The following is a 72,089-nucleotide window of genomic DNA, read 5'->3' as shown; positions in this document are numbered from 1 at the left end:
ATTAATTACCAGTGGATTAGGTAGACCTTTCTGCCTCAAAGCATCAAATTTGACCATGAACCTGCCTATAGCTAGCTCCATTATTTTGCATTTGTCCTCAAGCTGCATCATCAGGTTCCTCTTGGTGATCACCTTCTTCACCTCTAGTATAGTGCCAGTTCTGTCAGCTATTCCAAGCTTCTGCAATTCATATTTATTCTTTGAGTTAAGGAACTGAATTATTCTAGAGACTTGTTCTGGCATGTTTCCAAGTTCGGCCTTAACCCTTTGAATTTCTTCACTAGACTCTTTGACTAAATCATTTTGTTCAAATATCACCTGTATAGATGGCCAAATATCATTGACTGAGTCAATGATATTGGCCCATAAAAGTTGTTTTGCTTGGGCTAGTGGCTCTTTTAGTGTTAATTCTTTTTCTAGCTTCCCAATCTTTTCATTCAACTTGTTTGTCTTCTGAATTTCATTCTTATGCATAATTTGAGCCAATTTCTTCTCATCCTCTAGAATTTTGATTTGTTCCTTAAGTCTGTTTATTTTAGTGGTCTAGATGGACATATCCTCCATGGCTTTGACCAGTTTAGCTGCTTCATCACTAGGATGAGTTGTTGTTGTCGTTGAACATGTTGCTGATGTAGTTGTTGTTGTAGTTGGAAGTGTTCTAGCTAGTGGAGTTGTTGGAGCCAATGAAGCTGCCAAAGTTGAAGGAACTACTGTAGTAACTGTAGGAATAGCGATGGTAGTGGCTATCTCAATGCTAGCTTGTTTCAGTTGTATTAAATTGTCCAATTCATTCTTCATTTCTTTTAATTGAGAAGTTAGCTGGAGAATGAGGTCCATCATTTCATCTTTCTGGCTTTGGCTCTCTAGAACCTCCTTGGTCTGTGGATGTTCAGAAGGAGGCAACTTCAGTTGTTTCTTCAGTGCAACAATGTCTTCATTTTTCTTCTTTATGAGCTTTTCTGCAACCTTGATGTCATTTGGATTATATCCAATCTCAATAACCAGGTCTTCTAGTGACTTGATTTTGTTATCCTTTGAATGTGATGGTGCTTTCTCTAGTTTAAACTGTGTTGTGATGTTGTCTAGGGAATTTTGAAGTTTCTGAACACTCATGGCCTTGTTGGTCATCATTGAGTAGATCATTTCTCCTACCTACTTATGAAATTCAATTTGATCAATAGGGTGAACATCCCTAGCCAAAACTTCAAATTTTGTTTTCTTGTAGTCTGCTGATGATTTAAGCTACTAGACTAGAGGCTGCAAAAATGTCATTTTCATTTTACCAGTTTTAATGTCAAAAGATGACATTGACCTATTATGATTGCCAGGAATCTGTTTGAAATATTGGGCATATGTTTCTGCCTTTAATGCCTCATTCCTGAATTTGATCTCTTTATACTTCTCCTTTATGTCTTTTTCCTCACCTATTGGTTTGCTTGAAGAAGAAACCTCTATGCTAAGTTGTTTTTGAATGCTTTGGGTATTAGAGGTGGAAGGTTGATGAGATTCCTCTGAAACTAATGGAGCTGTATTATCTCTTACCATTGTTTCTTTATCAATGATTTGAAGTGTCTCAACTGTCCCAACTATCTCTGCTTGCTCTTCCTGCTCATTTATAGGATTTAGCTTGGGCTTCTTCTTGTACATGATTTCAAATCTATCATGTGTTCTATCTATGCTTGAAGAAGAACCTTCTTCCTTGGTCCTCTTTGTACTTTTGTCCTACAGGGCTGGAGTATGCAGAATGGAACTAGTATCCATCTATTTCTCCATATCTATCAAGGTATTTTCCAACCATTCTAACTGGTTGGCATATTTTTCAATGTCTACCCCAGACTCATGCATAAAAGGGATTAATTTTAATTTGATCCTTAGTTTGTTAATGACTCCTAAAGGGTCATATTTCCATTTAAAACTGCTACTGAACTTCATTTCCTATAAACACTTCTCTACTTCTTCTCCAACCTCCCTATTAATACAGATAAAAGGACCAAGCTAGTTTTTTATCTTGAACTGTGTTTTATTCCTCGCTGAGAGGAAATTCACATCATCTGAGTTTATAATCTGCATGATATATTCTAATGCAAATATCCTCATGGGAAGATATTTGGGCAGCTTATAGGGAGTGAGTTGGCATCCATATATTCTAATTTTAGTGTGGTCTTGGTATAGATACTAGTCTCCTATTCTAATGTTCTTAGAAAACTGTAAAACTCTTTTTATATCATCACTGATCCTTTGTTGATTGCCACTGGTTAGCATATTTACAACAGGATGCACAAAGGAATCAATGAACTCTTTGTAACTGAAAACAATGGAATACTTTTGGATTAAGGGTTTCCAAAATATGACTGATCTGGGATGGCCCTTAGTGTCCAGCTTCTGGATATTGACTAGAAACTTATTTGATTGGAAATACAAGAACACGTGGAATAATACTGAAGAGTATTTAAATACTCTTTCATTTGGCAATCTGATTAATTTATCATGGATTATGTCTGACAAGAACTAGGAAAAATTGAAAATTGTAGCTGGAGGCTTGCCTGGGAAAAAAATAGAGAGGAAAGCAAGAATAGGCTCATCTACATGCTCATTTGTGGTGTATCCTAGAATACAAGAGAGCATGGTCACAATTTGTCTAGCCCTCTCAAAGAAAATGGTAGCAGAGTATGGGGGACTGTTTGTAGGGGTATGAGACTCTTCTAGGATGAAAGTCTGAAAGATTTGAGTCCTCTTGGGAAGGTCTGGCTTCAAATAGAGTTCAAGTAGGTATCTAATGGAAAATGGGGTTTCATTTGGGTTTGGCTAGATTTGTAGCATTTGGTTTATTGACTCTGCAGTGATTGTAAATAAAATCTACTGGTTAGGAGAGACTATGGCACTTTGGCTTGGGATATAAAAGTTTTGGCATAGATGGATGATTTCAGGGAATCGATATACCTGTGGGAATGAGTATTTGGGGAAATTGGATTCCCAAAGATGAATGTCATCATTTTGATTCAGGAATTTGTCTTTACTCCAGCAGTGGAGTTTCAATAGATGCCTAGGGAAAATTTTGTCTTTAATTTGGAAATCTCTGTCAGCCAATGGGAGGTGGTCAACATCCAGGTGAGGGGTTTGTAGGGGTTTCTCATTTAGAATGCTTTGGGAATCCATAATTCGGTTTGTTCTATTGAATTATTGTTTATCCAGCTTAAGAAGTAAGCTCGAGACTCCTAAAATAGTGAGAAGGGTGAATATAGTCTGGAGAAAAGGGTTTCTTTAGATGCACAGTAGGTTTCTTCAGTTTGGTAAAGTTTTTAATTAATTTAATTAATTAACCTTTTATAATTACTGTGCAAAGCTTAAGTAGAAGGTCGTTCTAGTTTTATTCAAGAATACTTGAAGAAATAGAGTTTTGGTGTGCAATTAGGGTTCTGTGGTAGAAGCGGAGGTTTCTGAGACTTCAATTGCCTGTGTGCTACTTGAAACCTGAATTCTGTCACATCTTTTGGTTGCAGGTGAGGTTAAAATCATTGAGCAGAGCTTCGAGGTTCAGAATTGGTCTGTAAAGGTTATTTGCAATGAAATAACGGCGAAAAGGGTAAAAGGGTGGCTTTTAGGCTTTTATCCAACAACGATTAACATTTGGGCGCGAGATTAAAGTATGAACAGTGGGAAATTTTATCCTATGCGGGGAGGTGGTTTTGTGGCATATTGCATTGCTTTTGAGTTAAAGGCAGCATTTTCTGAGAGCACGTGATATAACGTGGGGTTGCCATGTAGCAAAAGAGCACTTGGGAAAAACTGTGAATCTCGCGTGTTTTTGGGATCTTAACAGTTGGATGATGGGAGCGCGCGATATGGATATGGGCCGTCGGATCTAGGAGTGTTTGATCGAATGGCTATCACATGATAGAGTTGCGAGGGCGGAGTTGGGGTGTGGTTGGTGGGGCCCGAGGATAAATAATGCGGCGGGTTACATATTTTCAAAGGTTTACTGAGGGTCGGGGATTTATACAGTGGGGGGTTAATATACATAAAGAGAGACTATAGGTTATGAAATAACTTAGTATAAGGGGTTCTAGTGGGTTTTTAAGGGAAAAGGGAAATTAATAAGGGGAAAATTATTTTTAAAGGGTAATGTCTAGGGAAAAATGTAAAATCAAGGGGAAACGGGATTAAAATGAAGGGAAAGGCTTTTTACAATGGGAATGTGTTAAAATGAGAGGAAGTGAAAGGGAAGTGTCCTTTGGAATCAGGAAGGAGAAATTAGTGAATGAAAAGTAATGAAGAGGTAATGGAGGGAAACTTAGATATGTAAGAGTTTGAGTGAAATGAGGGAAAATTAGTGAATGAACTTTAGTATTTAGGCCTAAAATCATATAGAACTTGTTTAGGGTAAATATCCAAATTACTACACAACTTTTGTGAATGTCCTCTTTACTTTGACAGTTCCTCCTACACATGAAACATAGGATTAAGCATAATGAAGGTGCATTTGAGATCGCAACCTTGTGAACTCCAAAACCTCTTGTACCTACCCTTTATTTACCCTAGCATTTTCTCTTCATTTATTGTTTGCATTTGAGCTTGCTAACCCTTGATTTCTTTTTCTTTGATAAGCAAACTATCTGATTCTAACCTTATAATTTCCAAGGGCTCAGATTAAACTGATGAGTTCCTTATTATTCTCTACCTAACTACTGATTCACCAAGGTTAAACAGTTTGGCTAGATATTCATTCTCTATCTATCAACATGAAATTTAAAGCATGAATGAATCAAGATTAAACTATTTGACCATCATCAATTGTGGCATTTTTGACAAGTTGCACACAATCTTATTTTTGCAAGGCAAAGTAGAAAGTAGTGGCATTTGAATTTGCATCATTTTAGAATCTATTTTAATCTCTTTTTGGTGGGGTTCATATTTTTTTTTTTTTTTTATCCTTTTCTTTTAGTCCTTTGATTTTTATTTTAGGACTTACCCTCTTTACATTTTTTATTTTTAATATAGGAAAAAATTTTGCAGAAAGCAAAAGTATGTACAATATTACAAGACTAATCATAGCCAATTCAAAATTATGAATCCTATTATTATAGGACCCTAACGCTCTCCTCAGGTAGCCTATTCACAAGTTCCTTCATGACACTAGAATACCCCGTGGGGATGGACAACTGTTTCCTAGGGAATTCCCAATACTCACTCAAATACTCAACATCCACATTATCCAAATCATCTACAGCAGTGGTGATCCTATCATTGTGACACAGGCTATGAAACACAACCTCCTACAATGACCTCAGATCCCAATTGGGTCTTGGCTCCTCTCCCAATTCTGCCGAAATAGCCAATGGGGATGTAGATAGGGCTTCATTATTCTTAGCATTCTTCGCTAAATATTCCTCCAACCCTGCTCTTAGATAAACCCCCAAGCCCCCATTTAAGGCCCCATGCTTGGGCTCCTCCCTAGCATGACCATCTGGTAAAATCATATCTTGCGCCTTACCCAATAAACCCTTATACAGTCTAACCATTTGATTTTCCAAAGATGGAGGCACCAATAATCCTCCTTCTGCCAAAACCGTCGAAATGTCCCTGAGATCATCCATGAACTCCCACGGCTTCTCCCTATCCTCCATGGCACTAATATGCTTAGTGATGGCATAAGCAAGGCTCCCTTCAATACCATGAATCCATGTTGTCCCCCGTTCTACTCTTTCACTATGAAAGTTAGTGCTACTAATCCTTGCTCTGGCTCAATCGCTTGCCTCTAAAACCACAAAATCCAATTTTATTGAGGCACATGGCTCCATTAAACGATTTTTAGTAGAGAGGCCCGCCATTCTTGCTCCTACTATGATGATATGGGGCTTTTTGGCTATATTCATGATGTTTTCCGATGCACCCAACTTGTATTTTTCAAATTTTTTAAGCCCTGGATGGACCAAAAATAAGCAGCGTAGTTGAAGAAATCCGAAGTGCCTATGAGGAAGATGGTTTTTTCCAAGTACGTAAGACTTTAGAGATGCATAATACTTCATCGTATTTTGGTTTGCGTATAGTTTTCTAATATATTGTTGTACCAAATTGTGAACCATGGCGTGCCAGAGACGGTCATGAAAAGCATGATGGGAATTGTCAAGGAATTCTTTGGCACTCATCTAGAAGGCCAAGCATTCCTCTACTCAGAGGACCCAACGCAGAGTGTTCGGCTTTCACCAAGCTCCAATATTAGCAAAGAAAAAGTCCTTAATTGGAGAGATTATATGGATCATCCCTGTCATCCTCTGGAAGAAGTGATAGACTCTTGGCCTGAAAATCCTGCAGCTTATAGGTAATCATTTACAAATTTACATAAAACCCTTGAAATAATAGATAAGGGGTTAGCTAAAAACTAAATAGAAAATTTATTATTTTTCTCTTTGTTACTGAGAAATTTCTAGTAAATATTCCACAAAAGTGAGAGCACTGGTTCTAAGACTGCATACCCAAGTCTTCATGGCAATGCTTCCTCTGGCTTCTGTCATCTCCAGATACTCCACCACACAACGAAGCTCACATATTTATAAATTATTTGCATTACTTACATTCGACAGCGCTCGTCTGTAAGTTTTTTTTATATGCATTTGGAAGCTAAAGGGAACCAGTCCTGCCCCTGCCATGCAATAAAGGCTACCTCTCGATCAATGGGACCAATGAATGGATCAATTACTGGATCTGCTACTAGGCTGCTTTTCGCGAGGCTGTATGTATTTTTCCCTAACTATGTAACTATTTTCCTTTCTTAACTAACTATTAATCCAAGGGCACAAACAATTTTAATCGTCTAACATCTGATCAGATGCTCCAGACCGAGACAGGTGGCAATTTGGGAAATTGATTTCAGAGGGGAATGCCTTATAGCGTAAATATATAAAAGAAAAATATGTTAATAAAATATTTTAATATTTAAGTTTTGTTTTCATTTATTATTTTTGAATATATATACATGTCAATTTTTTATTTATATCATACAAAAATAATACAAATGAATTAATTTATTAATAGTTATAGTATAAGTGTAAAATCTCAATAAAATATAAAATTTATATATATATATCTATATATATATATATATATATATATATATATATATATATATATATATATATATAGATATATATATTAAAAATAAACACTCAAAAAATAGGTTTGTAACTTGAGAAATTCGAGAAGATTATATATTTATAAACAATTATAATAGAAATCCTATTATAATCAATCATTAGACACGTCCACCGCCTGCAGAGTCTAGTCAACGTGCTTGTCATTGTAGGACTTTCATTGAACACTTGACTCTGTCTCTAGTAGAAGGAACGAGGGAATGAAGGGTTTGCATCATTAATTTACATAAATTTAAATATTGTATCTAGTAGAAAGAACGAAGGAATGCATTTCCTGAATTGGTAAATAAGTCGTTGTTGCAGAAGTCTCTCTCTGTAATTGATTAGAGCGAGACCTTTTGAAATCAATTAGAGTGAGACCAGGAAAGTGTTTTGAAATCAATCAGAGCAGACCCAGGAAAATGATCAGAGCAACCCAGGAAAGTGATCAGAGCGAGACCTCCAAAAATCGATTTCGTAGGTTCTTGTAGAAGAACGGGCGTTTTTTGAGGATAAAAGACATCATTTGTTACCCGAAGGGTATTTGAGGTCAATACCTCTATGGTGCAACGTCACATTGGTTCTGTGACACTCAATACAACTCTGACAGGTGCATTCATTCTCACTTACCCTCATCTTGTTAAGTTTTACTTATTTACACTATGAGTACTTCCCCTCACATTTCTAAGCCCCCCTCTAGCAAATGGAGACCAAGTAAAATTACCCTAGAGGGTCTTTATGAGTACATTGAATCTTTAGAAAGATGAAGAGAAGAAAGAGAAAACCATTTTAAAGTATACTTAACTACAATGCTTGACAACAAGCACTATCAATAGTTATAGTAGAAGTGTAAAATCTCAATAAAATATAAAATTTAAATATATATATATATATATATATATATATATATATATATATATATATATATATATATATATATATATATATATATCTATATATATATATATATAGATATACATATATATATATATATATATACATATATATATATATATATATATATATATACATATATATATATATATACATATATATATATATACATATATATATACATACATATATATATATATATATATATATAGATATATATATATATAGATATATATATATATATATATATATATATATATATATATATATATATTAAAAATAAACACTCAAAAAAGAGGTTTGTAACTTGAGAAATTCGAGAAGATTATATATTTATAAACAATTATAATAGAAATCCTATTATAATCAATCATTAGAGACGTCCACTGCCTGCAGAGTCTAGTTAGCGTGCTTGTCATTGTAGGACTGTCATTGAACACCTGACTATGTCTCTAGTAGAAGGAACGAGGGAATGAAGGGTTTGCATCATTAATTTACATAAATTTAAATATTGTATCTAGTAGAAGGAACGAAGGAACGCATTTCTTGAATTGGTAAATAAGTCGTTGTTGCAGAAGTCTCTCTCGGTAATTCATTAGAGCGATACCTTTTGAAATCAATTAGAGTGAGACCAGGAAAGTGTTCTGAAATCAATCAGAGCGGACCCAGGAAAATGATCAGAGCAAGCCAGGAAAGTGATCAGAGCAAGACCTCCAGAAATCGATTTCGTGGGTTCTTGTAGAAGAAAGGGCATTTTTTGAGGATAAAAGACATCATTTGTTACCCGAAGGGTTTTTGAGGTCAATACCTCTATGGTGCAGCGTCACATTGGTTCTGTGACACTCAATACAACTCTGACAGGTGCATACATTCTCACTTACCCTCATCTTGTTAAGTTTTACTTATTTACACTATGAGTACTTCCCCTCACATTTCTAAGCCCCCCTCTAGCAAATGGAGACCAAGTAAAATTACCCTAGAGGGTCTTTATGAGTACATTGAATCTTTAGAAAGATGAAGAGAAGAAAGAGAAAACCATTTTAAAGTATACTTAACTACAATGCTTGACAACAAGCACTATCAATAGTTATAGTAGAAGTGTAAAATCTCAATAAAATATAAAATTTAAACATATATATATATATATATATATATATATATATATAGATATTAAAAATAAACACTCAAAAAAGAGGTTTCTAACTTGAGAAATTCAAGAAGATTATATATTTATAAACAATTATAATAGAAATCCTATTATAATCAATCATTAGACACGTCCACCGCCCGCAGAGTCTAGTCAGCGTGCTTGTCATTGTAGGACTGTCATTGAACACTTGACTCTGTCTCTAGTAGAAGGAACGAGGGAATGAAGGGTTTGCATCATTAATTTACATAAATTTAAATATTGTATCTAGTAGAAGGAATGAAGCAACGCATTTCTTGAATTGGTAAATAAGTCATTGTTGCAGAAGTCTCTCTCGGTAATTGATTAGAGCTATACCTTTTGAAATCAATTAGAGTGAGACCAGGAAAGTGTTCTGAAATCAATGAGAGCGGACCCAGGAAAATGATCTGAGCAAGCCAGGAAAGTGATCAGAGCAAGACCTCCAGAAATCGATTTCGTGGGTTCTTGTAGAAGAACGGGCATTTTTTGAGGATAAAAGACATCATTTGTTACCCGAAGGGTTTTTGAGGTCAATACCTCTATGGTGCAGCTTCACATTGGTTCTGTGACACTCAATACAACTCTGACAGGTGCATACATTCCCACTTACCCTCCTCTTGTTAAGTTTTTCTTATTTACACTATGAGTACTTCCCCTCACATTTCTAAGCCCCCCTCTAGCAAAGGGAGACCAAGTAAAATTACCCTAGAGAGTCTTTATGAGTACATTGAATCTTTAGAAAGATGAAGAGAAGAAAGAGAAAACCATTTTAAACTAGAATTAACTACAATGCTTGACAACAACCACAAATCGCTAGAAAATAAAATAATCACACTCGAGACTGAACTCCAAGGAATGAAAGGTAGAATTCAAGAAATAGAACATAACAAACAATCAATGGTTAAAGAAAATGACACCTTGAAAAGTGAGATTAAAAATATAAAAGAACAACTACATAATAACTCAACCCTAAATAACACAGAGAATAAATTAGATATTAAACCCATAAAAGAAGAAATTAATAAACTAATTGTACTCAACCATGAGTGCCACAAAAGAGCCTTACACCTTATAATTTTTGTTATAGAAGAAAAAAACAACGATGACACATTAGAAGTAGTCAAAGAACAATTAAAAACAAAATCTGAAATTTCGACAACTTATCTCATCAAAGAAATAAGGGTAAGAAAGATACTTGAGCATAAACACAAACTAATCTATGCTAAGCTTAGTTGTAATGACCATAAATTAAATATACTCAACAAATCCCCAAGCCTAAAAGGAACATGGTTCTTTATAAATGAAGATCTCATTTGAGAATACCAAGTTGGACTTAAGAAAGAAGTCCAGAAGGTCAAGGAGGCAAGAAAATAAGGGAAATGGGAAATCATTAGGAATAGGAAAGCTATTATTAGAGATAGAGTCCCAAACACGAGTGATAAATAGGGACTTGCATCACTCTAGATCCTCTTTTAGAATTTTCGTGGTTTTCCATGGTGTAAAGGTCCTATGTTAAGTTGGATCCCGAGTGATATTGATCTTATTCTTTTAGTTGAAACTTGGGAACATGACGAATCTAGGGTCCCTCACCTTGATGGATTCACTCTTTGGTTAGCTTGGAATAAGAAATCCTCCCAGAGGGGTTTTGGTGGTATAGCTTGTTATATAAGGAACATTGTTTCCTCTCACATCCAACTTCATAAAATCGACCCCTTCAATCAGTACATTTGGATTGAGATCTCTGATTCTACCACCAATAGGATCTTTCTTGCAATCTGCTATTTCACTCCTATCAACTCTACATCCTATAAGAAAAAAAACTTAGATAAGAATTTTCCTTTCAATACCCTGGAAAAGGAGAATCTAAAACCTAAGGAATGAAGGTAATCCTTTTTATTGGGGACTTTAATACTATAACTTCTAATAACCAAGCTATTATGTTAAGTAATAACTCTAACCCTGACTCCTTGTGGCTTGATGAAGACAGTAACTTAGCAACTAGATTCAAGAGAAACTTTGAAGACATAATTGAGAACTTATTTGGCACCGAGCTCCTCAAACTTTGTAGTTCCTAGGACCTAATCATTTGTAATGGTATTAACAAGTGGCCTCTCTCTGTTTAGATGACTTGTTTCCATGGGCTAGGTAGCAGTGTCATGGATTATGCAATTTCTAACATCCATGTCCTCAACCGTATTACAAACTTTGAGCTAATTAACAAGTACGAGCCTGACTATGAACACAAACCTCTGTCTTTATCCCTAAATATTATTATGCATGCCACCCACATGCAGGAGACCAATGAAAGAAAAAGACACATTCACTTCGATAGAAGTAATGTCGACCTTTTCTTAAGGGATTTAGGCTCCTTGACTTATAATAACAACATTTATCAAATTTATTACCATTTTACTACTACCCTTTCAACTACCATTAGCAAGTTCTCTAATGAGACTTCTTATAAGCAGGATACTAGAACTTCCAATCCTTGGTGTGACAAAGACTGTAAAATTGCCAAGAAAGTGATCAAAGATGCTCCTAATGAAATCATTAAGCTTTGGAATATAAGTATATACAAAGCTCTTATCAAGAGGAAGAAGAGGCCATATATTAATCAGAGATAAGAGAATATTCTCCACCTTTCTAAAGTGTTCCCATAATTTTTTGGCGGAATGTGCTTGTTTGTAAAACTAAAGATAATAATTCTATCCCCCTGGAAAATTGGGGCAACTATCTTAAGTAGTTGTATGACTCTCCGGATACCATGCGAACTATCTTAAACACTCCTATTAAGGATGATATATTTTCCCTGGAAGACCTTAAGTCTATGATTAATAAGCTCACTAATGGGAAAGCTAAAGATATTGAAGGGTACCAAGCTGAGATCTTTAAAATGGGAAGATCTATCCTCATTCCCATCTCCACAAGCCTATCAATTTGGTTGCACAACATGGATTCCCTAAGCTTTGGACGCAAATATTTATTGTGACTATCTTTAAAAATGGGGACAAAAGTGTTCCCTCTAACTACAGTACAATTATGATTAGTGACATCATAGCCAAGTTATATGGGATAATTTTGGAAAATAATCTTAGCCTTTGGCTTGAAAACCATGGTAAAAGAGCTAAAGGGTGTTTTTGAGAATTTGGTATCTATGGATAAATACTAATTCCCTAGATAAGTAGCCATATCTAGAACAACAATTTAAAGTATTTTAATCTTTTCCTATAAGCAATAGATAAGATGAGAAGATGAGAAGACCTACTTGTAGTTCCGCTTTCCTCTCGTCTCTTTTGTATCGATCCTATCACTCCTTCCTATACTTAATATTCTTAAGAAGTACCTGTAAACACAACAGAAAACAAAGAATCAATCAAAGCAAAAGATCTATTGAATATAAGTGAATGGAATCAGATACATTTCACACATATAAGCATTATAAGACAATACAAACATATGGGAGAAAGCTTCAAATACTTTATTGAATAGAAGAAGTAATTACAACCATTATGTCTGATTTGAAGTCATTCCTCCAGCTTGGATCCCATCCACACCACATCAAAAGCATGACAAACTTGTATAATTACAATACTTGCTTCAAAGCCAATTCTCATAGCAACATTATCTCCTTACAATTCAACATAATCCAACCCCTGATCACTTAGATGAGTGGTCAATTTATAGGGAGATGAAGGAGGTTTTGTCATAAATGGTGGTATTGAATGGCCTTCCATAGTTAGAATTAGTTCCACGGAGGAAGGGATGAGAGAATAGGATGCATCTTAACTCATTCCTCATCCATTTTCGAGCTCATCGGAGTTGATAAGTGAGGGAACCTTCTAGATGAATCCAAAAGATAAGAATATTCCCCAAACCCTATGTGAATTTCGCTCAAACTCACCCAACGCAAGTGAAAGAGGGCCTAACTGCTCTACAGAGCACCCTAGCATGGACTCAACTGCTCTGCAGCGCACCCTTACATGGACCTACCTGTGTTGGTCCCTCTAGAGGTCATTTTAGGATGTCTTCATGTCATGAAACTGTCTAGGAAGGAGGCATTCAAAAGGGTGACTTGTTTAGGGCATGTAGCAACTGAAATTAGCCTGGTTTGATGAGCCCTAAAACACTGATCTGGATGATGGGAGTGATGTTCCCAAATGGATCCGTAACAAAGGGAAAGTTGGTTTTATGAGACATCACTCGACTATTGACCATCTTGTCACTCTCAGGATCATTATAGATGAATTTCGCAATAGTAAAGCTGATCTCTTATGTTGTTTTGTGGACTTTAGAAAATCTTTCGACATTGTTCCTCAAGATAAGCTCTGGGAGAGACTTGAAGAGATCATGGTTCCTCCTTAACTGAGGATTGTTGTGATCCACCTCTATGAGATTGTCATTGCCAAGATTAAGACCAATAAAGGGTTGTCTAAAGATATTAAATGCAATATTGGGGTTAAGCAAGGGTGTCCCCTATCCCCTACCCTTTTTGGCATTTACATCGATAAGTTTGAGGAGTGTTTGGAAACTGCAGGTTGCAAGGGCACTGAGCTTGGTGGTGTAATCATTACTCTTCTCCTTTATGCTGATGATATCATTCTTCTTGCAAAAAGCCATGATTACCTAGACAAGGAGCTTAAGAATCTTCACGCCTATTGCGCCAAGATGGGTATGATAGTTAATACTGACAAGACTAAAGTCATGATCATTAAATAAAACAAGACCACCCATGGTATTTTCATTTATGATAATCATCATTTAGAGAAGATTTCTTCTTACAAATATTTGGGTATTGAATTTCCTCATCAGCTCAACTGGAATTATAGCATTGAGAAAAGGATTATTGAAGACTGGAAAAATTATTATGAGCTTGAAAACAATTGTAAGTCAATCGATCTTTGCATTTGGAGTAAAAAAAGGTTCCTCTTTGAGACTCTCGTCACCCCTATTGTCTTATACAGATGTGAAGTTGGGCTTGTAGTGTATCCAGAGATTCATGGAGAGAGATTGAGATGATTCAAAAGAAATTCATAGCCTACAACCTTAAGATCAAGGGAAATACTCCCTATCTTATCCTCTTGATCGAAGTTGGCCTATTCCCCATTGAAAGTACGACTATGTTTAGATATCTAACGTATAAGAAGAAGCTTTATAACATGGAATCCAAGAGGCTCCCAAAAATTCCTTCTAACTTTAGTCAAAACCCCCACCTTCGCCTCAAGCATGGGTGGCATAAGGATGCTTAGTTTTGGCTCAACGATTGGGGGATTAAGGAGGAGATCATCATGGGAAGCAAGGATAGTTTCAAAGATATTATTACCTACAATTTTAAGGACAATTTGTGGGATGATAAGGAGACGGAGGGTAAAATGAAGCTAAGATACTATAAGGAGGTGATCAACCCCACCCTCAATAACCAGAATTATCTCTCTGTGTTGACCCGCACTAAAAAAAAAATGAACATCGATAGGATAAGAACTAATTCTGATGAGCTTCGAAGTGAAACTGGGCAGTGGTCTACTCCCAAGACTCCCTGGGATGATAGAATCTATCAAATTTGCAATACTAAGAAGGTGGAAGATGAAAAACACTTCCTTTTAGACTACCCAACTCTTACTCACATCTGCTCTCAATTCACTAACATCTACCACACTTCCAATCTTCGTAACTTATTAAGCTAACCCAACTATAATGATCTTGGAGCATTTCTTTCTCTTCCTTTTTATCACAGAAACAAGATTTTGAAGAATTACAATTAGATTCTTTTTCTTTTCTTGAGGTCTGATAGACCACTTTGGTCTTAATGGACGTTAATCATCATCATCACCATCATTAAAAAATATTGTAAATTTTAAATTTTGTTGTCATTTATTATGTTGAAAAAATATAAAATAAGCATTCAAAAAAGAGGTTTGCACTTGGAGAAATTTGTGAGCTTGTTAGATTCGAAGTTAAGATAGATCTAAGTTGATTTACATAAAACATGACCCTTTTTTAATAATATTTTTTATTTCTATATGCTTATCTTTATCTTAATTTTTTATGTATACCATACATACTTGAATTATATAAATATATATTTATAAATAGTTATAATAGAATTGTAATATTTCAATAAAATATAAGATTTTTGAATACATATGTATATATATGTATCCCTATTATAATTGTTTGTACATATATAAATTTATGTAATTTATATATGTACAAACAATTATAATAGGGATATATATATATATATATATATATATATATATATATATATAGTGTGTGTGTGTGTGTGTGTGTGTTAATTTGGGTTATTTTAGGTGCTTGCGAGAAATGAATGGAATCTTCCCACCCAGATTCAGTTTTTGCAAGTGACATGATGAATGTTGACACTAACATTAATATACATACATTCCTCATATGGAATATGTTAGTGTCATTCTTTGAAGACTTCCACCAGTGATCAAATATGCTCTTACAAAGTAGTTTTAGGATGTCAAGGTCAAATTTTGTCATTTCAGTGAGTCTTCAAATAAAATTTGGTCACTAGGTATTAGGTCTAGGGTTTATTTGCACTCATTTCAAAATTGTCCAAAGGTCAGTCCATGTCACCATTCAGCTGAGTGTACTATCATTCAAAGGGTTGTCATCATCATTTCGGGTTCCAATGGGTCATTTTACACCTTGTTCGTGCTTCAGTTGTACTTGGGTAAGGCTCATTTCCCTTTCCTAGGGTTTTGAAGGAAATTTCTCTTGTATGGTAAAATCATCAACAAAGCTTGCATCCCGATGTTCATACACCTTCCCCTATCCTTAATGTACCTTATTAAACACTTCCCATCACTAATATCCCTCAAATTCCTCATTTTCCCACAAACCCTAGTTTCTTGCTACAATTTGACAATTTTCTAGGTTGGGCCTGTGTTTAGCCCTTTTGGACCCCTTCCCCTCACTCAATCTTTGAAATTCCACTTTCTCTTTTTTCCTAACATCCCTCCCTACTTCCCAAATTTTTCTCAAAAATTTAGAAGCCCCTTATCCCCTTCATTTCACTTCATTTCGACAAATCTCTCGTTCCACACATTGAGATAGGTTTTACTCAAATGATGTTTCTGAGCAAGAAAACATGAATTTGGAAAAACTGAGAGAGGTTTTTGTCCAAAATAGTCCAAAGAAGAAAATTTCCTTCACCTTTTAACAGTTGTCATGGTTTTAGAGAAATGTCAAAAATAAAGTTTCCTCAGGAGGGTTGCTGCACCTCTGGAATGGCCTTGGGAAACTCAAGATTTCTCCTAGCCTAGTTGGTGAAATGACTTTCTTGATGAGTGAAATGATAACTAGACACAAAGCGCTTTCCAATGAACTATCATGAGCTCAATTTGGAGTTGAGGAAGACCTTCAAAAGTTGATTGCAACAACACTTTGCCTTTAGGCAACCTCATTTTGCACATTTTGACCAGTCTTGGGAGATTTGACTTTTGACAGGGAAAATGAACTCCAAATTTAAAAATTCAAGTTGGGTTGGAAAGTAGACTCAATACGCTTTCCAACGAGCTATCGTGTACCCAATTTGGACACTAGAAAGGCCCTCAAAACTAGCCTGCAAAAAGGAGATACGCACAGAATTGGTGCTATGCACCTATGACAGGTTTCCAGTGTAAAATTACACTGGCACTACGCACAGAATTGGCGCTACGCACTTGTTGAAAACACCTCAAAATTGTTATCAAAACACCTCCAAAGCTATTTAATGCTGGTGCCAAGTAAGTTTACCATTCCTCCTTGCTAAGAAAGAAGTGTGCTTGTTTTCTTGAGTGTGTTTGGCGTCATTTCATAACAAACCCTATTGGCATTGAGATTTCTCTCATAAACCCTAAATAAGCTAACCTACCTCTCATAAGCCACTAAGGGTCATTGGCTACCTTTCTCCTCCATTTACACTTATTTATCAACTCTTCCTCACTATCCATCACTCATCAAACTTCACTCCATTAAACCCTAATTTCTACATCAAACCCTAGCCCTATACCCTACTCCCAAACCCTAACTCCCACATCCTACTCTTTCACTACTCCTACTTCCCTATCAAACCCTTATCCTACATTCTAAAACCCTATTCACTCCCCTCATTCCCCTCATTCCCTAAAACCTCAAAACCTCCACTCCCTCAAGCACTCATCATCCCCATACACCTCACTCATCTTATCTTTTAAAATCTCTTCATACTCTTCTTGTCCCCACCTCATCCCTTCATTCCTCATCAGCTACTACATCATTAAAACCTATGGAGAGGGACCTCAGATATTTTCATCAGTGCCTCAGGAGGAAGGAGGACCTTCAGGACAGTAGGAGGTCAAAGAGACTGAGACCTTGAACAAGAAAACAAGCAACTTACTGACAAACAAGACCTCATGGAGCTGCAAATCATCAAAAAAAAAAAAAACTAGCAAAGGGCCAAGAAGGCAAAGGTCAAGTTGACCTCCATTGAACAAGAGATAGAGAATGACAAGGAGTCTTGGTTGGAGAAAATGAACATGCACTTGGAGAGGTTGCTTGGGAAGGCAAACAAAGAGAAAAAATGCTTCGTCACTTAGCCTACCACTACTTAACCCGGAACAAGATTTGTAATGCAAGGATAAAGAGGCTTAAGGCTAAGTTGGAAAAGGCCTTAAAGAGAAAAAAAGAGCAAGATAAGCTCAAGATCTTGGCTGAAGCTTCCTTGGCCCAACATAGTACTTGATGCAGACCACTCATGCCAAATTTCAAGAAATTTGGCAAACTTTTTGACAATTTTGAATTTTTCAAGGGAAAAATAGGGTTTTCTGGCAGGTGCATAGCACCACCTAGCGCTCGCTTTTTCTAGGGACCTCCTCTAGAATAAAACTTTGAATTTTTAGATTCCTAATGAAAAATTATGCATGCCCAGAAATTACTAGGAAATTTGGACAAGTTTTGGGTCACCAAAAGGGTCAAAAACACCTCAAAAATGCCCTCTCTGCCACTTTTTGGCCACACAGGAAGCAGTGTTGGGAGAACTAATTTTTGGAGGGGAAAATGGGCACCAAATTCAAAATTACACTTGTCCTAGAAAGTAGATAGATATACCTTTCCAACAAGCCAACTTGGAGCAAATTTGGTGAAGGGGAAGGCCTCCAAATGCAGCTAGGAAAAAGCATTATGCACAGAAAAAGTGGCGCTACGCACAAGATGAAAAAGTGCCAATTTTGCTCAAAAACTCTGTTTTTTGCCTAGTTTTCTTCTAGTTTGACTTTTTCTCTCTTATGGTCAAATTCATGAGCTGACATGATGTAAATTGATGTACTATGATGTAAAAATGATAAAAATTGACTTGATAAGGTAGATACATCAGTTGTAGGTGGTTTGGAGTTGAATGAGTCAGTTTCCTAGATTTTAGAGGCAAGTTGTTCCACTACCTATTTTTGTGTTCCTAGTTTAGATATGGTTGAAACCACCCCTCTTCTCATGGATTCAACCCCTGATGGATAGCACGGGTGGTTTGAAGGTCTATATCATGTGTTTTTTAAGTCATTTGTCAAGGTTGGACTCTTGTGAATGCTTTGAGCATTATTGTACATTCATCTCTGCAGTTTGGCAAGGAAATAGACCAGGGTTTGCAACATTTTGTGGGATTCTTGTGGCAAGGTGATTTAGTATTGTTTTCCTTCTATGGTTCAAGTTATAATCTATTTATGTGTGCCATCATATCTCTCTTTTCAGCTTAACTAAATGAATCAAGTATAAAGGTGGAATTCATTGATGTTGCAGTGCTCTACCTTAGGGTTTATTTGGTTTTATATGTTTTCAACTGTTTGAAGAGGATTCCTGAAACTTTCATGCCCTCTCCAACTCCTCACCAGTCTTAAGACTCTCCATATCACTTATTTCAAAGTACTAAAGAACTTGCCTACCTCACCCCACAGAGACCTCTGCAAATCTATGTTCATTTCCTAGACCCAAAGCTGCCTTCCCCATCTGATCCAGCAACTCAACAATTAAATTCAATCAAATTCTTCTGAGCAAGCATACCTAGCCTAAAATTAGTTTTTATATCAGTCATTTCAAGCCTTCCTTGATAAATTTTCTTTGAGATTGACAAAGAGAGAGCCCTCTCCCGTCCTGTTAGAGCTAGCTACCAGGTTAAGCATGGTTTGATGTTACCCTAGACCTGTCTTCCTTCAGCCTGAGGTAGATCTAGGCCCTAACAGAATATATAGCATTGAACTTATGAATATATTAATTTTTTATTTATACCATATACACTTAAATTATATAAATTTACATATTTATAAATATTTATAATAATAGTGTAATATTTCAATATTAAAACTATTGGACAAAAACTAGTTACATTCAGCATATCATATAGAGATAGTTTCATATCAAATATAAATGGTCATATCTCACTTCAGTAGATCTTAAATACAGTTCCTTTTTCTAGCAAAAAAAAACATTTCCAGAATGGCATACTTCCAAGCTATGCATAAGGACACAAAACAAAAACAAAAAAAAAAACACTATCATCCATCATATATATATGAAAGATATCAAGAAGCCCCAAGCCTATATTATAATAGAAATGTAATATTTCAATAAAAAATTTAAGAATACTATATTTTTTAATATACATATGTTTCTTTTAAATGTTTAACTTTTCTATATATATATATATATATATATATATATATATATCTAAGAAGAATAATAACTTTTATTGACAGTATTATCATTTTGCACATATTCCTCATATGGAATATACATCGTTGAACATGTGAATATATATAGGTTAATTTTGTACTTATGACATACACACTTAAATGATATAAATTTATATAGCTATAAATAATTATAACAATAATGTAATATTTCAATAAAATATAAAAATTACAATATTATAATAGGAATGCAGTGATCAAAGTGAAAGGTAAAACGGTGCCCCATGGGCATAATTTACATTTTTCTCCCACCCAACTATTATAAACTAATTTAATTATCTGTAATTTTCTGAACACCACCTTTGAGGTATTTTAAGATTTGGAAAATGTTAATTAAGTTAAGCAATACCTTTTATTAATTAGTCTCAATAGATTTGATTAACCGAGGGCAACATGAAGGTGTAGAGTAATGGTTCAATCAATAGGAGAACTAATCATCATAATCTATTTTCCAGTCAAGGTGACCCTCATTCAAGTACTAATTTACTAAAATTAAGATGCATTACAACTTAATAAAGATACTATTAGATTTTTAAATTCCAAATGCATGTAGCTCTTAATTTCATTTATTTCAACACCCAAAGTTGCACAATATAGAATTTTGGTTTGTTCTAGACACACAAATCTAGTCAATATTAGGTTTGAGCTATCGCCAAGAAGCACTTCCTAAGAAACCAAATCAAGAGTTGGCTTTGATTTCAAATAGGGCATGTCCGGGAAAGAACGTTGAACCCGTGACCAACGTTATTAGGGCCTCATGTTCTAGAGTGATGGTTTGGAAGTATTAGATGAGTTGTTGATCCAGATCTTTTCACTTCAAAGATGCATACAAAATTGCATTTAAAAGGGGCATGTAACCATAATATGCACACATAAAAGAGTGGAAATAAACAATAACCATGAGAATAAAATACACAAACAAGTTGATAACAGAGTTCACCCAGTGTGGGTTATGTATGCAGGACTTGCATAATGTGGGGAGACCTCTTTCATTAATTTTCAACGAAATCAAATTACATGCATATACAAAAGACACCTTATACCTCCACTTCTGGGGATGGCCTAAAAATTTACATCTCTATTGAAGAAATGGACTGCACTATTGAATTCCTGGAGAAAAATCGTGAAATATGACTGTAAACTCATCCCCTTTCTGCTTCGGTCAAAATCTGGACCTTGGGAATCTTAAAAATTCTTTCTCATGAGCTCACTGGAACGCGGCTGCTCAGATGAACAATTTGATCACATCATTGTGTTCTTGGTGAAAAACTGAGAAAAATGAGTATAAAATCAGTTTGGCTATGAAACTGTCAATTTTAGGCCTCTAGGGAATCTTTCAAATTCCATGAAGATTCCTACATCAAGGTTCCACCTTCATGGTGCTTTCAGGAATATTTAATGTTTCTACAAATGCCTAACCCTCTAGATCTAGTAGCTGATCTAGAAACAACAGTCAAAGCAATCTTAATTTTTCCTATAAACAACAGATAAGATAAGGGACAGAGAACCTACTTGTAACTTCCGCTTGTTCCTTATCTCCCTTGACCGATTTCGCTGCTCCTTCCCATACTTAAATCACTTGAGAAGTACCTGCACAACTTACAGAAACAAAAACCCGTCAAAGCATAATGATCTATTATTCATAAATAGCATGGAACTGAAAGCATGATATGCACATGAATGCATTTAACATAAACACAAGCATAAGGAAAAAATATCAAAAACTTTATTGATAAGAGGAAAGATTACAACCAATGCAAGTTTGATCCAATGTCATCCTTCCAATTCAATCCTTCTTCACCTCATGAAAAGCAAGACATTCCAACAATATCACAATACTTGCACTTAATCCTGATCTCATACCACCAGCATCTCCTTGCAACTCAATATTTTTTAGCCCTCAGATCTCTTGGATGAGTGATTTATTTATAGATGAGTGAAGGAGGTTGGGTCATCAATGATGATGATGAATGTCTTTCTATTTTTAGAAATTGGTTCCATGAAAGAGGGAGATAGGAGGTTGATGTTTCCTAATTCCTTTTGTCATCTAAGGGCGAACTTAGAGGGCAGGTGGCACTTGAGAAACTTCTTGAGGCTTCCAATGGATAAGGAATCTTCAAACCCTCATGGAAAATTGCCCAAGTTCACTCATTGTAGGCTAAAGAGGGACTAAGTGCAATGCATAGCACCCAGCCAGTGTAGCCCCTGCAATGCATTGCAGCCTGATAGAAGGCTTCATGCGCTGATCTCTTTAGGAGTACTTTTTGGATGCTTTCTATGGTGGAACTTCTTTGGGAGTAAGGTATTATGATGATTAACCTCTTTAGGGCATGCACCAACTATATTAGGGGTTGATAAGCTCTAATAACATTGACTTGTAAGTTGGGGTTGATATGCCCAAATTAATCTGTAAGAGTTGCCCCCTAAAGCATGAAGTCGTAAATATCTATGTTGGGTGAAATTCTTTATCATGAGGATAGGAAGTTTCGAAACAGAAAGCGACCTACATCAATTACAATACAACGCATCATGATAATTTGATTTTTCTCATGAACTAGCTGAGATAGGCATTCCTATGATCAGCTTATAAACTTTCATTACATGTACATAGATTACATAGTCATTTACAGATATAGACTTATGATTCTACAGATATAGATTTGTGATCCATGATTAGGATGACCATCTATGTAAAGTCTTTGTACATTTGATTTGGTACTCCTAAATATATCACAGCCCGGATGGATGAAACTAGATCCGAGGTCTTCAATCTCATTCAATCTTCACTCAATGTACAAGTCTAACCATGTGAATAGATGTTCTAAGGTCGAACATGGAGAGACATTGCCTGATTACCAGCCAATGATGTAAGTTGTTAACAGACGTGAGAGGGATCACCGATAATAATGATGATCCTCAAGGTACTACAGTACATTTCACATGGTGTGAATAAATGATTTGATGTCGAACACCATGCAAAATCTTTCGGTCAAAGGCCATTGATGTCAACCTATCGCCAGAAGCGAGAAACCTACCATTGATGTATGCAAGCTTCAAAGCACTGAAAGGGTGTTTCTAAGTCAACTTCTTGGATGATGAGCTGATGTCGACAAGAAGCGACTCGTCGTAGGAGGGCCTTGATGTATCCCACATCTATGACACAAGGTTCAAGAATGGTGATCATGAAAATGAAGGTTTACAGTATTGTAATGGATGAAGTTTTAACTGGATAACTTCTCTTGAACATATCGGCGACACTGATATGAATTGGTAGCGTTGACCAAAAACAAAAGTGATGGATGGTGTGATAGTCCAATGGTGTGATAACCATCAAACTGAATGACCCAACCCAACTAGTCACAGAGATAAAGTCAAAGTGTCATGTTCAAGAGTGACTCGCTACCATAAAATTTTCTCGATTTTTCCCATTTTCCCCAGTCATTGCTGACCAGTACCTCTTTATTTTTATCAAGCTTGAGGAGGATAACATATGCTTGTTCTATAATTCACCCTACGGAAAAACCCATTGCTATTTGATGTTTTAACGAGTCTAGCGATGGTGAAACTCGCCCTTGTCTAGATGGACAAGTTTGTTGCTATTTGATATTTTAACGAGTTTAACGACAAAGATAATGTTGGCATTATGGTGTTTTCCTTGATGGCAAGATAGCAGATCACAAGTTCAGGCAGGTTCCGCAGGTGCGTCGATCAAAAGGTGCGGTCATCGGCAGGTTGCGCAGGCACACCATTCACAAAGTGCGGACATGTTCGCAGGTATTCCGAACAAAAGGTGCGAACCTAAAGTGCATGGACTTTCATGCAGAGAAAAACATGCACGTGGAAAATCTTATGTTTTGTCCTTGGTATTTAGTCTGACGTTTTTGATCCTATGGTTTTGGTCCGTGGTTTTGCATCTAAAATATTCAACCCAGGTTTTGGGTCCCTAGTATTGTTTCTCAATGGTTTTGGTCCATGGTTTGAGTAAGGCCTAGTCTATAAAAGGGAAAGGAGATCATTTGGCTAAACACAAGTTGGTAGAATATCTTAAGAAGAGCAAGATCTGAAATACTGGTGATCAGCTATTGAGCTAGACCTAAATCAAGGAGAAACCTGAGGATTACAAGTCGGATCTACTGATGGGTCGATATCTCTTTGGCGCATGATCAGATCTGTAAATCTGATAGTCTGGGGTACAATTGAAGACTGATAAATTGTCTATACCCGGGGGTGCACAGGCGAGCCACAGTGCAGGTGCGGAGGTGCGCAGGAGAGCCACAGGAGCAGGTGCAGAGGTGCGCAGGTGAGCAACAAGAGCAGGTGCGGAGGTGCGCAAGCGAGCCATAGGAGTAGGTGCGGAGGTGTGCAGTCCCAACACAGCAGAAGTGCGGACATACGCAAGTTTCTATTGGTGAAGTTGCGGACTTTTCTTGAAATATGGTTTAGATGTTTTTTTGTCTTCAGGGTTCTGATTTGATATTTGGTTGTTGTGTGCTGAGAAAGTATTGATTCAGTTTGTGCACAAGGAAGTTGGTTGATTGCAGATCTATTTGATACTTGATGGATCAGGATCTTAAGGATTGAAATGTTTATCATTATCTGGTTTGATAAATTAGATCTGAATTATTGGCATATGTTTATGAATGGTATGATTTGGGTATGACCGATGTATGGAACAGCTTGCAGATCTGAATGCAGGTTGGTTTTGGTGAAAGCGTTGATTCAGTATTAGGTGATTCAGAGATTGATGATTGATTGTGTGCTTCAATGATATTGATGGGTCCAGTATGAAAATTGGATGAAACGTGGCCTTTCAGATTATGATGATGTGTTCCATGAGTATCCAGTCTGAAAATGTATGAAATGTGGTACCTGGAGGAAGAAAGAGAAGGTCGTAGCTTTCTGTAGGTCGGCACCTACGTACTAGTATATCGGCTAGTACAAGAGCTAAGGGGGTGGTAGCTCCCTTCCAGTAGCAGCTGGAAAACAAGTAAAGGTTGGAGCATTTCAGTAGGCCTGCACCTACGTACTAGTAAATGGATCGGCTAGTACAAGAGCTAAGGGGGTTGTAGCTCCCTTCCAGGAGTGTCTGGAGAACAAGAGAAGGTTGTAGCCTTCTGCAGGTAGAAGCCTGTGTACTGGTATAAGACTGCACCAGTACAAAATATTGTAAAAAGAAGTTTCTTATTAAAAGGAAGATTGAGACGACTTGCAGCAGGTGGTTTTCACCCACATTGGGTTTCCACCTTACATCATGGTGTTCATGTGTGCTTCTTGTGTGTGATGATCTGTTCTGTTTTACTGCTCCTGTTTACTGTTCTTATGGTTAATAATATTCTGATGCACTCATTAAGGATCAACTAACTGAATCATAAGTTTACTGGATATACGCTTGTTGCCTTAACTGAAGTAGAGTATATGAATCTTAATATGGAAATGAAAAAGTTTTATTAATATGATAATACTGATTCACCCGCCCCCTCTCAGTCCAACAGATAACTCGGTCCTTTTCATGTTTAGAGAGTTTGAAAAGGGACGAAAAGAAAACTCTATAAGTTCTTTTTCATAAAATAATCTCTCAAGTCCGAAAAAGTGTAAAATAATACAAGAGAGATATCGTTTCCAATCCTTTAACGAGCTGGAATAGACAAGCGCTCGATGATCTTTTCATTTTTAGAGAGTCTAAAAAGAGTTTAAAGAGGACTCCACTTTGTGGAATGAGTGGTGTCTAGGGTAGCAACTGGTTCTGGTGATGTTGGAACTTCTCAAAGCATGTTGATTTATGTGAAGAGGCTGGCTAATAAGACCACTCATTGCAATTGTTCCTCAAATAGGGTAAAACAACCAAATTAAAGCATATGATTGGCCCAAGGGATGGTGGCGATGGAATGAAAACAACCAAGGCTCATCTGACAAAAAAGGCTAATGGAATGGCAATCACAAGGGTTAAAATGGAAATGGGTTCATTTTTACACAAGCTTGAACCATAAGAAGCTATGCTTGGATTCAGTTTCATGTTTATACAAGCTTGAAACGAAAAAATATGCTTGGATTCAGTTTCATTTTTACACAAGCTTAAAATGAAAAACTATGCTTGAATTGGTTTACATGCCCCCAGCATGATGAAAAGGAGTCTCCGGTAACTAGATGGAATTCGCTGCAGTGAAGCAAGACAGTTATCCAATACCTTTTTGGCTTCTCCTAGATAGACAAAGGTGAATGGGGTGATTCCCTTCACATAACCTACAAGAAAAATTAACTTTACCACTAGGTGCATGCCCCCCAAGCTTCATTACATTTACCTAAGTAGACTACTCGTGGCTATCAGTTAGATGGAATGAAGGTTCTTTTACGATATCAAGTGAAAGACTCGACTGGGATTTTACAAGATCTAATCAGAGACTCGACTTGGAATGTGGGACCTTGTGTCATTTTTAAATGAGATTGACACAAGATAAGAAACTCTGCTCAGATTCCTTGTTTCATTTTTTAACGAGCTTGACACAAGACAAGAAACTCTTCTCAGATTCCTTGTTTCATTTTTTAACAAGCTTGACACAAGACAAGGAACTATGCTCATGGGACCTGTTTCATTTTTTAACGAGGTTGACACAGTAAAAGAATCATCCTCATAGTCCCTTGTTTCATTTTTTTATTGAGGTTGACACAGTAAAAGAACTATCCTCAATCACAACTCATAAGAGGTCATGAAGGAGAGATCTGGTTCCAATGCCCCTAGTACATGATGTACAACATCACTAAATTGATTGTCAATTGATGTAGGTATGGAACAGGTTGCCACATAATTGACACATGGCAGGGATGATACCATTGGTACAAAAGGACCATTTAGGGAAGATCATTGACTAGGAGCCATATTTGTACTGGGAAATGAAAGCTGGTCAACGGTGACAATTATGCCTTCATGCGGAAAACAAATCACTTGAAAGAGTGTTGAAACGATAGCTCCCATGTCATAAACATAGTCGCACCCAAGAAGTAAATTGTAATCTAATGGGCCTGGGACTACCATCACGTTCAGATAAACAGTGTTTCCTCCCAAAGTAATAGGTAATTAAGAGAGGGATAGTGTTGAGGGATTTGGAAGGAGCACTAGGGTTTGGAGGCTCCAGCCCACTATTCGCCTGAACAGTGAACACCATCACTGAATTCACTGAGCCACCGCCACTAAGAGACACTGAGCTGAGACAACATCACCTTGCTGTTGCTCCATCCGTTGTTCGTTTACCCACGACAGTAGTGTTTTACCATGACTTCCAGCCACAGACCAGCATCCTCGGACCTCTTTTACTGTCGACCCTCTATGCCTAACACTGAGTGGCTGAGGCCCTTTGAACCTACTCACCTGTGCCATCGACCTCCACCTCCAGTGAATAGATAGCCCAGCTGAACGGGAGCAAAAGAAAATTTTTTGCCTCTGGTCTCTAGGGTATATTCACTGCGCGGGGACAAGGTGGTTGAACCTAGCCGCCTCTGCCCCCGGTTTCACCTATACTTCACTGGACGGGTCCAAATGGGCTTCTCGTTGCTGTTGCAGATGGTGTTTTTTGGTCTCGCGTTGGCCTAACCTTGGCTGTTTTGGAGCGTTGAGGGAACATGGGTGTGGAGGTCCGTCTCTATGCTTTGTTTCATGCCGCAGCAACACAACTGGGTGTGATGGGGTTTTTGAAGACTATTGTGGATATGGGGCAACTGTTTTTACATCTGGTTTGTCTGTTTTAGGAGGAGATTTCTGAGGGGGCGGGGAGGAGTGGCTACCCTTGTTGCTATCTTCCTCATTTCGCGCCTCTCTTTCTTGTCCGGGCCGCCAAGTTTAGAGCTTCTTGTCTCAATTTCTCTCCTCGGGAGTTTTTTCTTCTTGTGGTGGTTCAGTGTCGGGTCTGAGCTGTGCGGCTAGTCTGTCGCCTCTCTCTTGGTGTTGCTCCACTGCTCTCTTTTGTTATTCTTTGTAATGGGTATGGGTTCCCTCTACAAATCTACTTCTGCAGGTTCGCTGGGGTTTACATACCCTTTTTTTGTGCTTTTTGCCCTTTCTAAGGGCTTTTTCTAGAATACTTCTTTTGGAGTATTGTTATGTAAGTGGCTCTGCCCACATTTCTACATATGATTTTTGCATCTACAACATGTAATCTTCTGAAATCAATAAAAATTACGATATTTCTCCCCGGGAAAAAAAAAATAGGTAACTGAGGGAGGATCACTAATGGTTGACTGGTTCCTCTGTTAAAAGCCAACAGATTCTGGGTAATTGGGACAAGCGCCGAAGAAAAGAGCACTTGCCAAGAAGTTCAGGAAAGCATACTCATTGATGCACCTTCATCTATAATAGTGCCAAATACAATCATATTACAAACTTGTACTATGATCTAGAAAGGCACATAGGAAGGAAGGCAGAATCTTGCCAGTCAATTCGAATCAAAGGAAGTGCCTACACTACTTGGAGGGGGTACCGTAGAAACGAGAGAATTACCCCCTTGAGTTATGAGAGTGGGAGAATTTTTCTCCTGTCTTGATGGAACGAGTGGATTGCCCCCAAGCTCATTTGAATCTAAAGAAACAAAAATAACTTGAGTGGTATTATGTTCACTCTCTTTGGAAAAGGTACGATTTACTGAAGGTGAAATCGGGTCAATTATTACCTCGACCTGTTGATTTGGGTCAGGTATAGACTCATAGGATTCACCATCAGAGAGAGTGGGTTTGACCGACGGTTGATTTGAGTTAGTCAATTAATCAACTAGTGAAGGATTTAGGGATAGTTTCCTTTAACCAAATGGAAATCATTGCGGTGAAGTAGGACGGTTATCCAATACTTTTTTGGCTTCATCCAAATAGGGACAAAGGTGAATGGGGTGATTCCCTTAACATAACCTACAAGGAAACTTGACTTTGCCCTTCTTTCCATGAACTTTACTTCCACTAGTTCATGGTGTGTCACCAACATGATCTCTAGAAGTTGATGACACAGGATGATGTGAATGGGAAGACCATTCTTCTAAGATCTGAGGAATATCAGGACAATTTCGAAGAAGATGGTCTCCCACACAAAGTTTGCATGGATATTGAACTTTGTGAGGCTTGATCGATGGTTTCTCATCTAATGTTTCATTCAAAGCAATGGTTGCTTGGTTTTCCCTCTGCTGAACTTGCTTCTTCTTCTTCTTCTTCTTCCCTTTCTTCTTATTCTTAGCCACCTAGTTACTAGTATCAATACTTTCACTAGGCGAAGAGGAAGAAGGGGAGGAAGAAACAAATGAGGAAGAAGGAAAAGGGTCAATTTTAGGATCAACTAGAGGTTTATTTTGTCCAGTTGGAGGTGTACTCGATTGCAGAGAAATCACGACATTTTGAACCAAGGAGGTTGAAAACAACCATACCGGCAAGCCAATGGTAAATCCCGGAAGGGAAAATGTAGCCATATAAGGAGCACCAATATTTCCGAAAGGAGGAAAAGGACTAGGATTCCAATCAAAAGGAATTCCTTGATTGGTGGACTCTGGATTTGTCACCATATGTTTCAACCTAAGATCAACTAAGAGATAAGCATGGAGAATGTTATCCGCAGTCAATTAATTTTTATGACATTGGAACACAACTTTGCTTTTTCATTTTTAAAGAGTCAAGAAAAAGAAAAATATGACTCTAATCGCCTTCAATTTTTAATGAGCCTGAAAGGAGAAGTTCTCAAATGATCCTTTTAATTTTAAAGATTTGAAAAGGAATGAAATTGACTACTCTAGAGACTCTAGACAAGAGAGTTTACCAGACAAATCACAAAACTGCAATATACACCTTGGTGATAAATGAAAGAGAAATTACCAAGGACTTTACGTACGGCAGTCAATCTTCCCCAAATGTTGTGTTCAGTGCATTGTGATTGGTAAGGCGACAGACTTGACTTACTAGGGATAAAGGATTTCAACCTATTGGGGTCTCCCACTATATACACAATGGTACAGGGAGCACAAGTCTGTACTAGCACTTATCGATTCGGAGAGGAGGAATCACCCAACCTCAGTGAAAACGACAACCACTAGGTTTAAAGACACCAGAACATGTCTTTAGCCTAGACCTCTAGATGTTTGTGTTAAGTTCCAATGTGTTATTAGATTAATTCAGATAAATTTTAAGTTGATCTTCTTTAGAATTTTCCTTTGAAGGTTCATCATGAAATGTGTTCTGAAATTCCTAAGAATGCAACTAGAATGATAAGCACTCTTTTCGTTTAATTTCAACAATAAAAATCCTAGCTATGAAGGATAGAGCATACAACTACTTTTTGAACAATCAACAAAGAGAACAAAACTAGATGTAATTCCCTAAACCATTCATTTCAAGCATACACAAACTCTTTTCAATTCAAATTGCATGTATTTATTTTTAGTTTCTCTTAATGTGAATGATGCAATAAGAAAAATTAATGCACAAACAATTCAGAACTCTTTTCATAAAAAATGATGATTTGTGACAATTTCTCTTAAAGGGAAAGGAAGACTAAATGACACTTTCAACTTTAAAGAAATGAAGATTTTTGACACTTTAAATGAAAATACAAATCAAAAGCATAAAATAAATCAATCGATCAGCTATGAAGGAGGACTTTTTGACACTTCTCTTTCTAAAGAAAATGACAATTTTACGACACTTTTCTACTGAAGGAACAATCGATCAAAACTGCTTTTCGACAATGGATTGCAAATGACAAAACAAATACATAAAAAACATTCACTAATCCTAGTCTAAACAGGGCCAAATTAAAGAGATGAAGGCTGGTTTCAGAGATGAGACATCATTCATGTTCAACAAGCAATTCAATCAAAGATGAAAATTGACAAAAACTTCAGTTCCTAGATGGGAAAACTGATCTTCAAGAGATCAGCGTAGGCTGTGGTGATAGACAGTGCACTGAATTGCTCTGTACCCATTTGGGAACTGCAATGCATCGCAGGTCTCAGTTAAGGACAATGCGATGATTACAGTGAGCAATTTTGAAGGTGTTTTTGGCTCAAATTAGATTCAATTTTCAGTAGATTAGAATTGAATTCAATAATCGACAGCAAGTACAATATATTGGGATGTTCTAAGAGGCTACTTAGCTACTAAAAAGGGAAAATGAGATTCCCCAACAGAGTCGCCAATTTGTTTCGAGAATATTTAGTGTTTCTAAAAATGCCTAACCCTCTAGATCTAGTAGCTGATCTAGAAACAACAGTCAAAGCAATCTTAATTTTTCCTATAAACAACAGATAAGATAAGGGACAGAGAACCTACTTGTAACTTCTACTTGTTCCTTATCTCCCTTGACCGATTTCGCTGCTCCTTCCCATACTTAAATCGCTTGAGAAGTACCTGCACAACTTATAGAAACAAAAACCCGTCAAAGCATAATGATATATTGTTCATAAATAGCATGGAATTGAAAGCATGATATACACATGAATGCATTTAACATAAACACAAGCATAAGGGAAAAATCTCAAAAACTTTATTGATAAGAGGAAAGATTACAACCAATGTGAGTTCGATTCAGCGTCATCCTTCCAATTCAATCCTTCTTCACCTCATGAAAAGCAAGACATTCCAATAATATCACAATACTTGCACTCAATCCTAATCTCATACCACCAGCATCTCCTTGCAACTCAATATTTTTCAACCCTCAGATCTCTTGGATGAGTGATCTATTCATAGATGAGTGAAGGAGGTTGGGTCATCAATGATGATGATGAATGCCTTTCTATTTTTAGAAATTGGTTCCATGAAAGAGGGAGATAGGAGGTTGATGTTTCCTAATTCCTTTTGTCATCCAAGGGTGAACTCAGAGGGCAGGTGGCACTTCAGAAACTTCTAGAGGCTTACAGTGGATAAGGAATCTTCAAACCCTCATGGAAAATTGCCCAAGTTCGCTCATCACAGGCTAAAGAGGGACTAAGTGCAATGCATAGCACCCAGCCAATGTAGCCCCTGCAATGCATTGCACCCTGATAGAAGGCTTCCTATGCTAATCTCTTTAGGAGTACTTTTTGGATGCTTTCTGTGGTGGAACCTCTTTGGGAGTAAGGTATTCTAATGATTAACCTCTTTAGGGCATGCAACAACTATATTAAGGGTTGATGAACTCTAATAACATTGACATGTAAGTTGGGGTTGATATGCCCAAATGAATCTGTAACACACGGTTCCATTGTTCAATGCATGTCTATATAAAAACTTTTACTCAAATCAAAAAATTGTCTACACCATCAGACTCCTTGCAAAATTCTGAGTGATTTGAGTATAAACTCGACATAATTCTAACACTGTGAAAATTTGGCTCCAAGGGAATCTTTTAGATTACTGGAATATTCCCTGCATCAAGGTTCCTCTCCTCATTTTTCATTCCTGCTCATGGTGACATTATGGCTCTAGATTCTATGTGCTCCTCTCTCTCCTCTTCAAATAGAAAATGAGTGGTATATATATTTTAATGCAGGTAAACTTACCAAAGTGTGGCCCTGTGGGCTGTTAGAAACTTGGCTCGCTGCCATGGGACCTGCCCAAGGTCAAACCTCGTGGGCCCCTGAATCAGAACATTTTTTTCCACGTTTTGTTGTTTTGGGCAATGATTGTTATGATGTGGAGTCGTTGGCGCGGGTTTGATCCCCGCTCGTTCTATGTAATATAATGTTAAATGGTGTTGTTTGGGCAGGTCCGTTGGTGGGGGCCCAACCCACCATGTATATTAATCACCCCATTTTAATATTTTTTATTTTATTTTTAAAAAAATATGGTGAAAAATTGTCGACCATTTTTTTTGGGTCATTGGAAATTTTACGTAGGCGATAATTTCTCCAGTTTATGCCATCAAAAACTATCACTGCAAAGTGCCAAATTGTTGTCTAGTTAATTTCCGCAAAATTTAGCGGCTCCGCCAGATTCAGCCGACCTCCAAATTTAGTTAGAACTCTAAGTTAGTGTAAATATTTTGGGAAGATGTACCAAAAATACTTCACTTACATCAGTGGTGACAGGTGATGCTAACAACAATATGTGGTTGTTTACACTTTAGATTTGCAATAATAAAATGAGAAAACCCTGCAACAAAAAGATTGTATGCGATCCAAAACAAAGAACAACAAGAAATGTCCAATGCAATAACTTAATAGATGAAAGACTTTTTAAATGAATAATATTTTATTAAAACAAGTAGTGAAGAATATTTACAACATGGGTTTGCAAATCACCCTTCGTGGGATGGGTTCTTTGATGTCCTTGTACTGCAGTGATCTATTCTCTCTCTCAATGTGTAAAAAACCCAAAACAAAGAATGGAACTCAAGTGGGAGCTCAGATGTGAGAATATGATAATGGTGATGATGATAATGATCATGGTGAAGAATGAATGGAAAACTCTCTTATTTATAAAAAACTATTGGGTTGAACTTGAAAATGGGAAATAATAAAACAATGTTGACCAAATCAAGATCTAACTATTAGGAATACTTTATTATATTTTTTGGAGAGGAAAAAAATATTCAAAATGATCAAATATATTTATTTATAAATAATTAACAAATAAAATGATTTATTAATTATTTCATGAGGATTAAGAATCGTGTGAAATTGAAATAATTATTAAATAGTGAATTAACAATTATTCCAAAAATAGAATTAAGGAATAATAAATAAATAGTGATTTACTTAATTATTCCTAGGTGATTTAGTCAAACGTGACAAGGAATAATTATCGAACAGTGATTTAATAATTATTCCTATAGAAAAATAAATAAATAATGATTTATTCAATTATTCTCATGGGGTTTTTTAATTTGAATCATAAATAATTTAATAAAAATGGTTTGCTAAATTATTTCCCATGGTGAAAGTGATTTTACTATGCTAAAATTAATCTCACATGGTGTACTTCAATCCACCTAGTTAGAAACATCTAGGTGATCATTTTTTAGGTGATAACATTCTACTAACTTTAGCCAATGGGCCAAGTTGTCTAAAAATTTGACTGGCCATAACTTTCACATATGATGTCAGATTGAGGTGTCATTTGTGTTGTTGGAAAGGTTGCAATGAGCTCTTCAATCTGACCTTGGTTTCATGGCAATCTAAGAATTTTTTAATTTTTTTTGTTTTTGAGATTTTCTTGAACCCTCTTTGATCTCTAAGTGTTTTTGGAGCCACCTGGATCAATTGCAAAGCACAATTTCCTTTACTAAGTTGGATCTTCATTTTGGATATCAATGAATCAAAATGAGGAAAGAAGACATTCCCAAAACAACATTTAGAACACATGAAGGTCATTATGAATTTTTGGTTATGCCATTTGGACTTACAAATGAAACTTCAACATTTCAAAGCTTAATGAATTTTGTTTTCAAACACTTCCTAGAAAATTTTGCTAGTATTATTTGATGACATACTAATTTACAACAAACCTTAGAAAGAACATGTACAACATGTTGACAGGTCTTGACATTATTGGAAGAGAAACAACTATATGCAAAGCCTTCCAAGTGTGCCTTTGGAGTTCAAGAAGTGGAATATTTGGGTCATATTATATCACATGGTAGTGTCAAGGTGGAATATAACAAAATAAAAGCTACGAGGGAATGGTCAATCCCAAATACCTTGAATAAAGTTAGAGGGTTCTTAGGATTGATAGGATATTACCGCAAATTTGTCAAGAATTATGGTCAAATAACAACACTTCTAACAAAATTATTAAAGAAGGAAACATTTTCTTGGACTAAAGAATCAACCAAAGCATTCGAAGGACTCAAAGAGGCTACCCGTACAAATCCCAAGGCTTGGTGACACCTAACCTCACAAAAATGACCTTGGTGTAGTAGAAAGATTTACATGGAAAATTGATTTGTTATGGTATCAAGATCGCTTATACTTATGTAATGATTATCAATTCAATCAAAAGGTCCTATTGGAATTACACACTTCTATGATATGAGGACATTCAAAGTTCTTAAAGACATACCATAAGATCAATAAATACTTTTTTGGAAAGGTCTTAAAGAAGATGTGAAAAAATTTGTGGTGAAATGTGGTATGCCAACAAAATAAAGGAGAGACTATCAAGACCCTAGGGCTCCTTTAGCCATTAATCATACCAAGTAGTTGTTGGGAAGAATTTTCAATGGATTTTATTATAGGTTTAACCAAATATGAAGGAAAGAGTGTCATCATGGTAGTGGTGGATCTAATGACAAAGTATGACCATTTTTGTAGGAATTTACAGGGTAAGTTCCTCAGATAGAACACCAAAGGACACCGCTCACAAACAGACTATAGATCAATACGCCAGCATTTTTGACATGGTTAAAACCCTCAAAGAGGGAAACAGTCCACAGCCTAAGCCAATGCGCCCACTTCAGGCAATTTATTAATGTAAAATAAAGAAAATTTACATAAGCTTCTCTCATGAATGGTCACCTTACAAATGAACCTCCATGCTCTTTAAATAGAGATCATCGACCAATTGGATGTTAAGCTATGGATCAAGTGTTGGTAATACCGAGAAGAGAATGAGTTGTCAGATCACTTCATGTCTAGAACATATCATGACTATCAGATTGTAAGTTACAAAGGTACATAGTAAAGAAACACATTCTACCTAACTCTACACTATACCAAGTTATACTTAACTATTTCCTATGTGTCGGAATATCCTAACATCCCCCCTAAGAACAACTTGGGATACGATTGAAGGATTTACAAATATGACACAATATGAGAAGGAAGGAGGCATTAGAACCTATCCCCCCTTAGTGAAAACTTCCTGAACTCCAACCATAAATCGAAGTTTAGTAAATTTTGCCTCTGTGAGAACCTTTGTAAATATGTTTGCAACTTGACCATCGGTTGAACAATATTTCACTTCAAGAACATGGTCATGAATGAGCTTTCTGATGAACTGCATGTCTAGTTCAATGTGTTTGTAACGTTGATGTTGGACTGGATCTTTGCGTGGTTGAATGGCACTTTTATTATCACACCAAAGTGTAGTCAGATGTTGTTGTTGAAAGCTGAACTCTAATAGGATCTGACGAAGACACAAGGCTTCCTTATGAGCTTCTATGGTGCCACGATACTTTTTTTCTACTGAAGAAAGAGAAATGATGCTTTGTTTCTTGCAAGCCCATGTAATAGGTCCAAGAACCAAGAGTGAAATAACTTGCAGTAGACTTCTAATCATCAGGGTCACCAGCTCAATCTGAATCAGTGAAACCAACCAATAGAGGAGATGCTTCTGCACTGTAATGAATCCAAAACTTAACTGTACCTCGAACATAACAAAATATTCTTTTAGTTGTTTTCCAATGACTTTCATGTGGGTTTTGCATAATCCGAGTAAGAAGGCCAACAACAAAGGAAAGGTCAGGATGGGTATGGGTCAGATACGAAATTTTTCCAACAAGCTGACGGTGTAAGGTAGCATCAACTTCAGGGGAAGTACAAGTGACTGAAAATTTGGCTCCAAACTAAAAGGGAGAAGGGGCTGGCTTATTGTCTTCCATGTGAAAGTGGCGTAGAAGATCACAAGCATACTTGGACTGGGAAAGGGAAATACCTTCGTTGGATTGCAAGACTTAAAGACCAAGAAACCTATGTGTCAGAATATCCTAACAACTTTTCCTCTCTTTCTCATTCTTTTAAAGCAAGTGTTGTGGCAGAAGCATTCATGGAATCAATCCAAAATATACATGGAATACCAAATATTATTGTAAGTGACAGAGATACAATTTTCACTGGAATTTTTTAGACTGAATTATTTTCTTGTTTGGGTACATACTTGGCTCACAACTCAGCTTACCATCCTCATTCCGATGGGAAAATTGAGATTGTGAATAAATGTTTAAAAGGTTATCTATGTTGCTTCACATATGATAAATAGAAACAATGTGTCAAATGGTTTCCCTTGGTAGAATGGTGGTACAACACATACTTTCACACTTCATAAAAATTGTCACCATTTATAGCACTTTATGGGTATCATCCTCCATCCATCGCATCAACGTTTCCGAAGGGACTATAAAGGCTCAAGCAATAAAGGACCACATCCAACACCAACAAGAGGTTTTCATTAAAGGACAACATGGTTATGGCATAAAATAGGATGAAACAAAAAGCATACCAATATCACAGTGAAAGGGAGTTTGAAGTGGGAGATTGGGTATTTGTGAGACTACACCTATATAAAAAAATGTCCCCCAAGCAACAAAACAAGGACAATAAATTAGCTCCAAGGTGTTATGGCCCCTATAAGGTGTTGCATAGGATTGGAAGTATGGCCTAAAAATTGAAGTTGCCTCCATCTTCACGTGTACATCCAATATTTCATATTTCTTGCTTAAAGAAGGTAATCAATGATAAGATCCCAGTCCAAATTCTTCTACAAGAGATTATTGAAGAAGGAAAAATAATACTATAACTATAAAAAAATTCAAAACAAGGACTAAGCATCGGAGAAAGCAAGTAATCATTGAGTACCTCATCAAATGGAAGAATCTACCAGTGGAAGAAGCAACATGGGAAGATGAGTTTTTCATGCAGAAACACCCATAGATAGTCAAGTGTTGAGGAAACCACTTGTTTGAAGTTGTGGGGCATTTTAAGCCTTATATAAGCCCCGTGTCAACCCAAAACCCCCTTATTAATCCCTAGATATTTAGTGATTTCATTTATTTCTATAACTAGAACCTCTTATAAGGATACCTAGTCTCAAGATCATAAAAAAATGTCTTGTTCATTGTATTTGTTGTAAAATGAGGTTCCCCCCTTGAAGTAGATTGTAATTATTCATTTCTTATCATTTCTAACATGCAAGGGCCATAACAATATATCATTGGCCAATTTCCTATTACATAGATCCATATGGGATCTTAAACAAGACTTCCTATGGAGGAATTGAAGCTAAATTATATAGCAAGATAATCAAAAAATCGAGATGGTTGCAAGGATATATTCTAGATGAAATGAAATATCTTACATGTCAATTCATCAATTGTCCATCAAATTCAGGCAGTGAAAGGTAGGTTTCATAAAAGTGGATACTTTCCAATGTGTGCCTATTGTGGGACTCTTGATAGATTGAAACATATTTTATAGATTTTCGTGCTACAAGGAATTTGGGATGTATATATAGGCATATATTTGAAATAGTTTTATTAACAAAGTCAAGATCTAGAACAATAGGTCCTTAGTTCTAAGGAAATAGGTCCTTGGTTATGAGGAAGAATATTGAAAAGATCCATATGGGATCTAAAACAAGCGCTCCCATTGAGAAATTAAACCAAATTCGTATAACAAGATAATCCAAAATTCAAGATGGTTGCAAGGATATAGTTTAGAGATTTCATATCAATTCATGAACTTTCCATCAAGGTCGAGTAGTGAAAAGTAGATTTTATGAAAGTGGGATACTTACTAATGTGTGATTGTTGTGGGACTCTTGATAGATTGAAAAATATTTTATAGATTGCCTTGCTACAAGGAATTTGGGATGTATATACAAGCATATATTTGAAATAGTTTTAAATACAAAGTCAAGATCTTAAGCAATAGTTCCTTGGTTCTAAAGGAGAATACACCTTTCAAGTAATAATGTTGTGACATATTCAAAAGACATCTTATAGATGTTAGATAGACAAAGTTGTATGAAGCTTCTAAGCTTCAGATATATTTGTATCTTTTTCTAGAATTGATTTTTAGTTTAATGTTTGGGATATGTTGTTTATTTAATAAAAAAGATGATTGTTTTGTCAATAGGGCTTCCATGGTTGATGAAAGCAGGGCATTGCTAATGCTCCACTAGCATTCAAGTCTTCCCAACAACATGTTTATGTTTATGCTTGCACTTGTGAGTGTTTTCCTATGAAAAAAAATAGCATTTAAAAAATACAAGGATTGTTTAAACATTAGGCTTAAACAACAACATAACATGGAAGGCTCACAATCTTCAACACTCGAGATCATAAGACTTATCATTTTTAGTATAACAATTTTATATTTGCATACTTATCCATATGTATACATTATGGCGATTATTATCATGAAGAAATTATTACTATACTTAGAGGTATGTTTTGAAAATATTACTCTCTTGTTCTTAGGAGTGGATTCACAATGTAACTATCAATTTTTCTAACTAATACATTTAGTAATTTTAAATAAAAGATCAAATATTTTCACACCCAATAAATATCCTCATAAATTAAAATGACATAAACTTCAAGTGATCATTTTTTTTTTTATTAGAACTCATAAACTATAGCTTTCTTTCAAATTTACTTTCATAGTAACAAATCTATCAATAAATCAATGAATCCCATATACATATGTGCTAAAGATTGGAGTTCACCTATAAATTTTCAAACTGTGATAAAATAATAGAGAAAACACTTAACACCTAATTTTTCTGCCATAGAACATAAAAAATTTCACCAACGCCAAATTTTTCTACCATAAAGCATAAAATGTTTCATGCACCAGTGGTATCATGTGTTAACCCCCCATGTTAACCCTAAAACCCCTTATTAAGCTCTAGATATTAAGTTATTACATTTATATTGTTATGTAGGCTACAACCTTTTATTGTACCCATTCATTATAATTATGCTTTTTTGTCTCCTACATCCACACAAGACACCAAAAAGACTTAGTTTTAGGATCATCGTTATCTCTTTTATATTGTATTCATTGTAAAAAAAAGGTTTGACCCTAAAAATGAATTGTATTCATTGACTTATTATTATTTCTAAGACTCATAATCCATAATTGAGTAATTCACCACTATTCCTCCATCACATAGAATATATCAAAATTAATTACAATATAGTGTTCAAATCCAAAACATGTATTCTTTGCATTTTCTTCATTCAATAGTATGGAACTTAATCATATGATTACTAACAACTAAACAATATTGATATAAAATTTGCAGTAACAGTGATGGTTCTAAAATGAAACTTCCACACATAATTCAGATATTACATATGTTATGCATTACTCCATAACCTTGAATGTCCATTTTTCTTCTTTTGTACCTCCTACTTACAACGAACCAATCTTGATATAAAATTTGCAGTAACAGTCATGGCTCTAAAAGGCTGAAACTTCCACACATAATTCAGATATTACATATGTTATGCATTACTTCATAACCTTGAATGTCCGTTTTTCTTCTTTTGTACATCCTACTTACAAAGCTTTCAAACCTTGAACAATACAAATTTACAGCTCTAGGCTCTAATTAAGAATAGGGTATGAAGCACAAGTTGCAACACCTGCAGAAACACAATCCAAAATTGTGTTATCACGTTTTCCTTTTCATAATATGCAGATTATTGAACAAAAGAATACAATCTATAAACCCAAAGAGCATAAAATAACTTACAACACATATTCTTCCCCATCTCTATCTTGAAGAACCCATCAACACCCTAACTCTCTCCCAGGAATTCTTCATGATCCAGTATGGAGTCCCCTCCTCACTAACACCATACCCAACGGCCAAAACAGCATGATTGACATCCTGCAAATAAATTTCCCACCCACTTTAAATCTTTCACAGACAATGGCCTCGCAAACATTCCATGAAAGGCTTACGAGGCATAAAATTAGAAAGTATTAGACATAGAGATAGTCCACAAATTATTGGGACGTCCTTTATTTAGATCGAGGATTTCACATCTGGAATATAAACTTAATCGTGGTAAAAATTGATCATCCTGTGCCTATTTTTGCTATAGTTTGGATGTTTCAATAAATAAAGCAATGGACAATCAGCTTCAACGTATTTAGTTTTCTTTAAATTTGAATCTAGAAATATAATTTTGTTTGGAATAATCCTTTTCAATAAAAAAAAAAACTTTTTAATCATTAGCGATGAATTTCCCGTACCATTTGACTTTGACCACAAGTTGGGTGGGTGAAGACTCCTTCCTCGTAAAATTGAAATTCATGAATAACATTGAATGCGACACTGACAGGGCGAACTAGACCCACAACGGCTTTGAGTTCATCTTCTGCCCCCTGTACATCATTTTTCCAGCATAAAATTCATTTACTTCACCAATGTATTAATTGAAATAGTTGCATATATTAGCAAATAGAAAGTTTGAACAAAATGTAAAGCAAAGTTACATTCTCAGCAATGAAGGAAAATCTGATGAGGGAAATAGAAGTTACCAAACTGATGTTGACACTATCAACAACCTTTACACCCACATTGGTTGCATCATATTTACAAACACCATCTTTAGCTTGGTAAGGATAAGCTTCCTCAGTGTCAAGCCCTCCATTGTATTTGATATACTCAAATGCTTGGGATGGCAGACCACCACTGCAACCAAAGTTGTTAAAATCTCCAGCACAATCAACCAGTTGTTGTTCAGACAAGATGACAATCTTTCCTGTAGCCTGAGTATAGGCAGCCTCTAGTGCTCCAGTAGTGCTGCAATATACAACCAAATTGTCAACTTGATTTTGGTCTACTAGAGTTCTGAGTGGATCATAAAATTGAGTTGTTTCTGAATCATTAACTTGATTTATAAAAAATAAAAAATAAAAAATTAGAGTCGAGCATCTACCTGAATGTCCAGCAGGATCCACAACTGGCTTGGCTATTTTATAGGACTCACTATGCCTTCTTCTCTCCAGTCTTTCTGTAGCACAACAGTCCAATTAAACAATAACATATATTAAAATATTAAAAAAAAAGCACTCAAATATTTTTACGATTCCTCACATAACAATTTCCAAAGAAGGAAGCGAAGATTAATCCAATCATCTAATACATAGTTGAAAGGGTGTATTTACTATTTAGGCACAATAACATTATATTGACCTTCTTGTGCAAAAAAAATGTCATATTTTGTATTCACCAATATCTTGAAATTCATTTATATCCTTATATGTTTTTCCCATAGGGTGAAATTATTTCCTAAAGAAATAGGTTGCCTAAAAATACGCATGAAATTCATGGAAAACTGGGAAATTCTAAACAGAATTGTATCCTTTGTATGTTTACACAAAGTTAGTAAGACAGATACAAACATAAAGAAGCTTTGAAGACTTTCATTTCTTGCAATGAGTTTATTTAGTATGATCAAGAGGATTATTGTATTACCTTCGCAGGAGCCTTGGCATAGGTCAACTTATTATTACTGTAGGCAGCCGAACAGTTTTGTGAAGCACCCAAATATTGTCCATGGAATTCCTCCCATGATATGTCAGCAAATTCTGCAAAACATTGTTCAACATACTTTATCAATTCCAACTTCATTTCAGCATGGAATTCCTCCCATGATATGTCAGCAAATTCTGCAAAACATTGTTCAACATACTTTATCAATTCCAACTTCATTTCAGCTTTAGTGTGATCAAGGTAAACCCTGATGAACCCAACAAACAAACATCATGACATGAGTGCATTGTAAAACTCTATATTGCTCCACAAAATCTTTCTTAAATATTCCCTTATTTCAAACTTTGATTTTTTGCAGTGTCTTTTCTAATGACCTACTCATTATTCTTGCTTTGTTTGGTTATAATTTGTTACTTCTATCAAACATGTTCAACTCTTTCCTTCCATCTATGTTCAACTCTTTCCTTCCATCTTTGGCCGAATTAGGTTTACAGAATTTAATGCTTCCCCTACATACATCTACTAAATGTTGGGTAGCTGGGAAATAATCTCATGGTATCCTAGCTCGAGTGAACTGATATTCTACTTATATATAACCTAGAGCTTTGAGAAAAATGAACTAGGGAACTAGTTAAGCACATTGTCATAGTAAGTGAAACCCACGGAAGTGTGGATGGAGACCATCAATAATTAAAAATGGAAAGTGTGATCAGTAATAAAATATAAAAACCAAACAAAAATTCGTATTATAAGAAAAGATGAAGCCACGTGGGTGTAAAGTCAAGCAGTTACAAACCCATGAAGGCTGCTGTCACAAAAGACATAGGCAACAACTGAATATGACATCCTTGCTGCCACCAGCCTGTGCAAGAAAATTGTTTATCTCTGTAACTAAAACTCTGTATATTGTTCTCCAGTTGAATTAATTTTAAAGCAATGTTTTTTTCGTTTTCTGAAATCTTCTTGGGATGAATCTTGTTATAACTTCTGATTTACAAAGTTTATGACTTGAAATTAAAATTGCTGATGTAATTACCTGTTTCTTTATAATGGAATTCACCATTAAAAAATTAGTATACTAAGACTTTCAAGGAAAATGGTAAATATATTTAATTATTGGTAATTTTTTTTAAATTGATTCATTTCATATTTATTAGAGTAGCAAAATTACATATCAATCAGTCTCAATTTCACCAAGAACTTAGAATTCCAATTTCACCAAGAACTTAGAATTCCATATATCAGTAAATAGGGAGACTGAGCAAAAAAAACAGCTCTACAGAAAAGAACAGTCTATTTTCAAATAAATATTAACACCAGATTCCCGCACAATCCAAACAGCAGAGAAGAATGAACCATCAATACACAAATCACAACAATCACAAATCTGAGTTTGCTATAAAATAATAATTTTAAAAATAAAAGTTGTACACTGATGGGGATGCAGCTATAAGGAAAAGAATACCATTTTATTTCCATGCTTGTTTATTGGGGCGAGGGGAGGGGAGAACTATTGAAATTATTTGAAATTAAAAAAATTGCTTAAGTATTTAATTGTTTTATAAAAAAAGTTTATTTATATTTTGTAAAATAAAATATTTTAGTTCGAAGGCTGTAATTTTTTCTTTTATAAATTATATAAAAAAAATAAAATTTTAAATAACATAATCAGATGTTTTAGAATTAAAATAAAATTTATCAAAATTTTAATTATTTTTTTTAATTTTTAAATAAAATTTTATAATAAAAATAATGTTACATCAAATTACATATTACAATTCAATTTCTCAAAATACATAAATAAATTACTAAATCTAAATACAATATATCCTAAATCATATTTAGATATTCAATTTCCAAAAAAAACTAAAACTATATATAATATAAGTATTAAATTATTATATTATATTATTTGATAAAAAAATTATATTTTTTATTGGAATATTTTTTTATTTATATGAAAGAGATTCACTAAAACTTTTATATTAAGTATAGATTTTTTCATTTTTTGCAGTTATAATTTTAGGATAAAACAATATCATACTAAATTATATATCAAACATTCAATTTTCAAAAAATATAAATAAATGCCTAAAATTAAATATAATATATAAATCCTAAATAAATTTATTTAAAAAAATATAATTTTTATCTTGAATTATATCAAACTATTTAAAATATATTTTTTTAATTGTATCTTATTTTTTGTGTTTTTATATCAAGTTAAAATGGTTTTACAACATCTCTATATCATACTAAGTTAAAAAGCACTTCCCAATAATTCAATAAAAAAACATATTAAAGAAAGTGATTTTTTTATTATAAATTTTTAAGTTTGGAGAATAGCTATATATCCTCTATCATCAACAACACAACAAAGCTTATGGGCTATGAAACCTTTTTAAAAAAACAAAAATCTTAACCTAAGAGAGAAAAATAAAAAACTAAACTAAAAAATATATTAAAATTGATAAGTGAAACAGTTATGAATTTCCAAATTATTTGGAAATAACTATAGTATTTTTTGTGTTTAACCATGTTAATAATCTTATAAACAATGTTACACTTCTAATAAATTATTAAATTTTTTAGTTTTATTCAAAATAATATAATTCTTCGATCAATAATCAATAAAATGTGTTATTTAACATGAATTTTGTTATTTAAAATGTGTTTTTATATCTATAAATAGATTCAGATATTTAAATTTTTTTAGATCACTTACATTATATATATTTTCCAACTTAAATTTGTGATTTCAACAAATCCAATGAATCCCCATGAAATTTTTGGAGAAAATTTATCAAAAATATATGTCCAAAAAATCAAAATATAGAGAATCAAACTAGCCGATAAGATTTTGAATGCAAGGTGAATTAGTTCATTATTAAAGTACTCCTGAAGGGCTGAAATGGAACCAACATGGGGGTTGGAATTCGCTTTATGATGTTTATTATGGTTTGCAAAGCTTCTTGATATCCAGAGCATTCATATCTTTGGAGACTCACAAGCTCTTATCAAAGATATGAACGGAACCTCCACTATTTCTCATCCACACCTGAAGGGTTAGCTCAGTCACATTGAACAACTTAAACTATCATTCCAACATATTTCCTTTCAACACATCCATAGGGAACACAACGCCACAATGGACGCTATGTCGAAGAAAGGAATCAATTCACATGTTGATTTGATACATTTCAGTGTGCAGGTACACAACAACATTATAGCTCAAGACAACATCGCTCTCCTAGGGTTCTAATCTATGACACTGTTTTGTTTTTCTTGATGGACTCATTGCATTCTATGTGCAAATTGGGAATTGTTATTTTATCTACATTTTGTTTTTTTAAATCATTGGACATCTATATGCTCCAAGTTGTTGACATCATATGCATATGCTCATATTTTTGTTTTTCAATGGTTATTACTATATGTTTTTTACTTTGGGTATTGAAGCAATATCCACAAAATTTGGCCTACTATTTCAGACACATTATCCTACTTTGGTTACAGAATGTATTTGGACATATGGTGACATTATATATTGGCTTACTATAATACAAACCAATTTTTTTTTCCTTCTAAAAAAAAAAAACTCCTTGGTGTAGGTTGTTCAACAAAAAAAAAAAATTACCATATTGAAAAAAAAAGTGGTTATTAGCTCTGAGGATTAGTTTAATTACTCAAGGTGTCGTTGCTAAAATACCTTGCCATTAAGAAGTCATAAGATCAATTCTCCTCCACTCCCTTTAGGTTAACCTCAAAATTTTATAAACTTCCTAACCAAAAAAAAAAAAAAATTAAGGGTTTGATAGTATATTTATGTTTTACAAACCCATGAGGATATATGCTTGTTCAATTACCCTCTAACTAAATTGTTGCAGAGACACATACCCATTCTCCATATGCATATTAAATGGAACTCAAGGGCCTAAGTAAAGATCCTAGTTTGGTGCCAACTTATGTTTAAAGTACAAAGACAAGGTCGAATCTCCTCGGGGCCTTTGTTGTATATACCTTTGCAAGCTCACACCTAGGGTTAGTTAGATTCATAGGACCTGTGGCGTGTCTCCGCTTTGCAATCTTAATTCTACACAGAGGATGCATGCTTATTAATAGCCTCGTGGGGTTATATATGCCCATTTTTAGATAATTAGTTTACCAAAATCTAACGATGAACATAATAAAACTCATCATGCCTAGCTTGTGTGATAAATATATCATTCTAAGTAAGAAGCATCTCTTGAGGGGTTCTCACTTTTTCCTAGAAGAAGATTTAACTGAAAAACAACAGGAGGAAAGGAGGGAGGAAATGTTAAAGGTTAGGGCAGCAAGAGATGAGGGAAAGAGAGCATGGATTTATAAAGGCAAAGTTGTGATAACACGATTTGGCCCACCTTCCAAAACAGAGCAGCAAGATGGTAATAAAGAAGAGGCAACAAACTCTTCAACAGGAAATCAGGAAGCAAGGTCAGTATGGGAAAGTAGGGGCAAAGAATCAAATGTGAGTCTTGCATGTCAAAATAAATAGCAATCAATCCATACCCAAGTTTCCTGAAAATTAGTTTGTTGGAACTGTAGAGGTTACCCATGGAGACGAGGACCTGGGTTAGGGCCTATTGCGAAAGATAAAGACATAATTTGCCTCATAGAAACACATGAGCATGAAGGGTGAAAATGATCCAGGTGGATATTGGTGGCCACCTGCCAAGTCCACCTGGACCCCCACCATTGTCTTTCTCAGCATTTTTAGTTTCCTTAATTGTAGCACAACTTACTATTTTTAGCAGTTTTTCGGGTCCTGAACTTCCGGAGCCGTTTTGAGGCCCTAAACGACGTTTTTTGGGAAATCTACCGCCAGCGATTTTTTGATAAAAAATCGTCTTTTCCGTCGTAGTCCTCAGAGAGATCTTTCCAACGGGCTATCATGCACGTCAAACGGAGATAGTATGCCAATTCGCGACCCCGGGAAGTTGATGTACCAACTTACCCAAAAACGGGGCCCACAATTTGGCGTTTCATCTTCTAGGGTTAGGTTTTGGAATGTGAAGGGTTTTCCATTGTTTCTCAACAATAAATAGGCCTCCGAGCCTCATTGTAAGACAGTTCAGAGGCATGTAGCCATCACATCTCTTCTCAGAGATAAGCTACCATCGCCCTAGCTGGTTTATTTCCATTTCTGGTTGTAAGCATATTTCAGTATTTTCCATTAATGAAATGAAGTATTATTTCCGCTGCATCTTTGTGTATATGGTTATCTCTGTAATTTTTTGCGTTCCTGTTTAAATCCGGATCAGTGGTATCAGAGCGGTCTGCTTTTTCTCTGTTTTTCTTTGCATGTCCCCAACAAGGTCGGGATATAAGGAGTTAGGGCTTGAACTGGTTGAACCTTTGCAAGACCAGCCTCGCAAATCCCGACGGCCTCCCATGGCGGACGAGAAGAAAGACGAGGGGGCAGGAGATCCCATCAAAATCTTGCTCGAAGAAGCCCTCGAGCGACAACGGAACGCGATGATGGACAGTTTTGCCCAGATCCTTCAGCGGCTACCCAGAAGCAACGCATCGGCTTCCAGCAGCTACTCTGGAAACGCCACACCCTTTAAGGTACAAGTTAATTTTGAAATCCCCATATTCGAGGGTCAGATAGACGCAGATGCCGTAGATAAATGGTTAAATCTGCTAGAGGGTTATTTTTCTGTTCATGAATTTTCGAGTCGGGAAAAGATTGTTTTTGCTCTCCTCAAAGCAGCCCCCCACGTCAAGGACTGGTGGGAAACCTACTGCGAGCAGAAGGATGAAAGTACTGGCTCACTATTTTCAGCCGCACCCACCTGGGATTCGTTCCGGGATGCCATCAAGGAGCAGTACTACCCTGTCGGAAGCTATGAGGATGAATACATAAAGTGGACCACGCTGCGGCAGGGAAGGGACCAAGACGTGCCGGAGTTCACCAATCTTTTCCATACCCTTCGCACAAAGTTGGGTATCAAGGATTCAGAGCAACATTTGATACTCAAATACCGTGGCTGCCTGCACAAGTACATCCAGGAAGAAATACAATTCCTAAACATCCCCTCGCTCGGCGCAGCATACCGGTATGCCGTCAAGGTCGAGCAGAAGTTTAAACAAAAGAAGCGAGACTTTGGATCTGCGAATCCAAAGCAGGGGAAAGGTGCCCCTAAACCACAGAACAAAGGACAAAGCCAAGGCGGGACAGCCCAAGACAACCAGCCGAAGCTGCAAGCAAAGAACAGCGCCGCGAAGCCGAGAAAGGACACTGGAAAATGGTGCGAGTTCCATAAGAGCTCCACTCACAACACAAGTGAGTGTCGGGCCAAGCAGTCACTGGTGGCTGAGCTAAAGGTTTCAGAATCAGATGCATGTTCCGACTCTGAGTCAGAACCCGATAAGGGGTATGAAAAAGGGAAGCAGATCATTGATGCGGATCCCAGCGCCACTGTTGCTACCGCAAAGATCCAGAAAAATGAACCCGAAGATCCAGAGGAGGAGGAGCGTCTCTTCCACTCCCAGATGTGGGTAAAGGGCTCCCCGATACAGTTCATTGTTGATAGCGGGAGTCAAAAGAACCTCATTTCGGCAGAGGTCGTGAAGCGGTTGGGCTTACCGACCACAGCACATCCACAACCATACACCATTGGGTGGCTTCACCAAGGACGAGATCTTCGCGTGAGCCAGCAGTGTCGCCTTCCATACAACATCAAGCCCTTCACGGATGAGGTATTGTGTGACATTGCTCCCCTTGAAGTTTGTGATGTATTACTAGGACAACCATACTTGTGGAAGCGACATGCTGTGTATGAATCAAGGCCCCGTGCTGTTATTATTACATTGGGAAATAAGTTGTTCAGGATACCAGAGGTAGCACCACCTGCCGCCATCTCTTTGATTACTGCAAAACAATGCAGTAAGATCATTTCCAAAACCAGGAAATTTGTTTTCCTGATGATACGCCCTCAAGGAAAGAAGAAGACAGTGGCCGCGGCCTCCAAACGGGGACAAGATTGTGGAGGAGTACGAGGACATCTTCACCTCCCCGGCAGGGGTTCCTCTGCACTGTCAAGTCAAGCACTCCATCGATCTGACCCCAGGTGCGCCGCTACCCAATGGACCAATTTATCGGCGCTCCGTTCTGGAGAACGATGAAATCAAGAGGCAGATTCAGGAGCTCCTGCAGAAAGGTCACATCCGTCCGAGTTCATCGCCCTGTGGGAGCCCGATCGTGTTGGTACAGAAGAAGGATGGGACGTGGAGACTCTGTATTGACTATCGGGCGCTGAACAAGATCACTGTCCGTAATAGGTACCCGATCCCGCGGATTGATGACCTCCTAGACCAACTAAAGGGGGCGAAATATTTCAGCAAGATCGATCTGAAGTCAGGATATCACCAGGTACCAATCGAACCCTCAGATGTGTGGAAGACTGCCTTCAAATCCAAGGAGGGCCTCTTCGAATGGTTGGTCATGCCTTTCGGATTGACGAATGCTCCTGCAACCTTTATGAGGCTAATGGATGACATCTTGCGGCCATTCACCAACTCCTTTGTAGTAGTATACTTGGATGACATTCTGATCTTCAGCCAGAGTTGGGAAGAGCACCTCCACCACATCCGACAGGTTCTCCAAACACTGCGGCAACACAAGCTATGTGCCAATTTGGAGAAATGCACTTTTGGCATGACCGAGGTTCAGTATCTGGGATACATCATTGATGAACAGGGGGTGCATGTCGATCCAGCCAAGGTCCAAGTCATTCGGGATTGGCCCTCTCCAACCACTCTAACAGAGCTCCGCAGCTTTCTAGGTCTTGCCAACTTCTACCGCAGGTTTGTGTTGGGGTTTTCTCATATTTCTTGGCCCTTGAGTCAAGTCACCAAGGGCGGGGCGAAAGCAAAATTCTTTTGGTCTGAATCTCAACAGAAGGCATTCAGGGAGTTGAAGGATCGCCTCTGCACGGCACCAGTGCTCGCGTTACCAGATTTACAACAACCATTTGAGGTCGAGACAGATGCCTCTGACTATGCTATTGGGGCAGTCCTTACTCAACATGGACATCCAGTGGCATATCACAGTGAAACACTTTCAGACACAGTCCGGAAGTACCCCACTTATGATAAAGAGATGTATTCCATTGTACAGGCCTGCCGACAATGGAAGCATTACATTTTGGGGAAGGAAACGGTCATCCACACAGACCACCGACCTCTGCAGTTCATACAGACCCAAGGGAAATTGCAGAATGATCGCCATCAGAAGTGGTCTACATACCTGCAACAGTTTCACTTGAATATCAAGTATAAAAAGGGCAGCACCAATAATGTTGCAGATTGCCTCAGTCGACCACCGATCATGGCGCTAACCACCGTGCTCAACTCTTGCGGGCACGAGACTTCTGATTGGCCACTTCTCTACAAAAGCGACCCAGAATTCGGCCACACATACCAGACACTCTTGGAGGGTCGGCAGGTTGCAGATTTTCACCTCCAGGATGCCCTATTATGCCACCTCGGTCACCTTTGTGTTCCTTCAAGCGAGCGTGCCAAGATGATTTGGGAAGCACACTACAGTCGGGCTGCTGGGCATTTCGGGGTCGAGAAAACAGTGGCAGTACTGCAAAATTATTTCTATTGGCCGAATCTTCGACAGGATGTTGGGAAGTACATCCGATCATGTACTGCCTGTGCCATTGCCAAACCGACCATTAAGAAGCAAGGCCTCTATACCCCGTTGCCTACCCCTAGTCGACCTTGGGAATCCATCTCCATGGATTACATGTCAGGCCTTCCTTCCACTAAGCATGGAAATGACTGTGTTTTTGTGGTCGTCGACAGGTTCTCAAAGATGGCCATTATGATGGCCTGCAAGAAGAATATCACAGCAGAAGCCACTGCTAAACTCTTCTTTGAACGAGTGTGGGTGCACTTTGGGATCCCACAGTCTATCATCTCAGATCGGGACAGTCGGTTTCTCAGCACATTTTGGTCCAGTCTCTGGTCAATGCTGGACACCAAACTCACGAAGTCCACAGCCTTCCATCCTCAAACTGATGGCCAGACAGAGGTTGTCAATAGGATGATTGTGCACATTCTGCGCATGTATAACTCAAAGCATCCACGCACATGGGACGAGAGCCTCCCCTATGTTCAGCACAGCTACAACCGAGCTCTTCACAGCTCCACTGGCCATAGCCCTTTTCAGGTGGGTTTGGGATTCCAGCCACTATGCCCCATTGATGTGGCCATGCCACTTGCAGCTACTCACATGAATTCAGCTCATGTCCAGTCCGAAACAGATAAGGCCACCAGCTTCATTGAGCGCATCCAACATATTCGCCAGCAGGTCCATGACATTCTTGAGAAATCAAATGCCAAGTACAAGCAGCGACATGATCAACATCGGGTGCCACACAAGTTTCAGGTGGGCGACAAAGTCTGGTTGCATTTGCAAAAGGAACGCCTTACTGGAGCCTATCGGAAATTGAGACCACTCCGATATGGTCCTTACACCATTACTAAGGCTATGGGAGACAATGCATTTGAGCTCAGCATTCCCCCATTCCTTGGCCTGCACCCAGTGTTCAATGTGGACCGCCTTCGGCCATACTTTCCACCATTGCTAGACACATCCGACATTGCAGAACAGCTCAAACCCACAGAATTAAATCCAGATTGCATGGAACAAGCTGCAACTGATCGGATCATGGACACACAGATCAAGAACACTCGCCAACAGAATATCCAACTGTATCGAGTTGTCAAAGCAGGCCAACTCCTTCAGCAGGGCAAGTGGCTCACCAGGGAACAAGTTCAGCAGAAGTTTCCTCATCTCATGGAGGAGCTCAACGCAATGGGGACCATTGCTTCCTAAGGGGGGAGGAATGATCCAGGTGGATATTGGTGGCCACCTGCCAAGTCCACCTGGACCCCCACCATTGTCTTTCTCAGCATTTTCAGTTTCCTTAATTGTAGCACAACTTACTATTTTTAGCAGTTTTTCGGGTCCTGAACTTCCGGAGCCGTTTTGAGGCCCTAAACGACGTTTTTTGGGAAATCTACCGGCCAGCGATTTTTCTGGTAAAAAATCGTCTTTTCCGTCGTAGTCCTCAGAGAGATCTTTCCAATGGGCTATCATGCACGTCAAATGGAGATAGTATGACCAATTCGCGACCCCGGGAAGTTGATGTACCAACTTACCCAAAAACGGGGCCCACAATTTGGCGTTTCATCTTCTAGGGTTAGGCTTTGGAATGTGAAGGGTTTTCCATTGTTTCTTAACAATAAATAGGCCTCCGAGCCTCATTGTAAGACAGTTCAGAGGCATGTAGCCATCACATCTCTTCTCAGAGATAAGCTACCATCGCCCTAGCTGGTTTATTTCCATTTCTGGTTGTAAGCATATTTCAGTATTTTCCATTAATGAAATGAAGTATTATTTCCGCTGCATCTTTGTGTATATGGTTATCTCTGTAATTTTTTGCATTCCTGTTTAAATCCGGATCAGAAAAACACCTTTGTTTGAAGGATACTGGAAAATGGGAGTGTGGAACAAGGCAACAGGGAATGGAAAAGGGCACAGGGGTATCATGGTTTTAGTAAGGGAGAAAGAAGGTCGTCTTATTCAATTAGAAAAAGAAAACTCAAATAAGCAATTCATTTGGTTTAAAATATCAGAAAATAGAAACCACATCAGAATTGTAGTAATCTATTTTGCATCACAAGTTTCAAAAATATACAAAAGTAGAGGGCTTCAACACAAAGATCCATTTTCAGCCTTAAAAGCAGATATTGCAACATATTTGTAGCTAGGTGAAGTCCTTATATTGGGTGATTTCAATACTAAGACTGCAAGTGAGCAAGCTAGCATTATTTGTTGTAAAGATTGCGACCCCATTTGGCTTATAGAAGAGAGTAATCATCAGTGGGAAAGAATTTCATAGGACAAGGGTTGTAATCCTTTTGGTGAACAATTACTTACTCTATGTGGGGCTTTTGATTTAGTCATTTGTAATGGCTTGGCTAGATGGGAAAAGTCTAGTAATTTCACTTGAAATACTTACAATGGAGTAAGTGTAGTAGATTATGTAATTTGCTCGCATGGTTTGGGTGAGAAAATGGAGGAAGTTTTGATTGGAGATCATCTGGGGGACTTAAATCAGATCACAAGCCAATTTATTTATGTTTCTCTTGGACTGGAAAGAAATAATTAGAGTAAAAAATCAGCATGTCTAACAAAATCTCCCACGGGGCAGAATTCTTTTGACTCCAAAAAAATGTAATACCTTCAAAATGATGCTAGAGAGGCTCTTCAAGAAGGAGAAAGTCACAATTCATGACCCTCATAGTCATGAATTAACACATTTAATTCAATGTGTACTTGTAAACTGCAAAAGATCAAAAATGAAGAAGTTTGAAACAAATTGCTTTCCAGTTAATGCTTGGTTTAATGAGGAATGCAAAAAGGAAAGGAGAATGTGGAAAGAGTCAAACAAGGATAACATAAAGCTTAAAGCTTACAATCAAATATTAAGCACGAAAAAGACTAATTTCATGGTTTCAAGGAGGGAAGAACTAATATTCCTTGGGAAAAATAATCCCAAATTATTTTGGAAGGAGCTTCATCCAAAAAAAACACAAACTGGAAATAGTATTACAGCTTCTAAATGGTTAGACTATGAAAGACAACTCTGTGAGCAGGATCCCAAGGTTGACCCTCCCCCCTTGGTCAACATTGATATCGAACTCTTCATGGTGCAAGAGGTAGAGATGGTGTCAAGAAGTTGGGTGCTAGAAAAGAAAAAGACTTAGTTGAAATCCAAGCAGAATATCTAAAGTGGGGCTCAAAGATCCTTGCACCTAACATTACAAAAATTTTCAACAACATCATATCACAGGGGCTCCCCACACATTGGACAACTAGTCTGGCAATACCTCTTTTCAAGAGCGATGATGTCAATAATCCCTCCAATTATAGGACCATTATGATAAACCATTTGTTTGGAAAGCTATTTGGAAGCATGCTAGAAAACAAAATTAGCAAGTGGGAAGAAGAAAGAGATAAGTGTGCTAAGGGAAAGCAGGTTTTAGACCCAAACATTCCATAGTTGATCATTGTATAACTTTAAGGCACATCATTGAAAATTTTTGGGAGAAAAAGGAAGTAGTCTTTTTTTGTTTTATTGATTTCAGAAAAAAAATGTTTGACTTGGTTCCTAGGGATAAGCGTTAGCACAAAATGGAGGAACTTGGGGTTCCTAAACATTTGAGAGCAGTTGTGCATAGGTTATATGAAGAGGTGAAATTCAAAATTAGAACTTCAGTGGACATTTCTGAAAGTTTTAAAAGTGATATCAGGGTCAAGCAAGGATGCCCATTGTCTCCTACCCTTTTTGGTTTATATATCGACAAGCTTGAGGAGTGGTTAAATTCACAAGGGGGTGATGGTATCTATTTTGGAAAGTTTGTTATAAGGCTTCTTTTCTATGTAGATGACCTTATTCTGATTGCTAAATCGGATCTTGGTTTGAAAGAGAACTTACTATCCCTTGAGCATTTTTGTAGAAGTGTGGGGATGCAAGTCAATATCAACAAAACAAAAGTAGTGGTTTTCTCTGAGAAAAGAAAAAATAATCAACATTAGTTATACTTTGAAGGCAACATTCTGGAAGAAGTTGTGGATTACAAATACCTCAGAATTGACTTCAACAAAAATTTAAGCTGGGATGGTTGTAGAAAGAAAAGAACTTTGGGGGGTTGGAAAGCATTTTATGCTTTTCAAAATAGGTGTAGAGACGTAGAGTTATGGGACTGGAAAATCACTAAAACTCTTTTTGGGCTTCTAGTGATTCCGGTGATTCTCTATGGTTGTGAATTATGGGCCAGCGGTACATCCGACAAGCAGTGGAAACAAATTGAGAAAATTTAGAAGCGTTTGATTACAAACAAATTCAAGATCAAAAGTGCAATTCCTTATGCTATCTTGTTAAGTGAAACAAGGGTTGCTCCTATTGAAACAATTTCTATAGTGCGAGTCATAAGGTATTTAAAAAAAATTGAGAAAATGGAAGAGGGTAGATGACCTAAGGTTGCCTTTAATGACAGATTGTGCAACAGAGAAAAAACTTGGATGCAACAAAATAACAAATGTTTTAATAAATGGGGTATTTACTTGAACACGTGTCTAATAAACAACGAAGAGACAAAAGCTTTTGTTATGGATAAGTAACACAAGCGTACTTGGGATAAGGAACTAGGAAGAAAGAAAAAGTATTATTTTGAAGTGTTTAATCTCACTCATAGTCATCAACCAAAAGCATACATAGAGGCGAATATCTCTTGGAGAGCCAAAATTGTTATTGCTCAGTTAAGGGCTAATTCTCATCAACTTCATTGTGAAACAGGGCGCTAGAAAAGGCCAAAAGAAGTGTGGGAGGAGAGAGTATGCATTTTTTGTTCTTCTGGAAAAGTGGAAACAAAAAACATTTCATTTTAGAATGTGAGGTCTTCAAAAGCAACAAGGAAAGTTATGCAGATATGCTGGCAGCTAGCTCTTGGGATAATCTATTTAGTGAGAGGATTGTCGAGAAGCTGGGAGCATTTGTTGTGAAGCTTCATAGAAAAAGCGCCGAATACATAAAGTAAATGAAGAAGCAATCTGTCCCATAAGCTATCTTTAACTTGATAGATATTAAAATAATTTCTTTCTTCTTTCTTTCTTTATATAAATCCTCATTTTTTAGCCAGAAGAAAACTCTTATTTTCAATTTAATTGTACTAATCAAAAAAATTCCCCCTTTTACTGCCCTATCTCTCTGGCCGAGAAAGGTGGTCTATCGCATGAAAATTGAGGGGCTAATCTGAGTCTTAGTAGAGCGAAAATAAACCGTGAAAATAAACCGTTTATTTAGATACAGCCAAAATTACCTATCCAAGTGTTAGCTGGTTCATATTGGCAGCTATGAGGATTCACATGCTATTCTTCCCTGTCCACGGGAATAGAGAAATGCCCAAAAGTATTATTCTCCTAACGCTTCAACTGATAAAGAGCTACGTAAAGCCCCTTCTCTCACCGAATTGGGCAAACAAAATTAATTAAATTCGAAGTTATTTTAATTCCATTTTTGGCTAATTTATTTGAAGAGGTTCTCAAATTTGAAGGTTGAAATTCATTTTAAGGTAATTATGAAATTATAGGAAATTGAAAAGTTTCGTAAAGTTTTGTAATTAAAAGATATTTGGAGTAATTTTGTTAATTGTGTGGAGAGATGTTCTCTAATTTAATATAGAAGATATATTGTAATGTGATACATTGTTATTTAAATAAAATTAAAAAAAAAATAAAAAAAATCTAGGTTAAGATATTTTTTTGTTGAGTAGTTAAGGTAAATTTGATTAGGTCAAGTTACGATTGTTTTTGAGTTCCATGTTTATGAGAACCCATGGCATTCAAGTGGAAAATAACTTATTTAAAAGGGGAATTAAACTAGACTAGATCAATCTTAATTCTGGATCAAATATCTTTTGCACTCAAAAATGAAATTTGCACCTTGAAATATTTGATCTCTCTCAAGGCTTGATAGATCTGAAAATAAGATAGATCTAGACTAGTTTACATAAGGCACTAAGTCTTTTAAATAATATTTATCTATTAGTCTATTTTTGTCTTAATTTTTTATTTTTATCATATACAATTAAATTATATAAATGTAGATGTTCATAAAGAACTACAATAAAAATGTGATACTTAAATAAAGTATATAAAAAACATATGTAATAAAAAAAAAACATTTCAATCACATTATCTATATATATATATATTTATAATAAATATGTAATATTTTAGTAAAATATAAAAGTTAAATATATAACATAAACAAATGCATATTGAAAATTTTTGATTTAAAAATTGTTTATCATGATTATTTGAGAAGAACTTTATCAAGCAAAATATTATAAATCACATAAATCTAAACTCAAATATTGTTATTTATTATTTTTTAATATAAATATATTAATTTATTATTTATACCATATACACTTAAATTATATAAATTAATTTATAAAACATAATATTTTAATAAATATAAAAATTAAATATATGAAAAAAATATATCTAAATTATATATATATATAAACTTAAAAAACATACATATGTTTATATAAAGGAGTTATATATATATATTGGTAGAATATAAAATTTAATACCTAATTTTATTTTAAAATTTTTATCCAGATGACTTAGCTTCTCCCCCATCATGGTTTAAAAGTACGCCCATAATCATACTCCTACTTTTTTGGGAAAACATCCAACACCAACTATTATGATTAATTGCCACCATTTTTAAGACTTTTATCCAGATTTAAGTACAGATGCAAACAACTGTAAAAGAGAGGGTGAGATTACCATTTGTTGCCAAAGTATAAGGAAGCTTCATGCTGTTTCTTGACTCAGCTCCACGTTCTTCACAAAAAACATTGAATCTGTGCACAAGCTGATGGACATAATCGTACCTCTTGCCATACCTGCATAGGATTGAAAGAAAAAACATTACAAACTTTAACTAAATGCAATTTTTAACTGATCTCTTAAATACCCACATACATAACTATCTATTCCCATTCATATTGCAACAGTACATGCTACAAGGCGGCCATGAATGCGATTCTAATACAAAGCAAGAAAACCCAAGCAGAGACAGAAGAGATCTCAGCTATCAGAACCATTTGAACAAATCACAACACAGACCTGAGAGCGAACTCCACAAACTGTAGAGACTTGGGATTGATTCCCAAGATTTTAAAGAAACTGGACTCCAGGTCCTGGATCTTATTAGTAACCATATCAATATAATCCGTTTTTTCAAACGACTTGGCAGCAGATACAGATATGGCCAGCGCTAACAAAGTGCTCAGAACAATGGCGAGGACGCAAGCCATGGCGGGCGAGACTCTTGGAACCTCTGAACACAGCGAAGAAAAGATGATGTGGGTTCGTTGGAGAGCTGTTGGATTCCTCTTACCTGTTTATATAGCGAAGCTTTCATAGCAGAATCCGCAGGTATAACGATAACTAAGTCTGAAGTCTTCTCAAGTGGGCCATCCGATCATGCGCGCTGTCGCTAGCATTAGAATAAATATTTACTTTTCTTAATAACTTTATGTTAATATATTAGGAAATGAGTTCTAATGGACGCCATTAGTAGTGTTATAAGAAACCAGAGTCCATGACATTTGGTGTGCATTTACATGGTGTACAAAGTATATAGTTTGGAAGTGCATTCATGTATACAGTTGTAGTTATGGAAAAGATGCATGGAAGGAATTTATTGATCTGGGTTAATATGGTATCTAACCGTGATTTTTCTTTTCTTAGTGAGTGGATTTATTTTTCTAAATTTTTGTAAAATGTTCAGTGAAGAGGATGATATCTTAATGTGGTTAATGATTCCATGAATAATATTGTTGTGAAGGTTGAAGTTTGTTTGTAAAATGTTTAATTAAAGTGGATGATATTTAAATGTTGTTAATGATTCAAGGAATGATATTGTTGTGAACGTTAAAGTTTGTTATTTAATGGTTGTATTGGATAGGTATTAGGAACAAGTCTTAAAATTTATGCATAGTCCAGACCTTTGTTATTTTGAGCAGAATTTGTTTCTTGTTGCCATGTTTTATTGGTGGGTTTGGTTGTTTGATTTGGTTTAATGGTGGGCTAATGGCAATATTAGAGGGCTCAACCCTTGTGGGTAGGCAATTTAGGTGACTTTGACTTTTCCTAGTGCTATGTTAACAATACTTCTTGGATCAAAAAAATGCATATCAACATAACTTTTTGGCCAATATATAAAATATTTTTTAGTCTATGGTGGTTAGCATCTTCCTTGGAGACACCAAAACTAAGACATTATATGATGTTGCATGCTATCTACTTGTCCGGTGCTTGAAGCATTTGTGTACTATATTGCAAGACCATAATATTTGTGCAAAAAAGTGTATGTACTCATCAAAGGCCTTACATTCTTTTGTAGAGAGTGATGTATTTGACATGGATTGAAGGATCTCGCAATCTTGTTGTATTGGAGTTACATTCCTAATGTTTATTAGTAGGTGGCAGAGTCAAATATGGCTTTCATATTGACCCTCATAGTGGAATACAATTTCCAAGATTACAACAATGGTGAAGGAATTTCACAAATGCTTACTACATCATTGTTTCATGATATTGCTATATCTCCAAATGCCCCAACTAATCAACCTCATTATGAGGCATTCTCTCAACAATGCCAGCCATCACTATCACAAGCATACAATACATATCAACTTGACTCCAATTGAAATAACAAGGGTCGGTTTTACTAATTATGGTCGAATTCCACATGTCAAAATCCTAAATCTAGGGCTAAATTTAAGTATCCTACCACCATAACCTGATTGAAATCCTTTATGATTAAGTATGAAGAGGCCTTTCCATAATGGAAAGGCTTTTGATTTAATATTTGATGAAGTCCCAAGTTTCCCATGAAATTTTTAACTCTACATTTCTCTCCAAGTTTAGGAGGACCAATTGCACCCTATGACTCCTTATAGATAAATAGTTCATATAGTTTGAAGTAACAGAGAATTTATGCACCGAGTTATGGTTATCCTTGAGGTGGTCATATGACACTCATGTATAAGCATGACAACATTAACATAGCAATGTCACTAACATAATGTGTCACATTATCATTATACCCTACCAAGTATGTGACATTTAATACACCCACTAAGAATACTAAGTACACCATAGTTATTCCTCTACTAAAATATTATATATCTTTTTTCTAATATATCAAAACTTAGCATAACTTAGTTGTAAATTGACAATGAGTACAACCATCATTCCCCAATGTCCAGATGGCTCATTATCATTGTTCAAGGAAAACCACGCCACTTGAAATAACCCATTGGTGGTCAATACTTAAGGTAGATTTTCACTCCTGCCATATGTCTTTGGATCTTTGGGTCATGCCCTAAGTACTTACATTTGAGTATAACAAGATGGCTCATTATCATTGTTCAAGGAAAACCACGCCACTTGAAATAACCCATTGGTGGTCAATACTTAAGGTAGATTTTCACTCCTGCCATATGTCTTTGGATCTTTGGGTCATGCCCTAAGTACTTACATTTGAGTATAACAAGTTCTCAGTGAATCAAAAATAAATTTAGTTCTTTCTCCAAAACCAAAAAATTATTTAACCATGATAATATTTGCAAAAAACTAATATTCTTTGTGATCATTAAGAAGACTACCTCCAATAAAATCATATATATTCTAATAAAATTTAATTTTAATAATATAAATAAATCCAAATAATACTCTAATTACTGTATAATATTTCTCTTGAAAATAAAAATATAATAATATAAAATATAGATATATCCCACCCATATCCATTCTTACTTGAAAATTACTCTAGATTATAATTCTTTCTATGTAGTAGTGTATGCTCTATGCTTCGTTGCTATGATACATATCCATCCTCACTTGAAAATTACTCTAAATTATAATAAGTTCTAAAGTATAATAAGTTTTACCCAATAACGTATGGTAAATAAGTTTTACCCAATAAGTTTTCGTTTCGTATTTAATAATATCAAAAATAAATGTACTTTTTATGTGCTTTTGAAGGCGGGAGGAGTTTGGCCCAACACATAAACTTACCGGTATCAACGACAACAAAACAAAGATTTATGCGAATCCTAAATATAAATTATGGAATCCAACGTGGTGGACGTGGTATTTATTTAAACCAACACATACCTATATATATATATATATATATTTATTTATTTTAGCGAATATCTATCTATCTATACATATATAGATATTAGCAAATAAAGAGATATTAATAAGATTGTCGACATTGATTTCCCGCGTTGTTATAAATTTTGTATGGACTAGAATTGTGTTAATGTGTGTAAGTGCACTCACTTTATATTAAAGCAAGACTAATACGTAATGAGATAATACTGAATATTATCATATATTTCTATTTCCATTTCCATTTCCAGTTTGAGAGTAAGTTTTGGTTGTTTTTGTGCTTCAGATGGTAGGGTTGGTTGTTGTTGGTCGAAACCACCATGGTGTGTTCCCTCTTAGAGAGAAGTTGTTGAATATAAAGGAAGCTAGCGATATACAGAACATGGAAAATGTTGAGATTTAAAATATCAAGCAAATATTTGGTGTGTAGCATGGAAAGGAATATGGCAGTGTCAAATCTCCGAGATATGGCCATCTGATGATTATGACAAATCAAGTACATGATGTATATTGATAACTGTGTAGTTTCTATGTAAGTTGGAAGGATACATTCAATTGGAAACCAATTGTTTATCCTTTGTTTCTAGTAAGATCATGATGGTTCCCACATCGAAGAATTGTTAAACAATTTCATACACTCTTTCTGACCATCTCTACTTAAGATTCCTTCATTTGTCATTGAAATAATCACTCCTAATGTCAAGGTAATTGTTCTCAACATAAGCCTTGTTCTTACTAAGTGTACAGTTCCATTAAAAAAAGTGCAACTCCTTAACTATACGGAGATGTATATTATTTCAATCCAATGGAGCATAAAGCCTTGCGCTTATTTTTTGTTTTTTTGTATGATGGCAACCCATAAGGATGGACGGGTATTGTCCTTTTACACCATGCTTGAGTATGAATCATGGAGAGAAGCTCTGGGTGGAGATGTGATTGAGTTAGCCTTTAGCAAGAAGAAAATAGAAGCTAGAAAGAACTTCGTGAACAAGGAACCAATCCTATTTTCCATGGTTGACTTGTAAAGATCCATCCCATCCATGGTCAATGGATTGAACCAGGGCAAAGAAAATTTTTGTTTTGTTCTTTCAAGATAAAATTTTTCACACAAGCAAAGGTTGCTTCCTTTTACTACAAAATGTTTTTTTACTTCCTCTCTTATATCTCACTCTTCAAATTTGAAAAAAAATGTTACCCTTTTCAATAGGTTGCTCAATTCCAAGGTTATGTCTCGGAGCATTTTGCTTACCACCATGGTGAGCAAAGCCTTGCAAGCACAACCATAGGAATGACACAATATTTTGTTGGAAGCAACAAAAAATTGTGGAGTTCAAGCTATTTCTGAAATCTTAATGATCTTTATCTCTAGTGTTTCTATGTATATCTAAATGATGCATATCTACTAATGATCATTTCATTTTTGACGGGGTGGATAATATCATGTGAGTGCTCAATATGTCTTCACATGTCTATCACCAATAACACATTTCTTATTCCCAAAGGAAGAATATGTATTGTTGGACTACTTGAATGAAGATGTCCAAAAAGTTGAACCAAAATCCTTACACTGCTTGAATTATAACCTCTTTAAATTTTTTATTTAATTAAATTTCAACAAAAATAAAATATCCCCAACCATATTATATAATACTAAAGTGCACAGAAAATTACATGGAATCCTTATTTTCTCACAGAATTCGCAGATCACAACGAGGAAGCACAAGGACTTGGTCATAACCAGAGCTTAAATATTTAAGCCAACCAATAGGTTTTTTGCAATTTTCTACCTCTTGAGTGTAAAATATTTAAGCTAATGAATGGCCTAGTCAACAATCTTCACTTTACAATAACCTCATACAACCCACTCGCAAAATATCATGAAACTTATTTCTTTGATGAAGAATATATCAATTCCAGACAATATATTAGTTCCTAATAATAGTATCTATGTAAAAGATACTAGAACATGCTTTCACTCATGCCATGAAAAATATTTGAAGGATCTACTTGGACTTCCTAATGAATTCATCTAAACAAGTTGCAGTGAACTAACCAGATGCAATGTATCCTTGTACTCCCAAAATCAAACCTAAATTAGCTTTAAAAATAATATATTATCAAAGTTCTGAGCAAAAAGATTAAATGAGAGATGTTGCTAGATTGACATGAAACGCATATTGTTAAGCATTGAAAAGAACTTAAATTCTATATTATTACTAGAAAATTGCATTAATGGCCATTAATTTCTCTAGATAAATCTACCCACATCATATGGAAAGATTTTAAGGAAAAATATATCAAAGTTTCAATTTGTCAATAGATAATTCACTAAGGCAACAAGTTCACATCAGAGCAGCAAGCTCAATTGCAGGCACATTTAGGAAAAAGAAACACTCAACAATCCATTATCAGTTATGAAGTGTACTTCCAAGTCAATGCAAAAATACATGTAATAACATGACCAGGATAAAGTTGAAGAACATTTAGACATTAGAGACAAAGTACATCTATATTTACCTAAAGAACAATCTAAAGATAGATAACAAAATAATATTTTCATGTCTCCCCAACAAAAGTGACAAGCATCCAATATGTATTACATCAATAAACACCTAATTCTTGTATGGCCCAATATTAAAGCAACCAACATATCATACGCTAATATTTTTTTAACCAAGAGGTTTTATAAAGATCAGTTAGAGGAACACAAGTCAAATAGAGTTTCTAGACAATTTAAGTTACTACCAAATAATTAGTGGATTCTTCATCAACAATCACCTTGAAAACCCTCTTCTTGCACTTGCACCTAGTTTGGAAGATACTCTCTCTTCCCCTGTCATCTTTTGGGACTTTCTTTGCTTCCCTTCACTAAAGTTCATTGCAACATTAATTTCTTCTTTGTTTTAGACTTAACTTCCACTTCATGTGATTCTTCTTGTGTTATTATTTCTTTGTTAGCAGCTCAAAGGTTTAGAGGACATTCTTAGGGTTTATGTGGCTTATTGGAAATCAAGCACTGCAAGGGTGTTTGATCTCTAAATCCTCTATATAACTACCTCTTAAGCCTTCCATTCCTCTATAGTTAGGCCTCATATTTTTCTCCTATTTTGGCTCTTCATTACTAAAGTTATTTGCAACATTAATGTATTGCATGTTTCAAACTCACCTACCTCTCCACGTGATTCTTCCTGTGCTATTTTTGCCTTGTTAGCAGCTTTGAGGTTAGGACATTCCTGGGTTTTAGATGTCTTGTTGGAAATCAAGCACCTCGAGGATGTTTTATCTCCAAATCCTCTATATCTATACCTTTTGAGCCTTCCTCCCTTTGTAGTTAGGCCTCACATTTTGGTCCTCTTTCGGCTTTTTTGACGTAGGAGGTTTGGAGGATATTTCTCCTCTAATTGAAGTATGACCTATCTCTTTTGCCCTATTTTTCATTTCCTATTCCATTTTCCCTTACCCTTTAGAGTATATTCAACACCTTCATCCTCTTTAATGATATTAACTAATGGGAATTCATTTTGGATCTGGAACTTGGGACCATTGACATATCTTTCTGCTAATTTCACTTCATCACCTTGGATATTAGTTCTAATTTGCAGCCTCATGAACTACTCTGTATAAACTTGGACAAAGTGCTCTCTTTCCCTTGAATTATGAAATTATCAAAATAATTTATTTTAGTAATCTGAAGGTAAAGTATTCATCCCCAAATGTTTCAACATCTTCGACCAAAGCCTATCCTTTTTCTTGTGTTGCCTTTTTTTGTGATTTTTCCAATTATCCCATGATAGGACTACAATTTTGATACTACAATTTTCATTATTTGTGGTCCTCTTCCTCAGTCCCATATGTTATTTTTCCACGATCTTGGTGTCTAGGATAGAATCTTAAATCACTGACACTACCAAACCAAGAATCACAACGAAGCTACTTTGCACAGCACAGTATAAGCAATAGTAAATCTACTAGTGCACAAAAGATACACAAATTTTTACACAATTTTGTACAATAAACCAACTTTGTTATATTAATCAACCTAAATAATACAACACTCTAGGGCTCCTATACTAGGGATAATGCACCTCATACATCCACTAATACAAAGATACAAAATTAGGGCTTAGTGTCAATCCATCGACAACCAATCTACCCTCAACAAGATACTCTGACCATCTAGATGATGTAGCATGCTCTCTCAAATCCTCTTAGTCATACCCTATACTTGCCCATTCCTTTGGCTCCCAATCTGTAGCACCTACCTCTATCGATGGTCCAAGTCCATCTGGCTACTGAAACTCAACTACCCAATCTACTCACAAGTTGTGTCTTAGTCCATCAAGGGCACAACACATCAAGAATCATGTTGAGTTGTTCACAACTCTGTTTGTGAACAACTCTCATCTACATATTGTTGCTCCTCAGCTACTTAGGAACTTCAGCCCATTATAGTATTCTTGTGTTGCTCCAATAAATACTAACATGGGGCATGAAAGGTTGCCACCTATCACTACAAGATGCCCATCTCTCATAATGAACATGGTCTCGGAGGACTGCCCAAATTCTCCTATAGATGTCCTTCTCCGCATGGCAAGTCTAGGGATACTTCGACTGCTCCTAGATGATTAGACCTATGAGCTCTTCTTCTACTACATCTAATTTTCCCTTAGTGCATCAAGAGATTTGTTTCTTCCTACTTGAACCAAGAAATATTTACAATCCTCCCAAGTTTTTCTTTAGGCTGCTCCAACTCTGCCTCATCTACGCCCACACTTGGTCCACTCTCATGTTGCCAGCCAACAGACCACGATCACCCAATATATGTTATAGAATTTGTTCATTGGTTAAGACATCCTCACACTAGGATCACCCTTCCTCTTGGCTTCTAACAAACTCCTCCAATCCATCCTCTTTTAGGATGCTTATCCATCTAACATTCATCCATCATCAACAAACCATATGCAACTCCTTATTGTTTCCCTCTTGCCTAGGGTTCTTTGCTTCTAGAAGACTGATTAAGGAACATCACCATCCCTAACCTGCTGCTCTGAACTTGTGTGAACTACTCCCAAAAGGTTGTTCCTTCTGTTGTTCAATAATACGCACCCAAATCTATTGTATTGTAAACAACTCCTCCTCAACGTACCCTATAACCCACCAAAAATATAACACAGTCCCAATACTTATGGAAGACACCCATGTTTAGGCTACGCCCTCCCTTTGTTGATTGTTGCTAAGTTAGGAGAGTACTCCTAGGCCTCTCAACCCATCCAACTATCCCTCCAACTCACTGTTGTAAACACCATACATCTACGGTCGAAATCAATGATATACTCTACACCAAAACATGCACAAATAACCCCACAACCTTACCTCCGGACTGCGACCTTGTCTCCATAATAGATCTAAGTGTTCTAATCCCAAAACATAGGTCTTGACCCTCTTAAAGATGCCCTGTCTCAGTCTCAAACCACCTACAATTTCTTCAGATCCTATGCAACCCTCCAATGTGAGGTAGACAAGCCCCAAACCACTACCAAAATAGTCCATAAATCACCTTTTCCTACTTGTCCTGGCCTTAGATACACTCGACCTCCAAAACAATCATGAAGGATACTAAACTTAGCCTCCTTTCCCTTCTCTTTGAGTCTGCCCAGGCCTTCGACTAATTCAAAGATCTTGTCACCTAAAGTGAGCTATTTCTCATGCCCAAGGATGTGTGTAATAACCTCACACAATGCCTCCTTATACAAGATTCTCAAGGGCTCCGATGAAATTCCCTTTAAGGGCTTGGAAATTGTCATTAAACCTATAACAACTAGGCCAACTTGACCTCTCCTTATACTAGCCCACACTCGTACTTCAAAAATTAATAACTCCATCCCTACAACTCTGATTCAAGTGATTTTCATTGTGTTTTTTTTCTCTCTGAGTCCTCTATCAACTCAAATCATAACATGTGGAAATCTTGTCACAGTTTTAGCCCAACAACTTTGGGTGAAAAACCCCAGGCTTGGGTTTCAAGCCCACAAGGCCACTTGTGGAGCTACTTCATCCAAACCCTTGATCATCAAGGCTTGAAGTAACTCCCAAGATAAAAATCTCAACACCATCCATTTAAAAATATGTAAGTTATAAAGCCAATCCCGAAACAAATTGGGTTAAATTCTCCATTTAAATTTGATACCTCTATTTTTCACTTCGTTCCCTTCTTGAAAATTTCTTTAGTTAATATTTCAATGGTATTTTTAGCTTGAATGGGGAGCCCCTTTCACCCCAGGTTCTTTTTCAAAATCTTTAGGCTGTAGTCTGGTCTCCGTGGCATCAACTGTTTTCCAATCTCCATCATTCCATCTACCTCCCCTGTCCTAATTTCAATAAATCCTCTGCGTGTCATTCTCCTTGGTTGAGTGCTCTTGATACTCTGATATTGATCTGATCCAGGCACTCTAAATTTTCAACAATGTTTCAACTTTGTATTGAAGTAAAAATAAAGATACAATGTGTCTCTCCTTTCAGTTAATGGATCATTCAAATTTGTTGGTTCTCCTGTAATGCCTTTGTTCTAGCTGCATAAAAACCTTCAGAATGTGAATCTAACCCTTTAGAAAATACTCAGATCACACAAGTGATATATTGGGGACAATTAAAATTAGCTGGGTTAGGAAGCACACAAAATATTAGTTACAAAACATGTCTTTTTTCTCTTATTAAGAAAACCACCAATAACACATTAGTGGCTAACATATAAGTGGCTACTGTGAAAACTAAAAAAGGTGACTATCCCATAGGCACGCTCATAAATACATAAAGATACATAGTACATGATCCAGGTGGATGTTGGTGGCCACCCACCTATCCCATTTGGACCCCCACAATTTTCTCTTTCAGTTTTTCAGTTTCCTTAATTGTAGCACAATTTACTATTTTTAGCAGTTTTTTGGGTGCTAAACTTCCAGAGCCATTTTGAGGCCCTAAACAATGCTTTTTGGGAAATATACCACCAACAATTTTTTGTCTAAAATCGTCTTTCCTGTCGTAGTCCTCGGAGAGATCTTTCCAATGGGCTATCATGCGTGTCAAACGGAGATAATATGACCAAGTCGCGACCCCGAGAAGTTGGTTGTCCAACTCACCCCACGAGGTCCATAAACTCTTAGTGTTACATCTTCTTAGGTTAGGGTTTTGGTTGTTTAGGGTTTGCTCTTATTGTTCAATAATTATTAGGCCCTTGAGCCTCATTGTAAGCCAGTTCAAAGGCATGTAGCCGCAACATCTCTTCTCAGAGATAAGCCACCTATCACCACTCATGCATGTTAAGGGAGTGTAGCTTACAAGCATGTGTTTTAGGTTTTTACCTATCAAGCATATGCTTTAGATAGCTGCTAACTTTGGGCTTTGTCAAGACATATTCTACTGTAGAGCATATTGCATATGGAGTTCTAGTGCATCATATTTGATTGTTTAATTTATTCCAATGAGTTTTGCATGTATTATATTAACTTGTAAAAGCTATTTTTAATGCATGCTCCTTGGTACTTGATTAGTGATGATAATTTTTCTTACTACTTACATCTCATTTGAGTTTAAAAAAATGTTAATTATTTGATTGGATTGTGTTGTTTAGGAGTTGTGGCTAGCACCTTTTTGCATGATGAATTTGGAAGTGTTGTTGATTAGAATCATGGCGTTGGATTCTCCTCTTCACCATCGTCATTAGGTGGGTTCACTGGGCTTCTTAATGGAGGCCTTTTTTTAGGAGAAATAAACAACTTGCTTTCATTAAAAACAAAGTAAGTTACATTTACATATTTCTTTCTGCTACTTAGTCCTATTCTCTTTCAAAAAGTTACTATCTCTCATTGTCCCATTTGGTATAGCATTGTAAACTCTTTTCTATCTCTGCATACAGTCATTTACCTTTGAAAATAATTTTTTCTTTTCATCATGCTAAAAAGTATAGTTCAAAACTATATAGTCTCAGATAAGGCCAAAAAAGAAAAATACTAAAATATAAGTTGTAGATCATTTAAAAGACCTGTTAGTCAACTTGGAAAATTATCCCATCAAGTTTTGAAGAAACCTGTTTGCATGAAGATGCCATTTTGAAACACTGAGAAGTTGATTTGTCCCTGCTCTGAGTAGCACCCTTCTTTGGACAAGGAATATGCAACATGGTTTTGTTCTCTATACATGTGGGAAAACGAGATATTTTTAAAGTATCAAGATTGAAATGTATAATTTTTTTTGTTTGCCTTGAGTTTGTATGCACATATCCTTTTCAATAGTAATGCAATTCAACATGTACAGTGTTGTAACTCGATTGAAAAAATAAACAAAAGAATAAAAAACCTTCTGACATGAAATGCTATCAATGTAGAAAACATATCATCATATACAAATATATTTGTTGGTTTTATGTCCCTAGTAGACGAGATGGAACTGATTTTGACAGAGGTGATAACTACAAGGTAGGTTAAAGTAGAGATTTATTGTTCATTACAAGAAGTGGCTACCCTATGATTCCTTAGTTAGAAGCCACAACCTTAGCCTTGTTCCTCTTGTCTTCTCCAAGCCCCATTGGAGCTGGAAATGCCACCATACATGCTTTTATCTAGAGTTGGAGCTAGTTAACCTTGTTGTGGTTGACGGTGATATTGACCCATCAAAGTACAAAGATAGAGAAGAAGTTGTTGAAATTCAAAAAAATGCATAGACTTATCAAAGAGTATAACCTGAATGGTCAATTCTGATGGATATGTTCACAAAAGAATATAGTACAGAATGGTGAGTTGTACAACTACATTTGTGACACAAGAGGTGCCTTTACACAAGTTATCCTTTGCTGTTAATTTTAGATAACAATGGTATGTTCTATGCTTAGCACAATTTACTTCAATGTTCCTTTAGCAACCTTGTCAATTTCTGCAGTCAAACTTCAACCCATCTAGAAAGTCATCATTGGTCAAAGCAACAATCAAACACCTCCTTTGAAGCTCGGTCAAAGTCAATCAAACGCGGCCTCCAGTAGTGGTCAAAGTCAACCCAAAACAGTCACAAAATTTTTGGTCAAACTCAGTCAACTTGCGATCAACTCTGTGGTCAAACAGGCATGCAGTCAATGTAGGTCAAACAACCCATAAAACCTTGATTTCTGTGCCAGTCAATGCGTTCTAAGAAAATCGAAATTCTACCCCAAAAACCGCAGTGAAAACTGGTTAAAATATCCTTGGTCAATGCTGGTCAAACTGTCCCTAAAGTCTGAAATTCGGCCTCTAATTTCTGCCTAGAAATTATGTCCTCTTAGTCACACATGTGAGAGAGAGAGATGTTGCCCAAGTTGTATGAACCAAGCTGATGAAGAGAGAGAGAAGAATTTGTGAGTGATGGATGTCCAAATGAGGTGTGAAGTCTCTTGTATTTATACACTTCGATGTGGTTGAAGAGACACATCCATTGGGATTCTTGAGCCTACATAATGATGAAGCCGACTTGATCAATTTGCACATGTGTGGTCATAAATTCAAAATCACACTTCTGCTTATCCGAATGAGATGATTTTTAGATCAATTTTGATCCCCTCAAAAAGAGGAATTTAATGCAAACATCATCTCCATCAAATGAGTTGTCCTAAGGTGGAATTTTGCCCTAGTTTCCAATTTTAACACTACCTCTTAACTAGGGAGAATTCCACCTGCCAATCCATCTATCATCATGTACCATCTCTGCCATCTCTGCTCTGCTCTGTCCTGCTCTGCTGAACCATGAAGTAATAATGAAGAATAATTGATCGAGAGTGAGTCAAAAGACCTTACCTCTCTCCACTGATAAAGGCCAGTCCTCATTTTATCCCAGATCAAGTTGTTGAACACCATGCATCCTAGACATAGGGAGCACAGAAGTACATGATGCGTCCATCAGTAGTGTTATGGTCCCTATCCACGTTTCCCAACTCATTGGCCAGATGAGAGGTACTTCCCATGAGTCCCAGACTACATGGGTAGGATGTATGTTGGGGCATCAACAGGAGATGGTGAACCACTCATCCTGATCATATGCCATAGGAGAAGGTGAACCACTCATCCTATGCATATTTCAATCGTAGGGGAAGGTGAACCACTCACCCTACATACATGTGTCCACAATTGAAGGGGAAGGTGAACCACTCACCCTACATACATGTGTCCACAATTGAAGGGGAAGGTGAACCACTCACCCTACACACATGTCAACCATCATGGGGTATCAGAGGGGAAGGTGAACCACTCACCCTGTACATAGCACACCACTAGGGGAAGGTGAAACACTCACCCTATGGTCTCTCATAGCTCCAAGAAGTACCCCAAGTCCCCAGGAGCTCCCAGAGCTCAGTGTCCAACTCATGTGGGACCCTCAGAGGAGGGTCTTTCCACGACTCCAAGTCTCTCACAGAAGGCTAAGAATTTGACCTTCCCTAATGGCTTCGTGAGAATGTTTGTGGCCTGCTCATCCATCCTAATGTGATTGAGCCTTATTTCTCCCTACTGTACCATATCCCGGATAAAGTGGTACCTGATATCAATGTGCTTGGAGTGGTTGTGGAACATGAGATTCTTTGAAAGGTGAATCCCTCTTTGGTTGTCATAGTAGATCACAGTGGTATCCATCACATGCTCAAATAGCTCACTAAAGAGCTTCCTCAACCAAACAACTTCACAACATACCATACTAGTAGCCATGTATTCAGCCTTAGTGGTGCTTAAAGTAACCAATTTCTGCTTCCTACTCATCCAAGATATTGAAGCAGGCACCAATGAGAAGAAACATCCAGATGTGCTCTTATGATCCACCACATTGTCAACCAAGTCAACATCAGTATATCCATGTAGCCTCAAGTTTCTGGTGGTGTATCTCAAACCATAGTTGATTGTGCTATGTGTTACACTAAAATTTGTCACCATGACTATTTGCAGTCAGTATGGCTCTGTCAATAGTCATACTGTCCTCCTTGGCAAGTCTTATACCTCTGCTCCTCATGTCAAACTCCAAAAAGGAGAGAAAGTCCTTAAAAGTCAATATAACTCTGGTTACGCAGTTTCTCTTAGCCTTACCTGCGTGTACGCACCTCAAGTTCATAAAACCTGCGTACTTGTATGCTCTGTCTGTAAAGGGGTGGGTGCGTACTCCTGTAAAGGTCAAAAGGCGCA

The 72,089-nt window shown here is 36.4% G+C and overlaps 1 pseudogene; it reads right to left on the bottom strand.

Moving 5' to 3' along the window:
* Nucleotides 1-40,180: 40,180 nt before the first annotated feature.
* Nucleotides 40,181-58,034, bottom strand: LOC149254818 (thiol protease aleurain-like; annotated as a pseudogene).
* Nucleotides 58,035-72,089: the final 14,055 nt, after the last annotated feature.

Source organism: Pinus tabuliformis, chromosome 7 (genome assembly GCF_031772625.1).
Source record: "Pinus tabuliformis cultivar Carrire ecotype Pingquan chromosome 7, CPIR1, whole genome shotgun sequence".
NCBI classification, from domain to species: Eukaryota; Viridiplantae; Streptophyta; class Pinopsida; order Pinales; family Pinaceae; genus Pinus; species Pinus tabuliformis.
Note: the sequence above shows the minus strand (reverse complement) of the source record. Positions and strands in the feature narration are given on the sequence as shown.